We start from the raw sequence: 72,089 nt of genomic DNA on the forward strand, positions 1-72,089 counted from the left end.
TGACTTGTAATGTTATCGTTTATGCTTTATGGTCTGTATCGGAACATGACATCCCGAGTTTTGTCTATATAATGAAAATGCATCTCTTGATGAAATGCTTTGATAAATATTATTTTATCATGTTTGTTTTGGGAACAAATTCCGCAACACTTTTAAATCAAAAGGATTTACTCTGAAATTATTTTAAAAAGCATAAATGAAATCGGTCTTTTCTGGCCGTGATTTTGGGGATGTCACACTATATTTGGTATGTACTTGACCCGAGAGTGGCATGGTTCATTTGGGTTGCACTTCACCGGAACAATTTGTAAGGATGAACTTTTGAGAAAAGGTTATTTATGATTTATTAATATACTATAAGCTCTAATATATTAATATGAAATCATATTATTTAATTAATATTGATCAAGAATTAATTTGAAATTAATTTTCTGATCAAAAGAGACTAGTTAAATATATGCGGATTGATTGTGTAAATCAATCATTCTTATAAAGTGGGCTAATGATCCATGATTCCTTATGTTAGACCAAAACCATGTGGTGACCCATGGAGGTTTAAACCCATGGAGCATGAGGAATGTGGAAATTCATGCACATTAGGGTTTGCATGGTGTAACCCTAATCAAGCCACACTATAAAAGGATTCCTCTAACTAGCAAAATCGGACACTAAGTATACACACAAGAGTGCTAGCCAAAATTTGAGTGCAAGTAACCTCTATCTAGTTCTTCCAATTGTTGGTGGTGATTTGTGGTTCCATTTGAGGCATTCGCATTATTGGTGCTAGGATCTTAAAGCTTCAAGGTTTCAACTACACCAAAAGGTATGTCATCTAACTAGATTTTGTAGTGTAGATAGTCCATAGTATGCTAGTTAGGATGATGCTTTGGAAACTTTGAAAGTTTGCATGTATATTAGAGAAAACATAGATCCAAAGCATATAAGGTTGCATGTATACCATAGGAGTATTAGAATGCTCAAAACCCATCATACACCACCTAACTTATCCATAAACTCATAAAGGAGGCCAAAATCACAATAAAACCCAAATGAGAAGATCTAATCATATACCAATCAAGGTTTGAACTTGATACGTCAAAATAGCTGCAAGAAATGGAGTGATTCTGGATCCAAGGCTTACTTCTCCAAGCTTGAAACTTCAAGATCTTCTACTCCCCCTCACAAGGCACAAAATGGACACCAAACTCTTCTCCAAGGTCCAAACGCTTGATAGTGGATGCTAAAATTCGATTTAGGGTTTATGGGAATAGTGGAGGCTCATAAGGAAGCCAAAAAGAAAGACTTGATGCCTTTAAATATGGTGCAAGACCCTAAAAATTAGGAATACGCGTGCCAAAGACAACCAACACGCCGAGTTCCCTTCCAAGAACTCGATGAGTTGGCCCTTAGAAAAGAGGATTTATTTCCATAACTGACTTTATAGATTCCGGATGTTACAGTACACACGACGTACGTACTAGGAATTCAAACTTAAAGAGTCAAGGGTTAGAAATGAACCTTCTCGGAACGGGTGTTACAACACAGTTGTGTCCTCCTCCAACTTATTGTCACATCACCGTCTTGATGAGTATAGCGTTCGTCCTTATATACAATGGGAACCAAAATGTTAAAACACTATCACAAAAATTCCATTATCTCAGCCGAACGAAAAAAAAAAAAAATACAAAGACCATTTTTGCATTTACTCTGAAAATTTATTATTATTAATTTTTTGTAACGTCAAACTAATCTACTCATAACTATCATCACCTATGTCTCAAACGAGACTTAAACTAATGACCTCTCAAATAAGAGAATCACTCCTTACCGATATGCCAAATACTCTTTGGTCTCTGCACACTCCTTACCGATATGCCAAATACTCTTTGGTCTCTGCAAATTAACTAAGCCAATTTATAAAGCGTACTTACTAATGACATTGAAGGAAAATTAAATTAATTTAATGTAGTTGATATATTTTATATAGAATATTTATTTATGAATACTTAAAATGATTATATGAAATAGTGAAAATAAATTAATAGTATAGACTATTTTTTTTAGGGAAAATAACGCAACGACCCTATTATGTATTTCGAATTTACCCTTATAGTCCCTAAAGTTTTTTTTATGCCTTTTAAGGGAATAACGTTATTTTTTACTTGTTTGTTACCTCATACAACAAATTTCATATGCGATGTACCATTTATGTTTGTTGACCTGCCTAGTCATACTTGATTATTTGACTTTTTTAATATAACCGATTATTCGTCTGACCTTTCCAGTATCAGATTCGTCAATTAAAACCTTAATATCTGCTCTGTCTGTAATCTTATTCAATCGGATCAAAGAAGCAAATCTACATTCAATGGCCAAACGAACTCTACCGATCCTCAAGCAACAACTTCACCGACCAAGTCCATCTGTTCCAAGCCCATCCCGATCTGTCACTTACATGCCCCGACCAGGTGACGACGCTCCTCACACAATCACCTTAATCCCTGGAGATGGAATCAGTCCCCTCGTTACCGGAGCCGTCGAGCAAGTAATGGATGCGATACACGCGCCAATTTACTTCGAAAAGTTCGATGCTCATTGTGACATGAAGGCCATACCAATGGAGGTCATAGAGTCGATTAAGAAGAATAAAGTGTGTTTGAAAGGAGGTTTGAATACTCCCATGGGTGGAGAGGTTAGTTCGTTGAATGTGCAGTTAAGGAAAGAGCTTGATCTGTACACTTCGCTTGAAAATTGTTTTAATTTGCCTGGATTACCTACACACCATGAAAATGTTGATATTATGGTGATTATAGAGAATACTGAAGGGGAATATGTAGGGATCGAACACGAGGTTGTTCCTGGTATGGTGAAAAGTCTTAAGGTATACTTTAATCCAAGTATCGTTTGCTTTTATCTCGATCTAATTTTCATTGAATATATGAAAAAAAAAATTATAAACTTAGAATCTCAGGTCAAATCTCCTTTAGGCTCTTAAAAAAGTTTAGGGAAGGAAATGATAGGCCTGAAGAAGACGATTTGGATTTGATAAGGCTATGTAGCCTGAAGAAGATGATGAATAAGAACTATGTGTGTGAGTGTGACATTGTATGAGGTAAAAAGACGTGTCATTTTGTTTATAATAAACAAATAAATGAATAGATCAATTAAGCAAGCTGGTGAGCTGACATAAGGGGCTAAAAGGGTTACCCAATAAAAACCAATTACACTCGACAAAATTAAATTTATTCTTTTTAAAAGACATGGAATTTTTTTTAAGAAATAAATGGACAAAGTAGAAATACATAATATATATTCTTTTTAATAAAAAAAGTGGGAAGAATAAATTAATTTTTGAAAGAATGAATAGTAGCCTCGTCGACCTTGGTTCAAGCCCGGCGGTGTTTCTTCTCCTTGATTACTTAGTCTACTCGTCAATCTTCGATCCTAAGAAACCGACCTACGTCTTCCTTCCTCCATTTTTTATCTCCTTTTTCTCCCATTTCCATTTCTCAAAAAAGCGACAAAGCTGCACTGAGATATCCTGACGAATTAGGGCTTAATCGTTTTCGCATAATTCGATTTGATCTCTCTGTGTTTCGACAATGGCGGGGAGGTCGAGATCATCGATGACGATGACCGTCACAAACACGCCGGCCAAAGATCTCGCGTATACGAATTGCGCATATGTTTCCCCTTCCGATCTTCGTCAATTTGCTGTTCCTGGATCCAATCTCGCTCTCGCACTTGTTGGTGACGTGTTCGTTCTGTCTATAGCATATCCTTCTCATATTAATCGTATAAGCAAATATTATATGTGAAATGGTGATTATTGAATTTCGTGATGCTTGAAATTTTCTGAAATTGGATGATTGTCTGTTCGTTATAGGCATTTCTCATTAGACATAACTGATTGGATACAACCTACGAATGGTAATACTTCTAAACATGACAAAATTTACTATTCCGCCACTCCTCTGTCTCTGGATCTCTCTCTCCATTTTCGATTTTACAGGTGAAAGAGAACGACGAAAAGTTTCATTTTTTAACTGTGCAACCTTAATGTTTGACCCTCACGTAGTATACTATTCCGCTACTCCTCTAGTAGTCTCTGTTCTAAAATCAATAGCGTAGCCTGTGGTCTTATATCTGTGGATTGACTGTTTTTTTTTTTTTTTTTTTTTTTTTTTTTTTTTTTTGTGATTGTTTGAGCTAGATAGTTAGTTAAACAATTAAGAATGTAGATTTTACTGATCATATCCTACAACTTCAGTTACATAAAGTGATTACTAGGTATTAATTATTTGTTTAATTGTATAATACCGTATGTGAATTGTTGCTACTGCTGTCACCTTGTAATTCTGTTATGAGGAAGATCTTATTTGTGCTAAATGTTTTAGCTGTAACATCTGCTGATAGCTGTTAGAGTGGATTTGTTCACATTAAGTTCATTTTCATTGGATCTTCTATAGATCACTTGAACAACTGGAACTAGTAAGAAATTGGTAATTCTGTAGCTCTTGTTTCCATATAGATACTTTGGGACTTTTGGTTCCTTGTTCTTAGGGACTTTTGTCAATCAAATTAAACTAACTTCCTAGAACCTTGGTCGTATTTAGCTCTGTAAAATCTTACTGGTGTTTGTGCTTTAAAATTGAGAATCCCTGATTCCCTGTTTATATGTTTAAGTGATCTGTTTGAGCATTAAATAATTACTGTTATCATGTTATCCATAAGAAAACAATGTTTCTCTTAACCAAAACAAACTGCCTACGATACCATACAAAGTGGGCAAATTGGTCTTAATGCCATCCAACGACGTCATGCAAGAGTTTCTACTGGAGATTCAGTATCTGTTAGCAGGTATGTGTTAATCCTTAGTCTGCTGTAGCCTGTAGGAACTAAATATGTTTTAGCACTTTACAAATCCCTTTTGCCAACTATTTCAGGTTTGTCCCACCTGAAGATTTCAACATTGCCTTACTTACCCTCGAGTTGGAATTTGTTAAAAAAGGGAACAAAGAAGAACAGGTAGTTTCCTAGACTCTTACTTTTAACTTCTTGCTTTGAGATTGCATGTTTCCATACTAAATTTTGATCTTTTTTGTATTTTGCAGGTTGATGCTATTGTTTTAGCTCAAAAGATACGTGAAAGATTTATAAACCAGGTTATGACAGCTGGACAAAGGGTAACTTTTGAGTTTATTGGCAATGGTTATATCTTCACAGTCACCCAAGTTGCTGTGGAAGGCCAGGACAAAACAGACATTGAAAGAGGCATGCTTTCATCTGATTCATACATTGTCTTTGAAGCCTCAAACTCTAGTGGAATAAAGGTATTATTATTATTATTTTCCAAATGACTCTTCAATAAAATAGTAAAATACCCCTGTGTCTGTTTGTTGTTCAATAAGTTTTTTCTTTATTTTCAGATTGTGAATCAACGTGAGGCTGCTAGCAGCAATATCTTCAGACACAAGGAGTTTAATCTTCAATCATTGGGCATAGGTGGTTTAAGCAATGAATTTGCAGATATTTTTAGAAGAGCTTTTGCCTCTAGGGTTTTCCCTCCACATGTGGCAAGCAAGTAATGTCCTATACTCCTATCATTCTATATTTCTATCAATATCTCATCCATATAACATTTTCTTTGAAATATTCTTATGAATTTTTATGTGTCAGATTGGGTGTAAAGCATGTGAAGGGAATGCTGTTATATGGTCCACCTGGCACTGGGAAGACTCTAATGGCTCGTCAAATTGGAAAGATGTTAAATGGAAGAGACCCAAAGGTACTTTATTTTACATTGAAAACATATTGGAAATAAAAAAGATTATTAATTTTTGGTTGATTTCACAAATTAGATTGTAAATGGGCCTGAAGTGTTGAGTAAGTTTGTTGGTGAAACTGAAAAAAATGTAAGAGACTTATTTGCTGATGCTGAACAAGATCAAAGATCACGAGGTAGGATTAAAAAATCTTGACTTTTATACAAGCTTGTTTCATTTTTTATTTTTACCTTTTTGTTCATATTTTTCCAGGAGATCAAAGCGACTTACATGTCATCATTTTCGATGAAATTGATGCAATTTGCAAGGTATGTCAATCCCTTATTATAATAATCTGATATTGAATTTTATTTTTTAATTTTCATTTTCAAATATTCATCATAATCTATTTTTGTAAATTTTCAGTCTAGAGGTTCTACTAGGGATGGCACAGGAGTGCACGATAGCATTGTTAATCAGCTCCTTACAAAGGTTTGACCAACCATTTAAAGTCAAACTCTACAATCAAGAAAAGGAATTAAATTAAATTAACACTGAATTTCAAAAATCCATGTTTTTTAGATAGATGGTGTGGAAGCACTGAACAATGTGTTGCTCATTGGTATGACAAACAGAAAGGATCTGCTTGATGAAGCTCTTTTGAGGTGAGTCCATTAAAAAATCTTGTTGACTAACTTTTAGTCTTCTACCATGTTTGCTGACGTGTCATCTTCTAATTGGTTAGGCCTGGTCGTTTAGAAGTCCAAGTGGAAATCAGCCTTCCTGATGAAAATGGTCGTCTCCAAATTCTTCAAATTCACACAAACAAGATGAAAGAGAATTCTTTCCTTGCTCCAGATGTCAACTTACAAGAACTTGGTATGTTTTTTAATTTATATAATTACATGTAAATATATCTTTGTATATGTAATGATTTGTAATTTAATGGAGGACAGCTGCAAGAACAAAGAACTACAGTGGAGCAGAACTTGAAGGTGTGGTGAAAAGTGCGGTTTCTTATGCACTGAATCGCCAGCTCAGCCTTGATGATCTTACCAAAAAAGTAGATGAGGAAAGCATAAAAGTCACCATGGATGATTTCTTGAATGCTCTTCATGAAGTTATTCCAGCATTTGGTGCTTCCATGGATGGCCTTGAACGTTGCAGGTATAACAATTATCTAAACTTCTTCCTTTTTTTTTTTTATTTATTATAATATATATTTTCTAATAAATAAAAATGATGCAGACTGAATGGAATAGTTGACTGTGGTCAGAAACATGATCACATCTTCAAAAGAACAATGCTATTAGCAGAACAAGTTAAAGTTAGCAGAGGTAGTCCACTTGTCACAGTTCTTCTAGAAGGTCCTAGTGGCAGTGGTAAGACTGCAATGGCAGCTTCTGTTGGTATTGGTAGTGATTTCCCATATGTGAAAATCGTAAGTGTTTTTATTTTTTTTTATTTTATAAAATCCAATTTATTCACTTAATAAAATTAATATTATCACTCTCTAAAATGGTAGATTTCGGCTGAATCAATGATTGGCATCAGTGAAGCCAGTAAATGTGCACAGATTGTCAAGGTTTTATCTTTTTCTTTTGTCTCAATTATTCTATCTTATATTACTTGACTTGTTTCTCATGAGAACACTTTTTATTATAGGTATTTGAGGATGCTTACAAGTCAACACTGAGCATTATTATCCTTGATGATATTGAAAGGTAATTTGAATATATAATCATATTGTCACGATTCCAATCTCTATAGTTATTGCTTATTTAATCTATTTATTATTTAATTAATGCAGACTACTGGAATATGTTGCTATTGGACCTCGTTTTTCAAACTTGATTTCTCAGACACTGATGGTCCTCCTCAAACGCCTTCCACCCAAGGTTCTCCTTATCTTGTTATTGATATACTGGATCATATTCATAGGGGTAATTTTGGAAAATTTAAAAAATTGGTGTGGTCTTATCTTATCAGTTTTAAACTTTCAGGGTAAAAATATGCTGGTGATTGGAACAACAAGTGAGGTGAACTTCCTGGAGTCGGTTGGCCTTTGTGATGCTTTCTCAGTCACCTACCATGTTCCTACATTGAAAACCGAAGATGCTAAAAAGGTAATACTAGTAATTTACTAATTTGTCCTTATTCTTCTTATATAATTATATGTTTTGTCTTTTTTTTTCTTTTCTTCAGGTATTGCAACAACTTAAAGTGTTCTCGGAGGATGATGTGGATTCTGCAGCTGAGGCTCTTAATGATGTACGATTCTTGATTTTCTTTTTTTAAATATTTTAATTTGATTAGAAATATTTAAATATTTTTGTTTTTGTTGGTGTTGTAGATGCCGATCAAGAGGCTGTATATGGTGGTGGAGATGGCGGCACAGGGAGAATCCGGTGGAAGTGCGGAAGCTATTTATGCCGGAAGGGAAACAATTCAAATCTCACATTTCTATGAGTGCCTACAAGATATTGTCCGTTACTAAGCCTTGTGGGGCCCGGGAAGTACACCCTTTTCTTCCTCTTCATATATATATATATATATAATATAGACCTGGTTTTGATTTTTATGGAAAACTGGAGTTTTGTTTTGTTTTGTTTTGTTTTGTGTTTATTTATTTTTTCCCTACATTTGTTTTGGGTTATAGCAACCACGTGACGATTTGACAGCACAGTTTAGTAATTACTTTGTGTGAGAATATAGCAGATTCATAGCTGCTGCTAATTTGTATGTGTTGACTGTTATTGGTTTTAAAAGCTGGAATTTTGGTAAAACTTGACCACATTTGACACTTCTTTTAATGGACTCGCACTCGCCTCAAAAGAGCTTTTCATCTAGCAGATCCATCCTCCTGTTTGTCAATTAGAAGCACCACAATTGATCTATTGTTGAGAGCATCACCTCAACATTTTCTATGGCAGCTTGTTCATATAGCACTACCTGGGATCTCATTTCTCACATTAAGATATATAAGATATCTCATTATCGGTCTTAGAGGATCTTTCAAAGTCATTGATTAAAGTGTGTCATGGGTCTTGATTACCATGTCTAATCTAATGATATGAAAGAGTCGATGAATTTAATGGAACCCAAGTCATGCATGTGTCGACACCACTACTAAAGGTGCAAAAAAAAGACAATTGGAGATTACATGGAACTTTGTGATCTCCACTATTAGACTGATATGATGGAAACTTTGCAAGTCTTTGACGAGTTTCAATGTGCCTTATACTTATCGTTCATGTCAATTTTAAAGTTCCAAAACATTAATTTTCTTGGTTGAATTAGATAACATGTTTGTTTGGTGTATTTATAGTAAACATCATTTAATTTATATTGAATCCAAAATACAAATTAAGACTGCAAACATCATTTTATTTATTTAAATAAAATATAGGAAAATTCCGATTCTTTGCTACCCGAAGCCTTACTTGAACCTAGCATTTATATATCGAGGCTATGGCCGGCCAACTTGATGTTTGTCCACGTAGGCGGAAGGCTATAGGGGCTCCATGCTCTTTCGGCTTATAAGCATTGTATTAATATAAAGTATGGAATAATTATCAGTATAATATCAAAATTTATTACAACATTAATTTCTTTTACACTGATGTGGGTCTACCACTTTCCACTTCTCTTTTTAAACCACAGATTCATTCTCTCTTTTTATCTCTTCACAACCAGGGGATCTGTATCTACACCCCTTCCATAATATCTCATTTTCTAATTTGCATTCAATCCACAAATATTTTTGTTAATTTATATGTTTTATATTTTTAATAATATAAAATAGGCTAAGATGGTAGTGATAACTGATAACTATCCATAGTAGAAGGGCAGCAGATTCATTTATTCCACAAGAAAAAAAAAACAATTGCAACAAAATGCTTAATTTTAATTTTAGAAATATTTTTTCTGATCAACAATATAGTAAAAATGAAACCTTTTAAATATTTTACAATTGTATGTCTTAACGAGTTGAAGCTAGTTGATCAAGAAAACCATTGATAACCAAAAATATGTTTATCTTAAAGTTGGGCATGATTGATATACATTTTTCAAATTCAATAGACTTATCAGTTAGATCCAAATTCAATAAAATAAATTATATCATGTCATATTTATAAAGATGATCGTTTATGTTTGTGAGTTTTATTGAACATATTGATTGAAGCTTGGGTTAGAGCTTGTTTAATAAAGTAGCCCCAAATTAAGCTTGATATCCAGTCAAACATCAAATGAATCGATCTGAATGGCTCATTGGTAGCTTGCAACTTGCTCACACCCTATGTATAGTGTTCTTGTTATTTTTGAATGGTTTGTTGGTTTTGTATATGGTTCCAAAGTTCTTGTTATGGCCCCCTAGTTCTATTGCTTGTGTTCTACCCTTTTATGTCCATCAATGATATAGACCGTCGATTAGAATATCTATATTCAGTACGTTTAAATAAATATTATAACATTTTCTCATGAATAACTCGAGAGTATATAGCAAGTATGTATAATAGTAGTTTGTATTTTGAAATGAAACTTTATAATCGAATTTTCAGTTTCCTATTTAAGTCAATAAACCTTAAAAAAAACTCATATTATGAAATAAATAAAGATTCCAAGATATGTAGATTTGGTTCCACTAGTTTTAAAGTTCATATGGCTATAATATCTTAAAACTTTTATTTTAAACAAAAATTATTAATTTAAAATTTATTTCATATAGCTTTTAAGAGCTTACATTTCTATACAAATTAAAACCATATTGTCCGGCTTACCAACTAATTTTGCTTATAAAGTCGTCTATTTAACGCGTATTGAAAAAAGATCAAACTTGATGAAGAAGGAAAAAAAGTAGCTTAAACCGTTGAGTTTGGTAGTGCCAATCTGACATCGATTTCCATATTTATGTTACAATCGAACCAATAAGAACCCTCCACGTGGACACGACAGAGTGGTTAACCACTACCAAACCCACGGAAAACAGGCCAACGATTCCTTCTCCTCTGCCCCAAAATCCCCAAATCCCAATCTCTACTTTTGTCACTAACAAGTCTAGAGAGAGAAAGACGATGACAGTGAGCAATTGTCGCCATTAATAAAGCTCCCACACTCAATCTTCGCTTTCCATTTCCCCAATTTCCTTCTTCTTTCTTCTTCTTCTTCTTTTGATTCTTTAAATTCAGTTTACAGGTTTTATGTGATCGATCCCCCATGTCCTAAAACTCGAATCTTCGTACCTTCGAGCTTAAATAATTGAAACCCGTTTTCGAAACATGTTCTTCGCTTTCCCCAATTGCTAATTCACCACATTTCTACAACGATTATTTTCTTCGAAATTCGATTTTGGTGGCCGTTTTGTTTCCTCTGATGTTTAGTTTCGACTCATCTTATCATCAAACACCAATCAACTCTTCATCCAGCTCGATCCCTTCAAATTTCCTTCACCCTACGTATTCCTGCTCTTTCTCCCGTTTGAATTTCATCAAATTCCGCCTAAAAATCTGATCTTTTTTTCTCGATTTGAGAAATGGGAGATCGATTAAGGTCAGCCACGTTCGATGACTTACCATCGCATTTGATTCTCGAAATCTTGACATCCGGAGCCCGACTGGGCGGGTCGGATCTCGTCTGTTTGGAGCTTACTAATACAACTTTTCGAGGTACCCATGGATTGGTCCCTCACAAGTTAAGATCTTTGGTTGACTTTGCAGCTTTTCAGCTTTCTGGGTCGCATCCGATATACGTTTCTTTGAGTTACAGAGCTCAAGAAGAACTGTTAGCTCGATGCAGTGGTAACTGGAAGAAGGTTTTGAGATTCTTGCAATCAGTCCACCAGTCTTCCGACATCGTTGAAACCTCTTCAGGGAATGTATGATTATATCCCTAATCCCTCTTTGTTATATGTTCTTCTTACTATTTTCATGATTACTTGATACTTAATCTATCTTTCTTACAGATGCAAATCAGAAGCGGAAGGTATCACACATTACTGATCAAAGATTCAAAAATTTACTCTTGTGGTTCGAGTTTATGTGGTGTTCTTGGTCATGGCCCCGAAACAACAAATTGTGTAGCTTTCACTCCGATCAAATTCCCATATCCTGTCAATGTCACCCACGTTTCAGCCTCACATAATCATGCTGCATTCGTCGCAAAATCGGGAGAGGTTTCTAAACACTTTCTATACTTCTCTATCTTCATTTTTTTTCAAGACTCTCAATCGTTATACAAACTATAAAATGTTTGTAGGTTTTCACATGTGGTGATAATTCATCGTTTTGTTGTGGGCATAGTGATACAAATCGACCAATATTCAAGCCAAGGCTAGTTGAAGCACTAAAGAATGTTCCATGTAAGCAGGTTGCTGCTGGGGTTAGTTTCACTGTGTTTCTTTCAACAGAAGGTCAAATCTACACATGTGGGACCAGTGGACATGGTCAACTCGGTCATGGTGACACCCTGGACAGACCCACACCGAAACTGGTCGAACCCGTTGGACCCATCGGTTCGGTTGTTCAGATATCCGCGGGTCCAAGCTACACCCTTGCGGTTACTAATGATGGAGGTGTTTACTCGTTTGGGTCTGGTTCCAATTTCTGTCTTGGCCATGGTGAACAGCATAATGAACTCCGCCCTCGTGTGATTCAGTCTTTCAGGCGGAATGGAATCCATGTTGTTCGTGTTTCCGCTGGTGATGAACATGTCGTCGCACTTGATTCCAACGGATTCGTAATTCCATTCCACCCTTCTCGTGTTAAATCTCCGTCTTTCTAGTCTTGAAGTTGATTACATAAATGGGTTTTTTTAGGTTTACACATGGGGAAAAGGCTACTGTGGTGCACTTGGACATGGTGATGAGATCGATAAGACCACCCCCGCGCTCCTAACTAGCCTCAAGAATCACCTCGCTGTACAGGTTCGATTTTCTTCTTTTGCTGCTTTTCTAATCAAAGGAAACACCTTTAAAGATCTGATTAAAAGTGTTATACTGTGTTTTGTTGGAGCGTATATGTATAATTCAGTGTCGAAATTGGATTTTTTGTGGGTATAGGTGTGTGCAAGTAAGAGGAAAACGTTTGTGTTGATGGATAGTGGATGTTTGTATGGATTTGGATGGATGGCATTTGGGAGTTTAGGGTTTCCAGATAGGGATGTATCTGATAAAGTGTTGAAGCCGAGTATGCTTTATAGTTTAAAAGATCATCATATATGTCAGGTGAGCACGGGTTTGTATCACTCGGTTGTGGTTACTAATCGAGGTCGGATATTTGGATTTGGGGACAATGAAAGAGCACAACTTGGGCATGATGAATTGCGGGGTTGTCTTCACCCGACTGAAATCTTGGTTGAAGAATAAGTGAAAATGGTGGATTTTAGATAGCTATTGGGTTTGTTTATGTTTGATATTATTGTAATAAAACCAATTGTTATAATTAAAATTTTATATAAGACTAAATGCTAGGTAGAATTTTTCTCTGCCACCTATATCAGATTAACTAACCATCTAAAATCATTATTAGAAAGAACTTGAAAATCATGGTAGTGCACGGTACTGAAAACGTATCCGTACCAGTACCAAAACCAAAAATTTGATTTACTAGGATTTAAGTATCGAAATGATAGTTACTATACGATAATACGATTACTCGTTTGATTACCGTACATGTATTAATACATGATATCAATTCCATTTTATTATCAATTTTATGTGCAACACCAAATGTAGATTCATTCAGGATTTCTTCAACATAGTGGTTCCTTTGAGTTTGGGTGTAGTGTTGATGTAGAGGGGTCGCGTTATTGCTTACGCTTCGAGGCAGCTAAAGCCTCATGAGGCGAATTATCCTACGCATGACTTGGAGTTGGGGGATATAGTGTTCGCCCTCAAGATTTGGCGACATTACCTCTATGAGGTTCGCTGTATTATTTACATGAATCAACCGAGCCTGAGGTATTTGATGGATCAACCGAATCTGAACATGACGCATCGTCGGTGGTTGGATGTGGTAAAGGATTACGATTGTGAGATCCTTTATCATCCGGGAAATGCCAATTTGGTGGCCGATGCTCTCAGATGCAAGGCGGTCGCAGCTCCGATCAGGGATGTGTGTTTGAGGATGACAGTGATTACTCCACTCTTGGAGCAGATTCAAGAGGCTCAGGTTGAGGCTATGAAGGAAGAGCACCAGAAGAGTGAGCGCATAGTGGGTCAGGTGACTTCTATCGATTATGATACCCGAGGTTTATTAACTCTCCATCGGAGGGCGTGTCTTCCTTATTGGGGTGGTGCGCGTCAGGTTTTGATGGAGGAGTCGCACAAGTCGAGGTTCTCTATCCATCTTGGAGCAACAAAGATGTTTAGAGATCTTCGTCCTGATTATTGGTGGCCTGTATGAAGTGGGATGCAACTTGATATGTAGAGGTGCTTGACTTGCACGAAAGTCAAGATCGAACATCAACGACCTCATGGTAAGATGCAACCGTTAGACATTCCCATTTGGAAATAAGAAGAGATTACCATGGATTTCATCACGAAGTTGCCTCAGATAGCGCGCGCGGAGTGGATTTGATTTGAGTCATCAGGGATCGATTAACCAAGATCGCGTATTTCATTCTGATTCAGGAAAGTATCTCTACAGAGAAGTTGGCCGACATATACATTAGGGAGGTGGTGGCACGACACGGGGTGCCGTTTTCTGTGGTTTCAGTCAGGGATGTCTGGTTTACTTCCAGTTTTTAGAAGAGGTTTCACGAGGAGTTGGATACTCGTCTGCACTTTAGCAAAACTTTCCACCTGTAGACGGACGGATAGAGTGAGTGGACTATCCAGATCATGGAGGATATGCTTCGGGCTTATGTATTGGATTTCGGTGGGAGTTGGGATATGTATCTTCCTTTGGCAGAGTTTTCGTATAGCAACAATTATCACACCAACATCTATCGACCTTCTTTTGAGATGATCTATGGGAGGAAGTGTAGGACCCCGATATGCTGGGGTAAGGTCGGTCAGCGAGTCATGAGGAGTACCGAAGTGGTACTCAAGACTACCGAGTTGATTCATCAGGTTCGGGGTAGACTTCAGACAACATAGAGTCGGCAGAAGAGCTATGCCGACAAACGCCGATCAGACCTAGAGTTCCAGGTTGGGGATATGGTTCTCCTAAAAGTGTCACCTTGGAAAGGTGTCATCTGATTCAAGAAGAGGGTCAAGTTGGACCCCATGTACATCGGTCCTTTCAGAGTTTTGGCCCGGGTGGTTCGGGTTGCTTATCGCTTGGATCTTGCCGAGGAGCTTAGTCAGATCCATAACACGTTTCACGTCTCTCAGCTACAAAATGTTTGGTTGATGATTCCATAGTGGTTCCATTAGAGGATATTCAAGTGGATGATCACTTGAATTATATCGAGAGACTGGTGGCGATCCTTGACCGGAAGATGAAAACCTTAAGGAACAAGGTTTTTGAGTTGGTGAAAGTGCAGTGGCAGCACCGTAAGGGTTCAGAATGGACGTGAGAGCCTAAGGACGTGATGAGGTAGCATTACCTAGAGCTATTTGCAGCAGCAGACTTCGAGGGCGAAGTCTGATTCGAGTGAGGGAGAATTGTAACATTCACAATTTTTAGGTATGTTCATTTTAACCCTTAATTGAAAATTATTTTCACTTTGGTCCCTAGCCGAGTACGTTGGGCGTACATGACAGTACACTAAGCGTATGCTAAGCAGGGGCAAACCCTAATTTTTAGGGTTTGTTCCATATTTAAACAACTTATGTTGCCTTGGGAGCATCTTATGGCCAGCCTCCACTTCTCCAAGCCCTAAGAACGAAACCCTAATCTTCATTGAGTGTTTGTGAGGCTTTGTGTGATTTTTGTGGTGTTTTTGTGCCCTTGAGGGAAGTGAAGCTTGGTGGTAAAGCTTTGGTGGACTTGGATCTTGAAGATCCAGGATGTTCATCAACTTTGCAATCTATTTGAGGTATAAAGCTCCTAACTTGATGGTTCCTTATGCTAGATCTAGTTTAGGGGTTTATTTGTGCATTTTTGGGTCCTTTAAGCCATGCTTGAGAGAATGGGCTACTCCAGAAGATTGAAATGTTAGATATTAGCTTATCTGAGGTCCCTTGTTCATAAAAATTCATCCTTGATGTCTTATTTTGACCCATGCATGATTTAGGGCTCTTAATATAGGTCTTAATGGTCAAAATTGAGTGTTGGGTCCTTTTGAGCCACGCAAAGGCTCCAAGTTAAGAACTTTATGGATTAGGACATTCATTTAGTCTTGGATCTGAAATTTGGATGCTAGAATGCAAGTATTAAGCACTTAAGGAAAAAGTGCTTAATAGGCGCATATGTTGGGCGTACTAAAGAGTACGATGCGCGTACATAATTAAAATGAAATTTTTGGTCTTAATTTTTAGGACATTACAATCATCACCAACATACTTATAATTCTATGGTTCCACGTACATAACCGGTTGTTGCACTACGTTTACATTTTTAGCAACACTATGATAATGAGGTATACTTGGAGTTATAAAAGTACCTATTGGGTTGTTGTTCCATTTTCCACTTGATATTTTTTCCGCATATGCTTTTCCACTATCGACGAATTCGTTAGCACCATCACTTTCTTTAACCACCACATACACATACATAAACACATATTTACATCCAACCGCATTGATAACATTGATCAACTTTTTAATATCACGATCATCAACAATAACACAATAATACAGCTCCTCAAGATGTTGGTAAGAAAGACTAACTTTTGATTCGTCTGGAATACCAATCTTACTTTTCACTAAATAAACAAATTCACTAAATGTAGTGGTCTCATAAACTTCCACACCATAATAAAACATTCATGGCATATAATCCGGTGGCCATACATATGATAGTTGAGAACCAACAAACAGTCATCTCTTGTCAGTAATAAGCAAGACAAAATATTTAGTGGAACTCATAATATGATTTTTGAGAGAAAAAAAAGAACACTTACTTTTATTCTCCAAAAAACACTTTCTTTTTATATATACTAGTAAAAATGTGTACGATATAGTAGTCAAAACCAATATGAAATAGTAGTCAACTTCAACTAAAAAGCAGTCAACACCTATTTTTTTTTTGGCCAAATTGTAGCCAAGGGGGGAAACCGTAGGTTTCAAACCATCAACTACGGTTTTGTTTTTCATGTTCATACAAATATCAAACCGGAGTTTGGTTAGGGAAACCGTAGGTTTCAAGCCCTTAACTACGATTTTGTTTTTCATGTTCATACAGATACAAGCTGTAGTTTTGTTGAGAGTATACCGTAGGTGAGTAAATCACCTACAATTTTGTCAAAAAAAAAAGATTTTCTTTTATAATGCAAGCCGAAACCGTAGACTTTTCCCAAAACCGCAAGCGTCTATGATGGGCTACATTTTTGTTGGCTAATTTTGGCTAGTAATAAATTTTTGGGTATTACGTGGAAAGTTATTAAGAAATATGGTTAGATTTGTTATTTTCTTTTGTTACAATCATATTGACTAATCTCTTAAGACCGTCCTCAATTATACCCGCACTCTCCAAAGAATTAATTTACATTTTTATAATTTAAAACAAGAATAGAAAAAAATAATGAAATACTTTTAAATGTGTTTTGGTTTAATTTTTAAGGGCTAATAACTTAAAAGGGTAACATATTTTTTGATTTTTACAAATTTGGTCACTGAGTTTTTTTTCGTCCACATTTACCCTTTTAACTTGTTAAATTGTACACATTCAGTCCTTATGATCGGTTACTCCAAGTTAGCCGGGAAAAATGACTTAATAGGGTAATATATTTCTCATTTTGTACACATTTAGTCATTAATAGTTTTGTACATATTTAATCCTTAATATTTTTTTTGTTTCAAAATAAGTCATTTTTGTTTTCGTACTCATTCAGTACTTATGAATGATTTCTTTAGGTTTTTCTCACGACATCTTACGTGGGACAATCATTGATGAGGTGTTTGGGGCTGTTGATGCTTATGTCCATCGCAATCTCGACAGCTTGGTTGCATAGGTCCTGTGCTTTGACTTAGATCTTGTATTTTGAACGTCGTAATTTCTTCATACGATATCGAATTTTAACGATCTTTATATCCATGTGTTCATTTTTTGAGTCTATTACAACTTTCGTTAAGATTATTCCCTTTAAAATGTAATATATTTTTACTTACAGTTTTATAAAAAAACATCCATACATGCCTTTGTAAAAAACGTATAAATATAAAGATCGTAAGTAAAAGTATATTTCTTTTTAACGGGAGTAATCTAAATGAAAGTTGTAGTAGACTAAAATACGAATGTATGAATATAAAAATCGTTAAAATACGAGATTGTATGAAGAAATTATGATATTCGAAACATATGATCTAAGCAACCAAGTAGTTGAGATCGCAATGGACATAAGTATCAAAAGCCCCAAACACCTCATTCATAAATGCTGAATGAGTACAAAAACAAAAATGACTTACAGTATTTTGCAACAAAAAAAATATTAATGACAAAATATATACAAAAATATTAAGGACTAAATGTGTATACAAAGTGAGACATATATTATCCTATTAAGTCATTTTTATCGACTAACCTAGAGTAGCTGGTCACAAGGATTGAGTATGTACAATTTAACAAGTTGAAGGGGTAAATATGAACGAAAAAATGATCAAATTTATAAAAATCAAAAATATATTATCCTTTTAAGTCATTATCTTCATTTTAAACAAACAAAATAAAATAATGAAATACTTTAATGTGTTTTGGATGGGATGGGTCGTGGGGTTACTTTAAATGGAAGTTTTTGGCTCTTATGGATGCCCCAACTTTTCCTTTCCCAAATTTCTACTTTCTTTTTAGTCAAGAAATCTAAACAAAAGATTTCAATGCCTTCTTAAAAAAAATTAAAACAAAAACCAAGTTTGTCTAATCTCAACCATACGTATAACGGTGTGTGGAATTGGGTTAGTTTACCATCTAATTAGACTTATTGTGGTTACAAGTGCGTACAAGCATTGGGTTAGTTCACCATCTAGTTAGACTTATTGTGGTTACAAGTGCGTATAAGCAACAGGAAAACATTTATGTTGGTGGATAATGGGTGTTTATATGGATTTTGATGGGAAAATGACTTACGAGGGTAACTACCTTTTATCAGTATTCACATATTAGCAACTTCTTTTTTGTACATAATAAAACAACTAACTTGTTTTAACCGTTTAAATTACACCAATATTACCGGCTAATACTTGTTTTAACCGGTAACTCAAAGGGAAAATGACTTAGGAGGGTAACTACCTCTTATCTGTGTTCACATATTGACAATTTCTTGTTTTTTGTACATAAGAAAACAACTAACTTGTTTTAACTGTGTAACATCCCAAAAATTATGACCAAAAATTTCGTTTTTAATTTAATACTAAAACCATAATTGTCAAGCCATTAATTGAATACTCCGGCATAGGGCCCCGCCTGGCATCGAATCCCGCTCGGTATACATATCTGTCTCTCTTAGGCCCCGCCCGCTAAACACATACAATCATATAACATGCTAACACATAAAGAAACATAATCTACTGTATCCCTGTCCTAAGAAACATACTCTGCTAATAATGAGATACAAAACATCGTCCGTACTCAGCTAGTGATGAGATACGGGACCTCGCCCACACTCACCTCTTTACCAGGCACATACAAGTATCACACAAACAACAAGTATAATCTAACATGCAAACATTCATCGGGCACCCGCCCGACATTAGACCTTGGTCTGGAATAACATACTAGCATACAATGTCTAGGGCTAACCCCCGGGTCTTCCTACTCATAGACTACATGGGCTGTTATTGTGGCCTTAGACTCATTCACACAGTGAGGAGAATCACCTTACACTGCTGAAGCCCTGGCTGGAACTAGCTGAGTACGGACGAAGTTCCGTATCTCATTATTAGCAGAGTATGTTTCTTAGGACAGGGATACAGTAGAATATATTTCTTTATGTGTTAGCATGTTATATGATTGTATGTGTTTAGCGGGCGGGGCCCGGAGATAGGCCGGGCCTAAGAGAGACAGATTTGTATACCGAGCGGGGCCTGATGCCGGACGAGGCCCGATGCCAGGCGGGGCCTGATGCCGGGCGAGGCCCGATGTCGGAGTATTAAATTAAAGGTTTGACAATTATGGTTTTAGTATTAAATTAAAAATGAAATTTTTGGTCATGATTTTTGGGTTGTTACGCAGTTAAAACAAGTTAGTTGATTTCTTATGTACAAAAAATAAGAAGTTGTCAATATGTGAACACGGATAAGATGTAGTTACCCTCCTAAGTCATTTTCCCTTTGAGTTACCGGTTAAAATAGATATTAACCGGTAATATTGGTGTAATTTAAACAGTTAAAACAAATTAATTGCTTTATTATGTACAAAAAAAAAGAAGTTGCCAATATGTGAACACGGATAAGAGGTAGTTACCCTCCTAAGTCATTTTCCCGGATTTTGATGGATGGTATTAGGCCTAGACGGTGGGCAATATAGGGTCGTTCTTTTCAAGGGAGCAAACTCGATAATAATTGATCGCTCGTTTCGTTAAATTCCAAATCAAAAAGTGTATGAGAGCGACCATAAAGCGGAAAACTGAACAAATTTCAAATTATAATGGTTTTTTAAAAAGTACAAAGATTATCTCGTTAAAGTTGGTGTTTATTTATTTATTTTCAAGGTGTGGAACCATGAATATTATTACCACAAACGGAAGAATATTTTTCTTGTTAAAGTTGATGTTTTTATAAAAAGTTCAATGTTTTAATTTCTAGGGCATCCTCGATGCATTAAACTCCATAGAGTTTAATGGATTGACACATCATTTTTTTTATATTACATACAACTCTATAATTTTTTTCTAAAATGCATTAAACTCTAAATTACAAAAGCTAATTTGTAGTATATGTTTAAGAATTAAAAACTTTCATTTTTTCCATTGAAGAGTTTAATGGTCATTGAGCTCCAAATCCATTGAATGCCAACGTGACATCTCACAGTGCTAGAGTTTAATCCACTGTATGACAAATAAACTTGCTACCTCATTCAACTTTTCCATTAAACTTACCGTTATGGATACTCTTAGATCACAAAAAAGTTTTTCTATTTCAAACTATAACAGCTTCATGAAATTCAAAGTTTTATGTAATAGTGTTAAAAGAAAACTCTTAGCGGTTCAGCCAAATGTGACTTTACCCAACAGTAGAAAGCGCCATCAATAAATAGGTTAAAAGTTCTTAGTCCCGTTTAGAACAAAATATGTTATTTACGTATTATGATTTAAGGAGTTGATACAACTATGATTGTAATATTGCTACTTTTATAGTTATTGTATATACCGAATACTAAATATTCTAATTTACGCAACGTGCTTTCGCTAGGTGTACATACAAATATACAATACAGTTCAGTAGCAACAAAGATTGTTTTTATTAATAAAATAATAACAAAAGCCCAAAGGCCCAGGACAAAATTATCTGCCAGTAGGCCCAGTTCCAAAACTAGCTCCTATTCACAAATCACCCCCTTATCTTTTGAGTACTTTAAAAATAGGTCCTTCTCATAAAACTCCTACACGACCTCATCAGCCATCATGCACTCCAAATGTTCCCGGAAAACTTCCAACATGCCGGAAAACCTCACTATTCCGACCACACTACCGTCTTCTTCAACCACCCACACGTACCCAACACGGTGTGCGGTTGCCTGAATCATCACCGCCACCAAGGAGCTTCGTGGGTGGCAGACGATAGCCTCCGCCCTCCTCATTATCCTGGCGGAGTACCTGCCTGACCTATTGTACCTCCCGGACCTTGTGGTTGTCGGAGACGACGTCGATTCCTCGTCGGAGGAGGAACTGTTGCTACAGTATGGAATTCCGGAGGAGTAAATAGCAAACTCCTCGAGCATTCCGTTCAGATTCTTCTCTTTCAGCCTTGCTTCCACCACCTTGATTATATCCTCAGGCGGGCCACCGCAGTCGATGTATGCCATAAGGTCGCCGGCGGATAGTGTGGTTATAGCAGCTGCAACCATTTCGTCACAGTAAGCGAGGGTGGAAGGTGATATTTCGCCGATTAACACACCTTCGTCGTTGATGACAGCAACCGAAGTTTGGTTGGCAAGAGAGGTTGAAATGGCGTCCACCGCCTCCGAAGCCGGCGAATGGTAATTGACTGTGAGGATCTCCGTCGTGATTATACCAAGTGACTCGATGGAATTCGCGGCGGTTGGAGAAAATAAACCGATTGAGCTAAGAAGGAACCAGATCACGTCTTCTTGCGTCAGCCAACAGTACTCACGGCCACCGGTGTGCGTTGTCGGAGCAATTGACGGATATTGCCGGAGTTGTTTTCTTTTAAAGTGATTAGACGTACTCTTTATCGGCACTATTAGATTCTGTACACCTTGAATAATTAGATCAATGGCTTCCATCAAACTGTAAAACAACAAGCAAATATCAAATTAAAAAGCAACATAAAAATTGAAACTTTATGAAGGATTCATCAATACCTCGCCGAGGGTTCGACGTGTCTGACGACGCCGCCGGGAACATGTGAGAGCAAAACAGAAACGGAGGACATGAGTGCCGAAGAAGGAGACAAGAGGTTGTCTTCTTTACAGAGGTAGCAGATGATATCAACCATGCAGATTTTTCCGACGCAGCGGCAGTCATTGATAATGATTTCATCGGCTACGGAGTGGTGGTGGTCGCATGTCCAGATACTGATATGGGTATCCTCGGAGGTTTGAAGGGCGGTTAGGGCGTCGCCGATGGTGGCGGAGATGGAGAGGGAGGTGAGCGGCGGCTTGCCGAGGCAAAGATCGGAAACCTCATGTGCCAACAACTGAGCTGCCATACACAGACTGGGCGGAGTGAGAGGTGGCGGTGTTTGTATGTGTGCGTGTACGACGGTGGCGGTATTGATATGGCGGAGGTGGTGTATATATAGCCGGCAGAAATTCTAAAGGTCACGTGACTCGTGTTTCTACCCACATTTTTGTTATCATGTAATTTGTAGCTTTTATATAAATCTAATTTTATTAATTATAAACGTTTTAAAGATCCATACTGGGTTGTATCTAAAATGTTTTATTTTCTAGTATATAATATAATTAATATATCAAGAATGGGCCTATGTAATTCAGTGAATACTGCCATACTGGTTGGTTGAACCCAAAATAAAAGAATTTACAATTGTATATGTATAAGTAAATGATAATCACCATAAAAATTATCATGTAAATGGTAAAAGTCAAATATTTGTACACTTTACCAATAATATGAAAGAAATTAAATCAAGAAGTGTTGATTTTAATGTTTTAAATGAAGAAAACTGAATTCAGTACAGCTTGATTGTGGGTAATTTCAAAAAATTAAAAACTAACGACCCTACATCTGGGATTAGTGGATGAAAACATTAAATATATATATATATATATATATATATATATATATATATATATATATATATATATATATATATATATATATATATATATATATATATATATATATATATATATATATATATAGTTATAGCTCATAGATTTAATTTTTTATAGATGTTATTGGTTTTCTAATTTTCTTCCTTCAGATTTTATTCTATTAACCAAACACATTTTATTTTAAGAACATAATGATATTTTGCGCTATAAGTAGTTTGTTTAAATATGCATTGAAGTTGTAGATTCTCGTAATTTTCAATTAACAAGTCCAATTTTCTTATGTAAAAGCCCCAAAAGCTTGAGCAAAATGTTGCAAATGGCTTTTTTGGTCAAAACAAAGTAGTTTGCAATAAGTCACAGAGTATCGATAAAACAAACTCCGATATAGACTAATTGATCAAATGTTTTCGTCCATTTTATTTGAGCTCCCTTGGAGACAAGATGCCAATTAAAGTGGATGAAAACTTATGAGTGGTTGTGGGATCTAGATTTGGTTTCATCGACTAATCATTTTATTAATATTAATTTGCTCGCTTGATATTGGTGGTTGTCCTACTAAATAGAACAAATAGAAGTCATTAAGCCAATTAAAATTACCATATTAGAGCACAGTGGTTTTTAATCGCATTTTGACCAAGCTTAACTTAGAAGCTAAGGGTGTTGATCTTGGTAGAACTATTTGTCCATGTGATGGAAGCCTATTGGTTGATATGCATAATTACACCCAAATCTTAACACGCCCAAACTATTATTAGTGTTCTGCGATTGACCTCTGAAATTTATTTTGAAATGAGTTTACGTGAGCTGCTCAAATGATACAACTTACCAATTTTTTTTATAGAACTATTTGTCCGCTTTGTAACCAAGTTTCTTGATCACCCTTTTGTTGATTGGGAAGTGGCAACTTCTCTATGGTGTTTAGTAGCTAGGTGGTGGAATATTCAAATCACATCTTTCCTTTTGAAAAAAGATCGGATTTATTGGGTAGATCATATTCTGATACCATTGTCTAAAAGGAAATGTTTTCATGCGGGCGGTGGTTTTTCACTATGTTTTGGTCTATTTGGTTGTTTCTCAACGCTTCTATTAAAGCACAAATCCAACTTATTTTTATTCAGTTGTTTTGAATACTTATAACTAGATTTCGAATGGACGTCCTCCTAAAAGAATTGATCGAATAGGATGGCTTAAAGTTCCATGTTAAAAGTTTTAAGAAAAGTATAGACAACAAGTTTGGTTATTTTGTCAATTATCCAAACTATAAGAGATTGGTTTTTACTAAATTGCAAAAATGATCCTTATGTTTAGTCAAAATATATCACTTTGATCCAAAAAGTTTTAGATTAGAACCACCGGTCCAAAATGAAAATTTTATTACGGTCTTAGTCTATTTTTTTTTAAAATACTTAAAATGATAATTATGCATTTATTTTTATCCTTTATCCTTTTTCTTTTTCATTTATGTATTTATAAGAAAATCAAAATAAAAATCTTACCCCACCCTTACTATCCTACTACACCCATTGTCTCTTTAACAAAATTTTCTTCTCCATCTCTCTATCTCCTTTTATCACCACCTCAACTACCTATCCGAAAAAACAGAACGTTGGCACAACCACCACTTGCCGGATAATCAGAACACCACCACCTACCGTAAATTTAGAATGTGACCACCTTCACCGGCGCTTTCATTTCACGTTAAGACGAACTTTTGAGAGAAAGGGAAAGGTGGAGAGAGATAGAGAGATAAAGGCATCGTCGTCGGATCTAGAACGCCACCACCTAGCTTCTCCAACATCGCCTACCACAAACCATAAGTCGTCCCCGCTACTAGGATTTTCAGATTCGCTGCCAATTTTGTTTGAAGATTTTGACATGGATATAGAACATCAGTGTTGTTCCAGATCTAAAAGGTCGTTGTCATCGTTGCATATCTGGAATGTCGTCGGTGAGATCTCCAACATCTCTGTTGTCATTGCCCTTCATTTTCTACGGTAGTGGAATCTCTAGATCTATAACACCCCGAATCCTGGATGAGAAATTAAGAGTTATAATGCACTTTGAAGGACCTACTCAACGAGTTGGTTGGTACCGACTCGTCGTGTAGGGGCTGAGCTTGCCACGCGGGTTATGAAGCCTACTCGTCGAGTCGAAGGGTTGTACTCGACGAGTTGAGTCTGTATTAAGAAAACCCTAATTTTAGGGATTGCACCTTATTTAAAGGCTCTTAAGCCCTCATTTCCGCCTCCCTGACCATTTAGACATGTTGAGAGGAACCTTAGACGAGCTGTAGTCATTGTGAAAGAGAGAAAGGCTAAAGATCTTGTGTTCAAGTGCATTTTTAGAAGAGGGTTGAAGAGCAAGAAGGTTTGGAACGAGAAGAAGCTTTGGATCTAGTGTTCTTTCGGTGCTAGCTTTCAATTGGAGGTAAAAAGCTATCTCGTTGATCATTCCTTTTGTTAGTTCTATTTCTAGAGAGTTTTAGGGCTTTATCCCATCCATCTTTTGGTTTGGAGTTGTTGAGCTGGTCATGGAAGTTGAGACTACAGATCTGAGCTATATGAGTCCCTATGAGCCTAAAATCCGAGCTTTATCTAGCTTTGGGAAAGTTTTCAAGCACAAAGACCTTTTTGGAGCTTGTTTTGGCATCTTGAGCCCTATATGCCATGCATGAACGTAAAGGTTGCATCTTTACGTGATGATTCAACCTTAGGAGGCTAGATCCATAGTATGAGACCTTATTCCTGTACAAATCGTCTGAATGAGGAAATAGACTGAATAGACTCGGCGAGTTGGTGAGCCGACTCAACGAGTCAGTTAGGGTTTACCCGATGGTTTGGACGCGCGACAGACTCAGCGAGTTGATGAGACAACTCGACGAGTTGAGAGGGTTTTACCCGTCTTTGGATTCAGAGTGGAATCGATGAGTTGATGAGACAACTCGACGAGTAGGTAGGGTTTTTCCTTATCTTTTGGACGTTGCATGGACCCGACGAGTTGGCTAGCAACTCAGCGAGTAGAGCCGGGTTTTCGCGATTTACTGAGTTCTGAGGGACTCGACGAGTTGATGAGCTGTACTCGGCGAGTTAAGTTAACATGGACTATTGACTTAGGTGTGGACTTCCGTTGACTTTTAGAGTTGGATCGGTTTTGACTGTTAACTCCAGTTGACTTTAGGGTTTTGGTCAACTGTGGATGTTGGAGGCCACGGAGGGGTGGAGATTTGACCAGCAGCTCGAGGTGCAGGATACTTTTCTTTACTCTGTGAGGTGATTCTTCTCACTATACTTACCTTGAGTGGTAATTTTGTGTGACCGGAGGGTCTTATGTGTTTATATTGAGTGTTGTGATATCATGCATTATGTCTTTGTGATTTATGCAGTATGTTGTTATGTGCTTCTATTGAGTTAGGACCGAAGGGTCCAACCCGAGTTATGAGACCGAGGGTCCTCACCGAGATACCAGGATTGGCGGGTCCAACCCGAGCTGTGAGACCGGAGGGTCTTCACTGAGACACATGACCAGAGGGTCCTTATCGAGACACAACCATGAGAGGCTAACTATTTGTGTATGGTATTTTGGGGAACTCACTAAGCTTCGTGTTTACCGTGTTGTGTGATATGTGTTTCAGGCACTTTTCAGGATCTCGGAAAGGCGTCGACTAGATGGAGTTATGTTTTGAGGATCCTGGATTTTTATTTAACGATTATGGATATGTGTTTTGATAATTTGATACTTTGGGGTTTTTGTGAAACGTGTTAATGAGAATTATGAGATTTTAAAAATGAAAAATTTGTTGAAAATTTACGGTGTTACAAGATCTATAGGAAAACAACAACGAGATACAAAATCGACTTTATCTCGCTCCTTATCTAGCAGTGTTGAAATGTGGTGGTGGCGTTCATATTTTCTGGCGGTGGGCATTCTACTTGAAGATATATATATATATATATATATATATATATATATATATATATATATATATATATATATATATATATATATATATATATATAGAGAGAGAGAGAGAGAGAAGGGGAGTTGGGGAGGGAATGAGGGTGGGATAGGGTTATATTTTTTTTTTTTTGTAATTTTTAATTAGAAAAATATAAAATTAATAAAAAGATGAAAAACAAAAATACCGAGGACAAATTTGTCATTTTAGATATTTTCAAAACACTTTGGATAAAACCGCAACAAAAAACTTATTTTGGACCAATGATATTAGTATAAATTTTTTTGGACCAAAGTAGCAACTTTTGTCTAAACAGGATGATAATTTTTTGCAATTTAGTATTGTTTTTTATTTAATAGGCTTTTATGGATTAAGCATTTAATTTGGATCATTATATCCTATTGTTACTTTTTATTTAACCTAATAAATTGAATGGTTAAGCTTAAAAAACACCACTTAATGTATTAAAACATCAAATCTTTATCTATTTGTATTTTTTTCCTTTCAAATACTCCCCGGTGAAATTTTATACATATTGTTAAAATTAATAAGTATTATGAAAATTGTTTGTAGGAATATAAAAATGAGAACCCACACCACCTGGATGGTCCATGACGAACCCGATCAGTGACTCGTCACATTATAGGCAAATCATAGAGCAGTAACAATATTTAGTGTGTTAAGGTTTGAACCATCGACTTTCTTTATAAATTACACACCTCAAATCCATTAGATTTCGATTGTGGGAGCAAAATGGTCATTTCATCTCACTTAAATGGTTTATTCACATTAAAAAAGAAACATATCTTATGTGTACAACATTTTATCTATGCAGACATCATTACTCATAAAGACACTTTATCCATGTGAAGACTAAATATCGGGCTAGTTAAATATCTTAGGTCCCAATACGTGTCTTATTTGGTTGTGTCGTTTGTACATTTTTGTTACCTGCTTACCCTCTTATATGTTTTTTATTTTAAGATCTTTGTTGTTGATATATGTTTTATGCTCATATATATGTCTATACTCGAATTATCTCATATTTGTTTCACTGCTCATATTGACTTACTATATATATTGTTTTGATGCATTTGAAGGTCCCCAAATTCATTTTCTTGCATTATGACTTATTGTGTTTTTCGTATCAATCATATTGACTTATTTTCTCCTGTTTGCCTAATTTATAGGTTCTCGCTTCCACATGTCGAAAGTTATCTATATGAATCAGTCGCTCTACCCTTACCTTTGACGGAGGCATATATGATTGTTGACATCTACCTTCCCCTAATGTATTCCAATGAGATTTCCGAATATGTTGTTAAATTCACGTATAAATAATAAAACTATTTTATAAATGATAAACAGGAACCATAATTAATTTAATGGTATATCAATCAATAAATTTAACTTAAACTAATTTATGATTGGTCTTTTGTGAGATGACATCCAGTAATTTGGTCTGGTTCTAATGAATGATATGGTGTATTTAACATGAATTTGATATTATGATAGCTTGTTTTTGCACCAATCACTAGATTCAGATAAAACTCATACGTGTTAAAAAAACCACATGCAATACATTCATAAATACATCAAAGCAATATGATCCTCACATATGAATATTGAGTTGAATATTGAGTTGAGACAATAAATTAGATACTATGACTTGATGTGCTCGGTGAGTCCACTCAATTTCCAATAAAGGAATGCTTGTTTTTCAATATGAGTGCAACATAAACATGAAACTTAATTATTAGGTAAAAGTTAAATTATTATTTTAATAAAAAAACTTTTTAAATTATATAGTAGCACCCACAGATTTGAGCGGGTCAATTTAAAGATAATCAACATTAAAAATGATTTTTTTTGATAGAAGGTCATTCAGGATAAATAACATTAACCAAAGTTATAGTATATGTGAAGATTTTGTATATATAAAGAACGTCGAAATCCGACTTTGTATGAAGAAGTCGAAGTTTTGCGATTAAATCGGCACGACTCTGTGTATCGTAAACAGTGATTTTTTTATAAATCACTTTTTATCCTACGTGATTTAAATGAAAGTCATAGTAGTCGTTAAACCGAGAGTGTGCATATAAAGAACGTCCAAATCTGATTTCGTGAGAGGAAGTTATGATTTTTCGAAGTTTCAGCGCAACAGTGCAGACATAGAAATCAAAATTCTAATCGGTTAATTGTTAGCCGAAATAATGTAAACGAGAATTGAAGATCTCATGAATATGAACCCGTCAATAAAAATACAATCGAGAACGGAGTTCATATGAATGGGTTATGAATTTCGCAGGGACTTTAACAGTCTAAACCGATCTAAATATGAATTTTTGTTAGAGCAATAATCAGATGTTGAGACCTTAATGAAAGTTGTAGAGCTCGTCGAGAGGATTCCGTAGATATAAAGAACGTTGAAAAAGGAGCTCGTATGTGAAAGTTATGGCTGCCCGAAGATTTGCGAAAAACCGCCAGACGTGATGACGTGGCACCACAAGAGCGCGCCACATGGCTAGTTGGCCGCCCACTCCTCCAAGAGACAAGCGACATGGCTCCACAAGATTTCGACACGTAACAGCCTTCTAGAAGAGAGGAGGTGGACAACTCAGGACGCGACACGTGGAAAGCAACCAGAGGAGACAACAAGCTGCATGTGCACGACATACACAGTATGGGGCGCGATGCGCCCTCTCGTAAAGTCTATAAATAGCCTATGAAATCGACATTCTTTCGTCAAAACTTCTCCAAATCTCTCTCAAAAACCTTCCTACCTTCGATTCCGACTTTTCCCAAACTTCTTGAACATTTTAGTGGAAACTCGGGAGTTCTAGGAGCCAGATGAAAAGAAGCTTTTCGGGTCGGGATTCTGCTCGTGCAATTTCCTGATTTTTGCTAAAACCTCTATAAGTTAAACTACACTCTTTTTCTTTCAGTGTAACTTATATTTATGATTCATAGTCGTTATTATGAACCTATAAATAAGATTTATCAGTGACTCCAAGTCAAAATACTGATTAATCTACTTACGGGGATGATGTCTAGGCTGGATTTAGTGAGGTGTTTAAAGTGGGATTTCCAAATAGTATACTCTGTATACCAAATGCACCCTACCTCCTATATGATCCTACATGTTTGTTCTTTACTTGATAGATCTTGATCTAGACATTGGGATTAGTGAGGAATCTAGAATGTCATTAGTCGCCAGGAAATTTAAACTAAGATTTAGTAATGATTATACTAGGTCACGTCAGAGGAAAAGATAAAGTGCCAAGCGAACTTATGTCCTAATTCCGATGCATCCAATTTTATCATGTGAGTGCATAGTTACTTTCATCTTACACATATATATGGAGTATTTAGATAACTGAATGTTATATGTGCTTATGTGCAAAGATGTTATGTGTTAGATGAAATATTATAAAAATAGATCTTATATGATATATACCGTATATGTATGTTATAAATATAATACATCGGGTAACGAAGGGTAGTGAAAGATGCCATAGTATGACAAGATGCCATATTATGATGAAATATGTAGGAAAAGATAGGATGTCACGACTTTAGGAATGGTACTAGTGTACCGACGATGTAGTCATTTAGCAGAGTATAGGTGGCAACCATCAGACTAGTTGATGATAGTCTCGTGGAACACATGCAACAATGGACTTCGTGCCTATTAGATAAAAACATGCAGCAATGGACTTCAATCCTATTAGATAAACACATGAAGCAATGGACTCCATGCCTATTAGATAAACACATCTAGCGATGGACTTCGTGCCTATTAGATAAACACCGACAACGATGGACTTCGTGCTTATTAGATAAACACTGGCAGCAATGGAATTTGTGTCTATCCCTTAGGAATGAAAATAGAAAGAAACCTACTTCCATGTATTGCCGAGAAATCACTGTAATAGTATTGTTAACAATAATGATTAAAAATAACCCTTAGGATGGATCCTTAGGGAAGAATAAAGGAGAAAACGGGGATGGGTAATCAGGTGAATTGTGTAACACCCGGTTTCTCATATGCTAATTATGAAGTTTATTGTCATTTTGGGTTGGCCACAACATGGTGAATGGATCGCCATAGCGTGGAAGTCCCCCCACGACGTGGCAAGTATTGGCCACAACGTGGTGGACCACCGACGTGAAAAACTTATTTTTCTAGATTTGCTCCCTATTTAAAGGAATGAGAAAGCTAGGTTTTGCTCATCCTCAGCCTCCATCAGCCCCCTCTATCCCTAAAGAAAACCCTAATCACTTTCCTCCATTATTGAGATAGTTTTGGTGTTCCTTGAAGCTAAAAAAAGGAAGCATGAGGAAGAAGGAAATAAAGATCAAGCAAGCAAGTCTCTATTCTTCACCTTAGCACCCTTTTGGACCTTTGTAAGTGTCCAATACTCGATTTTTATCATGCTAGGTTTCTAGATATTGAGTTTTGTCCCACAAACTTCTTGTTCTTGTTTGTTGGGATGGTGAGATCTCTTAAAGTTTGCAACTTTATGAATCTATGGGGCATTTGGTGTAATTTGTGCCTTGGATCTTGAGTTTGGTTGGGTTTTCAATCCATGCATGTGCTTTAGGTCATAAACCCTCATTTTGGTGCTAGAATCACTTCTGGAAAGGATGGATTTTGGACCTTATGGAATAAGTGCTTATTAGTTAAGTTCTTGCATTGTTAAGCCTTTTGGGGCTTAGAGATTTGGGTTTTGGACCTTTTGGGTGGTCCTAATGGATAAAGTTATAAACTTTATCCTTCTAGATCACATTTTGGACTAGATTTGAGCTTTGTAGCTCTTGGAATCGAAGAAAATAGCTTAATGCATTAAGTTGTTGGAACCTCGACAACCATGACACGATCCTAGGTCACCACGACATGGTGGATGGGATTTTCACGACTGTTTGGTAGTATGCGGGCCATGACGTGGCCAAGGAAGACCATGACGTGGCGGTCGGGTGAAGTCAACATTGACTGTTGACTTTAACCATTGACCTTGGCAGTTGACTTTTGACCTGTGGATTTTGTTCAGCTATTAATATCCTATAGGTAGATTAAGTTTTTTCCTTATGTGATTATCTACATGGCGTTAAGCACCTGTTGTGGGATTTTGAGGGTGTGTCGAATTTTGAGCTGCTTTACGAGGTGAGTTTGCTCACTATACTATAGGACACTAGGGATTGTATGTGCTTGTAGTCTTTGTGACTCCTGTTGTATGTGTTGTATGCATGTGTGTCTGTTTGCTATATATATATATATATATATATATATATATATATATATATATATATATATGGGATGAAATAGACTCGGTGGTGAAATAGACCTGGTACAGCCTTGTGCTGAAATATGAGTTGAAATAGACTCGGGGTGAAATAGACTCGGAACAGCCTTGAGATGGCATATATGTTTGGTATGTGGTATTTTGGGGAGCTCACTAAGCTTTGTGCTTACAGTTTCACATTATGTTTCAGGTACTTCAGGTTTGAAAGGGAAGGGCCCGAGATGATCACATTGCATGTGATGGGTTTTGATACAAAATATAAGTTTGTTTTTCACAAAAACCGGCAACGGAAGTCTTTAAAAATAACAAGTTTATTTTTAATTCATAACAAAACTAAACTATCATGGATCCATTTATAGAGGTTATAATAAAATAAAAACAACCAAAGAGTGTTTACAATGATAACCTTTGAGGCCTTTGAACCCACTTGGTTTTGGGGTGTTGATGAAGATGGAAAGATCAAAGAATATGATCTTCTCTAAAAGTATCCACCATCAAGATTAAGGCACTTGGAATGCTAGTTCCTTCTTGTATTCTTGAGTGTCTTAAGCCTTTAAGTATTTAACTGAAATAAGCACTTAAGGAGACACTCAAGGAAGCTTCAAACACCAAAACTAACTTCAAAAGAGAGAGTGGTATTAAGAGCTAACAACCCACAATTTTAGAGAGCAAAATAGATGAAGAAGAAGTGCTAATTTCTCATGCATAGGGACTCTTTATATACTCTATGCAAGGTAAGACCTAACCATTAAAATACTCTAAAGTAATGGTAGCCTTTAGAAGCATGGGAGACAAAGCATGGAGGTTGAAAAAGCAACCTCTATCTTATTTTAATATATTGGTCCATACCTCTTAAAAGAGGATGGATTCTTTAATTTTTATAAACTCTAAGTTTATAAATTATAAAGTTTGTCTTTAGGTAAAAGACAAAAGAATCCAACTAGTCCAAAATGTTGTGCATGACTTATTAATTCATACCATATGAAATAATAACTAGTTATACTCTCTTATAATTATTATTTTCATCAAAAAAATAATTATTACCTAATTAAAATACAAGAAACGGTATTATTTAATAATAATCACATTAATAATAAAAATACAAAATATGCCAACTGGATAAAGATGTGACCCTATATGATCATATATTATTAGCAATATTACTCCATAATGATTCTTGGGCATATAGATTCAACAACATGCACCATGATTTTCTGCTTTATTGACTCTGATGTACTTTTGGGATGTTTATTGATGCTCTTTGAATACTTTATGGTTTTGTCAAACCTGTTTGGATGACGAGTTATTTAATATAAAAAAAATTGGTTCTAAATTTTGGGACATTACAAATTGTTTGATAATCAAACACATTAACTATATATTAATGCGGTTTGAAAACCCTATGTACTCACCTAGTTTCCCAACATGACCCACTCAATTTCTTTGTATCATAGGTAGCGGCACAAAGGTACATGAATGACGAGAGGTTCAAAGAAGATATAGAATTTTAGTCTAAGATACTATAAGGCCTGTTTAAACATATGTTTTATATCAATTATGACATCTCATGTTTTTATAAATTAATGAAAAAACATTTCTTCGAAAATACTTTTATGGGAAAAATTCAGCATTTATAAATAAATTATGTTTTAAAGAAGCATAAATGAAAATTTTAAAATGGACTTGAAAATGGGGATGTCACAGTTGGTATCAGAGAATTAGTTTAAGCAAACTAGGAATTTAGAGAATTTCTAGACTTAAACTTAGAATGATAAGCGATGATCGTGAGATGAGCATCTATTATAATTTAGGTAATACACCTGAATTGACACAAGCACTAGCTTACTTTAGGATAAGATGCATAATTTGCTTATATGTTCTAATTGATTTATATAATAACATGTTTTAGGTTGCCTATCTAAATTTCTATTATTAGGTTTAAGGTCTGTTGGCAAAATAGAATTAGGAAATTTTATGTGTTCAGGTTTCTAAACGTTTAATTGCGGTATTAAAACTCACATATAACTTTTCGGAGTAATAAGGAGGATTACACATCTAAACCTTCTATATCTTAAACTCTCATCTCGGTACTCTAAACGTTGTTTTAGTGTCCAGGACGTTATGGTGAGAACTCGTAGCAGATTAGGTAACGATAATGGAAACCATAAGCTTGAACCTCGTGTAGTCGAGCATGCACTAGAGGCAATACCTGCACCCGAACAAATCACGATTGCAAGAGTCCAAGCAATGATTCGGGCTATGATAGACAAACAAAGGGAAGAAATGAGGCAACTAATCTAAGAGAATGGAAGAGAACCCATGACACCTGTTGAAAAACCTAAGCTCAATGGAGAATCATCAGAGGAACGAAACTATATTCGGATTGTTAGTCGGGTTGAACCTCGAAGGGTTAGAAGGAACAACCTTGATGAGGAAATTGAAAGGAATGGATGCAAGTACAAGGACTTTATGGTTGCTGTAACGCCCGATATGTGAGGTAAATGTTAATTAATTAGTTTTTTTCACTTTGGATACTTGGACCCGAGTACGTTGGGTGTACATATCGTACGCTATGCGTACTCCAAAGCAAGCATGAGACGGGGTGTCCCCTGGTACGCTGGGCGTACTTCAGTTAAGGGAAAACCCTAATTTTTAGGCTTTGCACCCTATTTAAACACATTAAGTTCCTCAAAACCTCATCTTATCAACCTCCATTGCCTCTATGAGCTATACCTCGAAACCCTAATCCATTTCCCTAAGAGATTGTCCTTTGAGTGTGTGTTTTGGTGTGTGTGCTGCATATTGAAGAAGAATAAGACTTGTAGAGAAGCAGTAGATCCAAAGATTGTTCACCCTTTCCAACTTATTGGAGGTATAAAGCTCCTACCTTGATGACTCTATGTGTTAGATATAGTCTAGGGCTTGCTTTTATCATATTATGGTCCATTGAGTCATCCTTGTGAGTATGAGCTACTCCAGGAGCTTAGAATGTTAGATATCATCATTTATGATGGCTTTAGTGCATAAGAATGTCATCTTGATGGATTATGATGAACCATGAAAAGGTTGGTGTCCATTCTTTGAGGATAAAGTGTTTAAGTTGGTTTTGGAACCTTTTAAGGCATGAAAAAGCATAAAGTTTGCAACTTTATGGCTTAGTACGTTTTCATGAGCTTAGATCTGAAGTTAGACGTTAGTTCTTAGCAGATTAAGACCTTAAAAGGAGACTTTGGCCAACTGGGGCGTACACAAGTGTATGATATGCATACGCACCTGGGATCCCGATCATGTCAAGCACTTGAGTATGTCTGACGCACTGATTGTACGCTTAGCGTACTCACCAGGGGAGATTTGGGCTGTTAGTTTCGGGCCACCTTGGGCTTTAGGGTTTTGGGCCCTTGTTGGGCCATAATTTTTCTGAGCTGGGCCTTTATGGATTGGGCCCATATTGGCTTGGAGTGTCTTTTGAACTTTGGGCTAGTTTGGATTTGGGCCTTAGTATAATAGGCCCAATAAGGGAAAGGTAAAGCAACCTTTTTACCCTTGAATTCGGGACTTAGGATTTGGACTCTTGGGTTGGGTTAATGACCTAATTGCTAATCAGGGTTCTATTATTTGTGATTTAGCGAGAGGATTTTATGATTCAGCAACCCGAGTGTGGTTTGTTTATCTTCAGACTGAGGTGATTTTCCTTGATTGTACTAGTGGGTCGAAGGCACTAATGTTGGCCCACTTAATTTACATTTAGAGGTTGATGGTTGTCATTGTGAGAATTTCCTGGTATGTTTGTATGTGCATGTTGTCTCTGTGAGTCTTGTTTTTATGATTGTATGTTAGATGTAGGGGTGAAATAGACCCGATACAGGTTAAAAAAGACCAAAAGGGGTGAAATATACCCGATACCGGTTGAAAGAGACCGAAGGGGGGTGAAATAGACCAATTACCGGTTGAAAGAGACCAAGGGGGGGGGGGGTGAAATATACCTAGTACTAGTTGAAAGAGACCGAAAGGGGGTGAAATAGACCCAGTTATGTTTTGACTATTATGCATGTACAATATGGGGTATTTTGGGGAAGCTCGCTAAACTTTTTCTTAGAATTTTCAGTTTATGTTTCAGGTACTTCCAACTCAAAAGAGAAGGGACCGACTTGATCGCACCGCATCGACCCATGTTTTCCGCATTATGTGATTTTCAGATTTTGTACTCTGATGTTATTTCACTATGATACACTCTTGGTTGTTTTGACATGATTGTTGGATATGTTGGAATGAACTAAAAATAAAAAAAAATTATCTGAAATTTTGGGATGTTACAGTTGCCAAACCACCAAGTTTTTCTGGAAGCCCAACACCGGTAAAAGTCATGGATTGGATCTCCAAGATACAGATGGTTTGAAAGTTGCAACTGTAGCAACAAACAGAAGACTGTCCTCGCAGTCTGAACTGATGGAAGCTATTAGTTGATACTATTCTGAAAGGAGAAGCCATTAAGATGTCTTGGGAGAACTTTCTTAAAGAACTAAAGATGTAGTATTGTGCTGAACAAGATCTTTTGGAGATCAAAAATGAATTCCAGAATCTAAAAAAGGGAAGGATGAGTGTTAGTGAGTATGCTGCAGCTTTCACAGAAAAGATGAAACTAGTTCCTTACTTGGTTCTTACCGAGCTGTCCAAAGTGAAAAGTTTGATACGGGACTACCATCAGACTATGGGCCAAAAATAAAGCTAACAACTACTCTGAAAGTAGCCATCTGGGTAGCTAGAAATGTGGAGACACAAATAAAGGAAAAGGTTCTGAAAAAAGTTGAGAAGGGAGAGAAAAAGAAGCTGGAGGGATCTTCAAGATCTGATAAGAATGGAGATTCACAAAGAGCAACCCGGACGACAAGAAGTCTGGGGGTAGCAGTGAATCCAAGTGGTGTGAGAAATGAAATAAAAAGCACTTTGTAAGATGTGACGGAGAAGTGACATGTAATAAGTGTTGAAGGCTCGGTCACTATTCCAAGGATTGTACATTCAATGACAGGGTATGCTACTGATGTGGATACAATGGGCATATTTCGAAATATTGCCTGAAGAAAAATGAACCAACAAGATTGAATGTGTCACTAAAGGCAAAGACAAGAGCATACCATATAATCCTTGATGAAGTAGCAATAGGTCGAGAATAGAGAACTACTCATCCGAAGTTCAAAATATGAAGTAATTATCTTAGTATTAGGTTGTGTACCTGATGTAATAGGCATAACATATGAATACTTGTTGTAATCATTCTTAGAAGAAATATAATTATGTTATATGTTGTTTTTCGGTGTGGTTTTCTTCTATAACTCAGTGAACTGTGAGACAATACTTGGGACGAGTATGAGTAGGTGTGAAAGGTAATAGAGGCTTATACTACCGGAAGCACACGATTCACACTTGGATCAGGGAAAGTCACAAGGTCACTAAGACTCTAGTAGTTGAGTTATTTTGTTCATTTCCATCATTAACTTTGTTTCGGTAATGAATGTGAAGATAAATATTATTCTGACCTTAGTGGCCATATCGAATCGAGTTCGACTAATCTACAAAGTACGTTCGGCATAGCGTCTGACTTTAGATTGAAGGAAAGGATAATAAAAGTGAAAAATAGAAGTATCGAAGTCGTCGTTAAGATTAAGTAGCATGTAGCTAGAAGTGCTACATGCTAGAATACAATTATATCACATTAGAACATGAAGGAATGTATGTTTCGTGCTACAGTCTGACTCAAAGAGACCTGATGCTAGTTTTTGCATAATACAACTAAAATTTATTAGTGTTGGATTAGTGTCTAAGCCCGTAACTATGTTTGGTAAGTAGTTGACCCGGTTGTGCATGGTCCTTTTGGGTTGCCTTCACCAAGGCAACATGATAGGATGATTTATAAATAAAGAGGTTATTATGATTTATTAATATATTATATGATTAATATATTAAAGGAGAAATCATATAGTTTAATTAATATTAGACAAGAATTAATTAAGACTTAATTATGTGGCTAAAAGAGATTAATTAAATAAAGGGGACTGGAACGGTCAATTGTGTGATAGTTGGTTTTGGGCTATGGATCCTTATGGATCATAGGGTGGACGAAATTAAGGTGTATGGACTCCTTGAATTCGTCCAAGCCTTATTCTAGAAGGGTATTTGGACTGCTTAAGGCCTAAGTTATCCAATTAGGGTTTCAGGCTATAACCATAGCAGCTCAAGTATTTAAACACCCCTAGGGCTACAGAAATAAGCTACTAGAAACCCTAATTAGTTCCTAGAGTCGATTTTGTGCCTACAACCTCTCTCCAAATCATCCTCTTGCTTCTTGGTGTTTGTAAGTCATTAGAGGAGTGACATTTGTGACTCTAAGCTCCAAGGATAACAAGATTCAAGTTTTCAAGAAGAGGTAATCATCTAGATCTATTTTATTATGTCAATTTCGAATTGTTTACTCTTGATCTAGGGTTTGCAAGTCTTGGATGAAAAGCATGTTCATTAGAGAAACCTAGATCCAAGCATTAGGGTTTGCATGTGCACATAGGAATGTTCTTATGACTCAAACCCATTAGTGGTATCAGAGCCTTGATTGGCTTCTCTTGAATTTGATGCTTTGTGTTTGATTCTTGCTTGAAAAATTCGTTTTTTTGCTCTCTGCCTGATGAACTCGGCGAGTCCCATTGTGGAATCGACGAGTAGGATGAACTCGACGAGTCCAAAAGGGGACTCGGCGAGTCGGAGCGTCAGACATAAGGAATTTCAGGATTTCTTGTTGTTTTGCTTAAGGAGACTTACCTAAATCGTTTTAGTTTAATAAAATCCGAATTTTATTACCTTTTTGTCAATATCCTCATCAAAACAAAAGATAATTACCAATTGCTTGAATAATAAATTCCTTATTTGATAATACTTGATTATTTAAATTAATTTTTGAATTATCTTGCAAGTAATATTGACTAGGTCAAATTTAGATAATTATTAAATTAAATGTTTAATTGAAAATTATTTGCTATTTGATCTTTGTGTTTTGAAAAAGTTCAAAACTTGTCCTCAAGTTTTGAAATTTAAATTTTATGATTAAAATGTTTAATTTGAACTATTTAAATTTCAAACCCTAGAATTTTACAAGTTTAAAATTCAACCTTGTACTTTATAATATTATAAGAATAATATGTATATATGTATAACTTAAAATGCTAGTCTTACCGTTAGTAGGCCTCATTCACGAAGCCAATCTCTAAGGGGGGTATAAGGTTATGGCCTATAAAATGGTCATTTAATGGGTGTCTACTCTCACCCACCGCTTCCTTGATTGGTGGAGGGTCGTTAGCCGAACGGGTAGGATAGGGCAAACCTTTCCTCATTAAAAGTATAATGAATCTATATAAAGTAACTAAATGTTTTTTCAAAATTCCCAATCTTAGTTACTTTAGGTAAAGTAAATTGATGCAATCCCATGAAATTACACTTTGTACCCTTGCTAAGAAGTTAGTGGAGCGTGTGTGGTTAACCGACACACTAATTGGTTTCTAAGCAAAGGTGGCAAAGGGTGACTCATTGTTTGTCATAGTTCGATGGAGCGTGTGTGGTTAATCGGCACATCGAATGGGTGACTGTAAAAATGAGGGCACCATGTACATTTGCATGGTCATTCACACCCGCTTTGTGATCCTCGGCATCCCATCACAAACTTGAGGGGCATATCGAGATTTAAACATGCCATTGAAAGGTTCAATGAATCTCAAAAGAATCTAGGAGTTTTCAATACATTTAAAACTTAATCTTCTTTTCGTTGTTCATGATGGAGAATTAGTGAATCGTCATTCACTTACCTTCAAGTTATTTGCATGTTAGATTACGACATCCCTTTTCTAATATGTAAATAATGTTGTTGGATCCTAGCCCTAATTTCTCATTTTGGGTGTTTAATTAGGGATTCATTTCTAATCAAACTTTGTTCTTTTCTTTTTCAGATGTCGAACATGAACAACAACGCTTCTGGCTCGAGTTCCTCCGGCTCTTTCTCACTCATGAACTTGTGTGTGAGAGTGATATTCGACGGAAACAATTTCAACGATTGATCCGCAACATTAGAATGGTCACTCGTTATGAGGACAAAGATTATGTCCTAGATAAGGAGCTGAAGGAGATTGACATGAACACTGCTACTCCCGAAGAGATCGTTGCCTTTGAGGCCCACGAGCGTGATGCCACGAAAGTCCATTGCATCATGCTGGCGAAAATGACTTCCAAACTCCAAAAGTCATATGAGGACATGTATCCCTATGAGATGCATCAAGACTTGCTGGACCGGTACCATCAAAGTGCAAGGCAAGAGAGGTATGAGATCATCACTTCGATGATCACTACCCGAATGGGTAGTGGAGAGTCCCTTACCGCTCACCTGGAAAAGATGCAGAGATATGTTGACTGTCTTCTCAAGTTGAATGTTAACTTTGATGAAGAGCTGGTGATTGACATTATCCTTCACTCCCTACCTCCCTGCTATAACCAGTTCCGCATGACCTACCATATGAATAAGGAAGATGTCACCTTGAGCAAGCTTCAAGGTTTTCTTAGGACTGCTAAGAGCAATCTCAAGGATAAGTCTGTTGCATCAACTCCCACTCCAACCGCTACCCCTGTTTTGGCAATTGGGCAAGGGAGGGGTAAGAAGAGGAAGGCTCTCTCAAAGATAAACCACAAGGGTAAACCCCAAGATGGTACCTATTCTAGTGGAACCAAAGTTGGTTCTGCTAAACCCAACTCTACCCCGAAGGAGGCAGAGTGCCATCACTGCCACAAAATAGGGCATTGGAAGAGAAGCTGCCCAGAATATCTGTAGGCCATCAAGGATGGAAAGATCAAGCCATCTTACGTAGGTTTTTACACAATTAAATCTTATGATTCATCACATTCCATTTCTTGATACAAGATGTGGTTTACACATTTGTTTTGATTTGCAGGGCCTAAGAAGAGATAGGGATGTGGAGCATGGGAAGATAAATTTGATCATGGGGAACAGAAGATCGTCGCCTGTCACGAAGATCCGAATTTACTCTTTAATGCTTAATAGTGGATTAGGATTAGATTTAGACAATTGTTGCTATTCGCCAGATATGGCAAGAAACATCATTTCATTTCATGGTTTATATAGACAAGGTTTTAGATATTCATTTGATAATGAAAAGGGTTCTATTAATGCTTATCTTAATGGTGTATTTTATTTTGAAGCATTGCCTTGTAATAGAATATATGAAACTGTGATGGTTGTAGATAACTTAGGAAATGATATGATGTGTGTTGATTCATCAAATGGTTTGGATAAAGCATGCTTGTCGCATTGTCGTCTTGGACATGTCAACAAGAAACACATAGCCCAACTCCAAAAGGATGGAGTGTTGGAGTCATTCGACCTTAGGGACGATGACGTGTGCAAGTCGTGTGTACTTGGAAAGATGACCAAGTCACCCTTCACTGGATCTTGTGAGAGGGGTGAGTGTCTATTGGATCTCATACACACCGATGTGTGTGGGCCCTTTAGATCAACCACAAGGGATGTGGGCCGCTTCTACGTGACTTTTACCGATGATTATAGCAGATATGGATATATCTACTTAATCAAGCACAAGTCAGAAACCTTTGAAAAGTTCAAAGAGTTTAAACAAGAAGTGGAGAATCAGTTGGGCAGGAAAATCAAGATGCTTCGATCCGATTGAGAAGGAGAGTACCTAAGTCTTGAATTCCACGACCTACTTAAGGAATGCAGAATTGTTTCGCAATTGATGCCACCTTGGACACCGTAGTTGAACGGTGTGGCTAAGAGGTGTAATCGAACCTTGTTGGACATGGTTCGTTCCATGATGAGTCGTGCTTCACTACCTATCACATTTTGGGGGTATGCCTTAGAGACTGCCGCCTATATCCTTAACTTAGTTCCTACGAAGAAGGCTGCCAAAACACCTCATGAGATCTGGATAGGGAAGGCTCCCTCGTTGGCACATATCAAGGTTTGGGGTTGCGAGGCTTTCGTAAGACGAGAGACTCACAACAAGCTCGAACCTTGTAGCGAGTGGTGTATTTTCATCGGCTACCCACAGAAATCCTTTGGATATCTCTTCTATAGACCGAGTGACAATGTTGTCTTCGTTGCGAGGAGAGGGGTTTTCCGAGAGCGAGAACTCATAATCCAAGGGGACAGTGGGAGGCAAATCGATTGAAGAGATTCAAGAGTCGAGCGATGAAAGAACCTCTAACGCTGACACTCAACCCGAGGAGGAAACTCTGGTTGAAACGATTAACGAAGCATTAACTCTTAGACATTCCGAAAGCGTTAGAGTTCAACCCCGTTTATATGGTTTTCATATTACTAAAGAAGGGGACATGTATATTAGTGATAGTACACTAATAAATTTGGACGAACCTAACAGATATAAGGAAGCCATGACAGGCCCGGAGTCTACAAAATGGAAAGAGGCGATGGACAGCGAGATTCAATCCATGTACGACAACCAAGTTTGGAATTTGGTTGACCATGTGTCCGGACGTAAGATGGTCGGGTGCAAGTGGATCTTCAAGAAGAAGACCGACATGGATGGGAATGTGCACACATATAAGACGCGATTGGTCGCAAAGGGTTTCACTCAAAATCCCGGAGTTGACTATGATGAACCTTCTCACCGGTTGCCAAGATAAAATCTATTAGGGTGATGTTGGCCATTGCTGGATTTCATGATTATGAAATATGGTAGATGGATGTTAAAACTGCTTTCCTTAATGGGAAGTTGGCTGAGGATGTTTACATGGCTCAGCCAGAGGGTTTTATCAATGCAAAGCATCCCAATAGAGTGTGCAAGCTTGAGAAGTCCATTTATGGACTTAAGCAAGCGTCTCGCAGATAGAATCTTTGTTTCAACGAGAAAGTCAAAGAGTTTGGTTTTCTACGAAGCGAGGATGAATCATGTGTATATGTCAAAGCCAGTGGGAGTATAGTTAGCTTCCTCGTATTGTATGTCGATGACATACTACTCATAGGAAACGACATCCCGACACCGCAAGAGGTTAAATCCTGGCTCGGGAAGTGCTTCGCTATGAAGGACCTCAGAGAGGCTTCCTATATTTTGGGAATAAGGATAGTGAGAGAAAGAAGTAAGTGACTAATAGGACTTAGTCAGAATACTTACTTGGACAAGGTAATAAAATGTTTTAGTATGGAGAATTCAAAGAAGGGGGAGTTACCGATCCAAAATAATGCCAAGTTGAGTAAGACTCAATGCCCGAGTACCGAAGTCGAGATAGAAGAAATGAGCTGAGTACCATACGCTTCCGCAGTTGGCTCGATTATGTATGCTATGACTTGTACTCGCCCTAATGTGGCCTTCGCTTTGAGCATGGTCAACAGATATCAATGGAACCCTGGTAAAGCGCATTGGACCGCAGTCAAGAACATTCTTAAGTACCTTCGAAGGACCAAGGAATGGTTTCTAGTCCTCAGAGGGAGTGATGACTTAAAGGTGCGAGGGTACAGTGAAACCAGTTTTCAGACCGACAGGGACAACTACCGTTCACAGTCGGGCTGGGTCTTTACCCTTAATGGAGGAGCAGTGACTTGGATAAGTTCCACGCAAGAGACATTGGCTGATTCAACGTGTGAATCAGAGTACATTTCAACGAGGGAAGCATAAAAGGAGGCAATATGGTTGAAGAACTTCATTGGGTACCTTGGAGTTGTGCCAGCCATAAAGGAGCCCATGGAAATTTTCTGTGATAATGAAGGAGAGGTTGCCTTGAACAAGGAACCAGGGGATCACGACAGATCTCGACATATCGATAGAAAATATCATTTTATTCGACATCGGGTGGAAGAAGGACTCCTTGTAGTAAAGAGGGTATCGTCAGAGGATAACCCATCATATCTACTTACGAAGGGACTGAGCAGGGTTAATCACTTGCAGCACGCTAGGAGCATCGGGATGAATGACGATATTAGTTTAGATTAGATAGTTTAGAAACATGTAATAGATAAACTGTAATTAAAATTTGATGATGAAATAAAAGAATATTATTTATTAGTAATGTTATTGTCTTATGTTAATTGTTTACCTATTGTTTCATTTTTTTTGAAGGTTTTGACTTCCGGAATAATAAGAATTATTCGAACCATCCACAGTCGTTCATATGTTGGAAGTATGTATGAATGAAGACTGTCATGAATTGGTGCGTAGATTGTCTAAAAGGTATTAGACATAGCAAAAGTTTGCTACAACGTTCATGAGTGCTTATGAGTTTGATTTGAGCTTTGGAATAAACCCTCGCTTGCTGGAATCACTTCATAGAATTTATCTCGAGTGATCACAAGATGATAATATCATATGGTCTTAAAACCTATATATATGGTTTATTGTTTGGTAATTGGTTATGCATTGATAATGCGAAAACGCATCAGTAACTTGATGTTATAAAACACATTGTTGTGTATGATTTGGCTAGTGAATAATAAATGCATTTAAGTCGAAGTTTATTTGTTCCTTTTATCCTAAGAGGATAAAAGTGATATCAGGGCCCCTCGATGATTTGTTTTGACTTATGTGTCGGGCCCGGTCAGGACTGAATTGATGTGTTCAATTAAGTTCTATGTAAAATGAATCAGAGGTCGAGAAACAAACTGTCGGACAATAAGTATGACTATGTTCCATGTAATTGTCCGCACGATATCTAGAAAAGAGGACTATATGATCCCTTATCTAAAGGACAGGTTACTGATAAGATCAAAGTTCGACAGTGTCTTTGAGAGCTACGATTGCTAATCGGATTGTGCTTATATTTATAGTTACTAGACTTATCCAAGTGGGAGACTGTTGGATTAGTTTCTAAGCCCGTAACTATGTTTGGTAAGTACTTGACCCGATTGTGCATGGTCCTTTTGGGTTGCCTTCACCAAGGCAACATGATAGGATGATTTATAAATAAAGAGGTTATTATGATTTATTAATATAGTATATGATTAATATATTAAAGGAGAAATCATATAGTTTAATTAAGCTTAACCAAATTTATAGTACATGTGACAAGGATTACGTACATGTAAAGAACGCAAAAATCCAACTTCGTATGAAGAAGTTATGCCTCTTCAAAGTTTTGCGATTAAACCGGCACGCCTATGTGTATCGTAAAAAGGGAACTTTTAATAAATTATTTTTTAGGCTATGTGATTTAAACGAAAGTCATAGTAGCCATTAAACTGAGAGCGTGCATATAGGGAACGTTTAAATTAATTTTGTGAGAGGATGTTATGATTTTTCGAAGTTTCAGCGCAGTAGTGCGAACACAGAAATTGAAATTCCAATCGGTTGATTGTTAGCCAGAACAATCTAAACGATAATTGAAGATCTAATGAATATGAACCCGTCGAAAAAAAAGACATTTGTGAACGGAGTTCGTATGAATAAGTTATGAATTTTGCACGGACTTTAACACTCAAAACCGATCTAAATATGATTTTTTGTTAGAGCAATAATTAGATGTTGAGACCTTAATGAAAGTTGTAGATCTCGTCGAGAGGATTTCATGGATATAAAGAGCGTCGAAAACGGAGCTCGTATGCAAAAGTTATGGTCGTTTGAAGATCTGTGAAAAACCGCATGCGGTGATGACGTGGCACCACGAGAGGGCACCTCGTGGCAAGTTGGACGCCCAATCCTCCAAGAGACAAGTGACGTGTCTCCACAAGATTTTGACATATGGCAGCCTTCTAGAAGAGATGAGGTTGACGACTCTGGACGCGACACGTGGCAAGCAACCAGAGGAGCCAGCAGGCTGCATGTGTGCGGCGCGCACAGTATGGGGTGCGGCACGCCCTCTTGTAAACTCTATAAATAGGTTGCAAAATAAGCATTCTTTCCTTACAAATTCTCCAAATCTCTCTCAAAAACCTTCCCACCTTCGAGTCCGACTTTCTCCCAAACTTTTAGAACAATTTAATGGGAATTCTGGAGCTCTAGGAGCCCGAGGAGAAAAAGATTTTCGGGTCGGGATTCTGCTCATGCAATTTCCAAGTTTTCGCTAAAACCTATGTTAGTTAAGCTACGTCTTTTTCTTTCAGTGTAAATTATATTTATGATTCATATTCGTTATCAGGAACCTATAAATAAGATTTATCAGTGATTCCAAGTCAAAATGTTGATTGATTTCTTTACAGGGATGATGTCTAGGCTGGATTTAGTGAGGTGTTTAAAGTGAGATTTTCAAACAGTATACTTTGTATACCAAACGGACCCTACCTCCGATATGATCCTACTTGGTTGTTCCTGAACTGATAGATCTTGATGTAGACATTGAGATTAGTGAGGAGTCTAGGCTATCATTAGTCGCCTAGAAATTTAAACTAACACTTAGTGAGGAATCTAGGTTGTCGTTAACCGCCTAGAAATTTACACTAACACTTAGTAATGAGTATACTAGGTCACGTCAGAGGAAAAGATACAATACCAAGGCGAAATTCTGCCCAAATTCCAAGGCATCCACTTTTATCATGTGAGTGCATAGTTACTTTAATCTTACACATATATACGAAGTATTTAGATAATTAAAGGTTATATGTGCTTATGTTGTAACACCATGTTTAAGATGTTTCTTAATTCAGGGTTTGTAGTTTGTAATTCGATCAAGAAAAGAGATTTGGGATTTAAGGGAGTAACGTTTAGACCTTATTGAGGAATAATAGTATTGCTTATAAGATCTAACCCCTCGATTCGCGTGTTGGATCAAAAGGGGAGAAAGAGAAGTTTTATGTCGGGCTTCTTGCAAGGATTATGGTTTTAGTTCGACATGTGTTAAGCAAAACATGACTAGATAGGATTGTGGAGCTTGTCAATACCTTTCCGTGCATATAAAGAATGCCGAAACAAATTTGAAACGAAGAAGTTATGATTGTTTGAAGTTGAGCTGGAAGATGGAAGTTTTTGATATGGGCATATTTAGTTATAAAATTCATGCATTATCTTAATACTTTATGTTGATTTTATCTCATTTATCTGAACAAAAGATGCTTAATTAGTTTTAAAATTTCATTTTCAGCAATAAAGACATGCTCGGAAGGAAAAGGAAGTGGAATTGGCGATTGGAAGCTTGGATCTTGGATTTTGAAGAAAGAAGGATGTTGCTGGACAGCTTGACCTCTCGTCAGTGTTTTGGCCATATCTCATGACTCATAACTCCGATTGAAGAGATTCAAAATGTTCTAAAAACTAGACACAATTTCGGACGACTTTCATGTTTTGAGAAAATGTTGATTATATGAATGCGATGAGTTGGGTCCAAAAACTCGACGAGTTTCCTAGAAGATTCCTGATATATACAAGAATGCCTTACCGTACACACGATTTAAGTGAAAAACTCGGAGAGTTTTCCCTAAAACTCTACGAGTTGGAGCTTACTTTTGGAATCTATATATAGATTATTTATTCCCGAAAGCCTAACTTATGTTGGAGGCTTTGGACGACTTTTTGGAGGCCATAGAGGTTCTTAGAAGTTGTGGTTTTCGAAATTCAACTAGAAGCTTGGAATTGAAGAGATCAAAGGCATTAAACTATTACTTTTCTCTTAATCTTTGGTTTGAATTATTTTTATTACATTATATTTCGATTTTAGTGATTTATTTTTTGTAGTTATAAGCTAAAACTTCATACTTCTGTTTAGACTAGATGATCTTATGAATATGGTTTGATTGAGTGGCTTGGATTATATAGATTTGGTTATTTATCTTATTAAGCTTGTTAAAAGAACCTTATGTGTTAATGATAATTATTTTCTGTTAATGACTAAGTATATTGAGTTGTATGAACATCTACTTGATTACTTGAAACCTATGGTTTTGTGAAAACAAGATTGTATGCCTAGTGTTGTGAACATAGCCTAGGGTTAACTAGAGAATGAATAAGTTAATGTGTGAGCATGTGTGATGAAAAACCACATATGAGTTAATTGAACCAACCAATTTGCTTAACTACTATTACGAGTCTTACTAGATTCAAATTGAACACTAGGAAACCTGTTAGTTTAATCACTTGATCACTGTTTGAATTAACTTATTTGCTAAAGGATTAGTAATAGTGAACATGAACCTAATCACATTAGAAATCGGTAACTAATGATATATTAATCCATTGCATTTGCCACGAAATCAACCATAGGAATAAGTGAATCGAATCTAAATGGAAGTCTCTTTAATCTTATTGAATCTAGCTGTCTTTTATTTCTTCTTTAGTTGTTAATTGCTTTTTGCTAAAGTATTTAAGATATTTCTTAAGTTTCTAGTCTTGCAAAACTAGAGAAAAACTCCTTTTAATAATTGTTTTATTTAGATAATATTAGTGATATTTTAATTGTTTACCGTTCCTAGAGTTTGATACCCTACTTGCCTGAACTAAACTGCTAATCGATAGGTATATTGTCTTTTGTGTGTTTGTTTTTGTGTTTAAGTTAGTAGGATTAAAACTAGTACATTCCACACATATAAGTTTTGAATTACGTAGGGTGTAATGTTGCTACGCATGGCGTAGTGGCTGATGGAGGAAGACGTCTTTAATGATATACACATGGTGTAAATATGGCTATGCAGGGCATAACCGCTGCTGACTAAAACCCTAATTGAGGGGTTGTGAGCCCTATTTAAAGGCTCTAATCAATTAGGATCCTTCCTATGCTCAGCCTTCACCCTCTATTGCATAAATCTCAAAACTGTAATCCTCTTGAGCATGTTTTGAGCCTTTTATGTGTTTTCTAGTGCATCTTAAAGAAGGATAAGTCCATCTGTGAAGCTTGGTGAAGATCAAGCTTGTAGATCCATAGTCTACATTGTATTATTCAGCTCCAAAAGGTATAAAGCTTGAACCTTGTTGATTCATGTGTTAGGTCATGCTAGCTTCTTGGTTTTCATGCTCTTTTGTCCCATAATCTTGGTTCTTGTGAGTATGAGCTACTCCGAACATTATGGTTGTCATTTCTTGATGTTTCTGAGGTTTATGAGTCATAAAAATGGTATCTTGGCTACTTTCATTTCCCCATGCATGAGTTTTTGGAAATTAGAAGATGTTATGGGTCTAGGTTTGACTTTGAGATCTATCTAGCCATGAAAAGGCATAAAAGTTGAAGACTTTATCACTCATGACGTTTATTAGGTCCAAATCTGAGAATTGGATGGTTGGTCTCGTTGCATTTAGAGCTTAATAAGAAGTTGGCACGACATGGTATTATGTATGGCATAATCCTGGATACGCAGGGTGTAGCATGTGATTCCCCCGTTTTTCCTTACAAGGCTTTACGTAGGGCGTAGAGCATAATTACGCAGGGTGTAGCAGCTAGAAATGTGATTTTTGGACATTTTGGATTAAGTGTCAAGTGGAGTGGGTTCTTGGTTTGGAAGGGTAAATTGGTCTTTTACCCGGTAGAGAGAGGAAGATTACGAGCTAAGACTTTTTAATGGAAATCATTACGTTGATTTCTAATTGGGATCTTTTGTGTATATGTTTAGTGTGGGAAGTTTCGGTATCGGCTGCTCGAGTGTGGGATTTGTCTGTCTTCGGATTGAGGTGAGTCTTCTCACTCTACTCGTGGTTCGAAGGCACCAATATCAGTCCACTAGTTGTGTTATGTAGAATGCTAATTCTCTTTGTGACTTTTGCATGTATGTTTGGGTTGAAATACACTCCAGAGTTGGGCCCACTATTGTATGTTTATGTTGAAATATACTCCAGGGTTAGGCCCATTGATATGTATTGGGTTGAAATATACCTTAGGGTTGGGCCCATTAATATGTATTGGGTTGAAATAGACCCCATGTTTGGGCCTATTGATGTGTATTGGGTTGAAACATACCCTAGGGCTCGGCCCATTGATTTGTATGGTATGTGGTATTTTCGGGAACTCACTAAACTTTGTGCTTATGGTTTGGTTTAAATGTTTTCAGGTTTCTTATATTAAAGGAGGGGAATGACTCAATTTCATCTAATCCATTGGAGATTTCCGTACATAATAACTTTTGACGTTACTCTGACAAATGTTTTTGAATCAAATAGTTTTATCCATATCTTTGAAGTTGAAATTTGAATAAATAATGTTAATTTAAAATGAAAAAATTGGTTTGAAATTTGGGATGTTACATATGTGAAAAGATGTTATGTGTTGAATGAAATATTATAAATATAAATCTTATATGATATATACCGTATATGTATTTTATAAATATAGTACATTGGGTAACGAAGGGTAGTGAAAGATGTCATAGTACGATAAGATGTCATAGTATGATTGTAACGACCAAAAATTTCAACCAATTTAAAACATTTTATTTCATTCAAAACCATTACATCCATACATCTTGTTTTCGAAATAGTTAAAACATCAGAGTATTCCCCCAGAACCATATCACATAAATCATAAAACATGAGGAGCGGTACGATCACGCCTTCGCCTTGCCACAATCTCCTGAAGCACCTGAAATAATACACACATACGCCTTTCCAGGCCATAACTCTGTGGAACCTTCTGGTCCAAGTGTCTCAGGGGACTTCCGTCCCGAATCCCGGTAGACCTTTCGGTCCTACCCGTATTGACCTTTCGGTCCGTATCACCTGACCTTCCGGTCCACGTCATCTTGACCTTCCGGTCCATATCATACATACCATACATAACACATACATAAACATATGCCTACAGCAAAGAACAACATACTACGGGTCCAATCAACCTTCCGGTTGGAATACCCCCGGCCCTCAACCATCGGGTTGGAATGCCTACATAATACGAGCCCAATCATCCTACCGGGATGGAATACTCTCGGCCCACAACCATCGGGTTGGAATGCCCAAACACCTATACGTACAACAATAGCTACTATGGGTCCAATCATCCCTCAGGATGGAATACCCCAGGCCCCTCAACCATCGGGGTGGAATGCCAACATACTATGAGTCCAATCATCCTACCGGGATGGAATACTCCTGGCCCACAACCATCGGGTTGGAATGCCCCACTTCCTATACATACAATAACTACTTCTACTACTACTAGTACTATGGGTCCAATCATCCCTCGGGATGGAATACCCCAGGCCCCTCAACCATCGGGTTGGAATGCCAAACTACTGTGAGTCCAATCATCCCACCTGGATGGAATACTCTTGGCCCACAACCATCGGGCTGGAATGCCAACTACTCTAGCAGACATGCACACATAACATGCATACATAAAACACTCTACAAAATCAACGACTTGGGCCCTATCATCCTACCGGGATGGAATACCCTCTGCTAATGGTCAACATACCTAACCCGCACGTACCTCATAGTGCAAGACCAACTACCAGGCTATTAATAATCACTACCCAGCTACCAGGGTGATGACCCAACAGAACTAGCCATCATACAACTATCCATTTCTCTAGGATACTGAGCTAACAAGCATATTCTCATACCGCTATCCTATCTACCAGGATACTAGCAAGCATATCATCACATAACATAACAAGATCTATCAACAATTCAAAGGGCCGACCTTGGTGCCTTAGACCCTTGAGTACAGTGAGGAAAACTCACCTTGCAACTGCCGGAATCCTGCAAATCTCTGACTGCTGACTCGCTGGAAAAATCCCAACTATCATATGAAAATCATCACAACTTGCTAGACCAAGGGTCCACAATATTCATTAAGTCCATCATCCTCTCATTGGGCCAAGACCCAAAGTCAAATCCTCTTGCAAAACCCAATATTGGCCCAAGTGGTCCCACCTCACCAAATGGGCCTAGATCCAAGGTCCATAATAATTATTGAGTCCAAAATACTCCATCCATAATATTCAGTCACGACCCAAGCCCTATTAGCCCAATAACAGTCCAAACACTTAAGGCCCAAAATCGAAAACCCAACAGAGGGAGTACGCGGGGCGTACCCCTCTTGGTACATTGGGCGTACACCAATGTTCGCAAGTTGGAATCGGGACACAGACCCACTACGTTGGGCGTGCTACCTTTTACGCGGGGCATAACCTCGCTGAACTACAATCCTTCATAAGTTCTTAATGGCTTAAGCTCTTAAGCCCAAACTTCAAATCCATAGACCAAATATGCCTAGGATTCATAAAGTCTTAAACTTTATTACTTGGGACGCCCATAAAGTCCTTAACCCAAGGTCTTAACCCATTAAGACCCTCCTACTTCTTACATGGGGCAACCAAAACCATTGGGACCTCATTTTTCTCACTCAAGACCTCTCCTAAGGTCTGGAAGGACAACTAATCTTGACCAACTCGCATCATGCATTAAGATGAGGTCTTTGGGACAAGAATGGTGTCAAAACTCCACAACACATAGATCTACACAATATGATTGTCAAGCAAGAGACTTTATACCTCAAAAGGGCTCCAAAAGATGATGCCTTTCCAGATCTACGAGCTCCAGCCACCCCACTCCTTCCTTGACAACTTCCTCTTTCTTCTTCTAGGCTCTCCTTTGCCAAACCAAGCTTTCCAAGGTCAAATACCCACAACAATGGAGAAGTAACGGCTTCTTAGGGTTTTCTGAGGGTAAGAGGGCAGATATGGAGGTTGGGGTTGGAACCATAAGGTTCCTTATAGAGTGGTTGGCCGTAAAATTAGGGTTTCTGGATACTGGACGTACGCTGGGCGTACGCCCCCAACACCCGCGTTCATTTAATCACTCTACGTTGGGCGTAACCCAGCCTTACGCTGGGCGTACCCACGTGTGTCCCTTGCATGCATGGCCTTTCCTTGCCAACTCTTTCTATTAAGTGTCATAAGTGACAATACCTTCAAAGTGCCATATCTCCTTTATTTTAAGTCTGTTTTCGACGAACTTTATATCCACGAAAAGGCGGTGAGAAGCCCTACGCTTCTAGCAACACACCCTGACCCGAAAACTTCTCGAATAAAACCCATTGCCCATAAAAGACCGAAACACACTTACTCTTTTGATCTCGGGGAACCATAATTAACTACTCTTAGGACGGGGCGTTACAATGATGAAAGACGTAGGCAAAGATAGGATGCCACAACTTTAGGAATGGTACTAGTGTACCGACGATGTAGTCACTTAGTATAGTATATGTGACAACCACCAAACTAGTTGATGACAATCCCGTGGAACACAGGCAACGATGGACTTTGTGCCTATTTAAAAACACTACCAGCGATGGACTACATGCCTACTAGACAAACACTGACATGATGGACTCCGTGCATATCCCTAAGGAATGAAATTAAAAAAGAAACCTACTGACATGTATTACAGAGAAATCCCTATAACAATACTATCAACAACAATGATTAAAAATAACCATTAGGATGGATCCTTAGGGAAGAATAAAGGAGAAAATGAGGATGGGTAATTGTGTTGATTTTTTGATAATTAAACACATTAACTGCGTTATTGTGGGTTGAAAACCGTATGTACTCACCAGGTTTCCCAACCTGGCCCACTCAGTTTCTTTGTATCACATGTAGCGGTACAAAGGTAAATGAATGATGAGAGGTTCCAAGGAGATGCAGACTCTTAGTCTAAGATATTGTAAGGCATGTTTATGCTTATGTTTTATACCAATTATGACATCCCGCGTTTTAATAAATTAATGAAACAATATTTCTTCAAAAATACTTTTTATGGGACAAATTCCACATTTATAAATAAACTCTATTTTAAAGAAGCATAAATAATTTTTTTAACATGGCCTTGAAAATGGGGACGTCACATATATTAATTACCGATTAATTAATAGTTATAGTAAAAACATTTGGAAAGTATAGTAACAAGTATCTCATTAAAAAAAACCTTTTTCAACAATATCTACTTTTTTTGGCTAATTTCAATCTACAATGTTAAGGGGTGGGGGTGCGGGGTGTTATTCTCAGACAGTGAACATTTTGGGTTGATCTCTGACAGTTGGTCAGGATGAATTCGAGATGGAGGGGACATGATACATGACAGTCTAGTTGTTGACAATAGGTGCATTATCGGCAATACAATTATATGGATCAGAATGGCTATACATCTGGTCATTCTCATCAAGTAAGTGCGGAATATGGAATATTGGTTATTTATGGGTATTTTTCAAATTCAAAATGTAGATGGTGTGTCATAAATTTTTTGAATGAATCCATGCATCATTGGTTAATAGAAAAATGAATGTTGAATAAAAAAAATTTGGTTCCCAGAAAGATTGGTGTGGTTTGACATTGAGGGGTTACCATTGTGCTTGGAGTAAGAATGTATTTGGTAAGATTGTAGCAAAATGGGGATCCTCTTCACATGGAAAATAAACCAGGTGAAGATGTGTGTGAAAATCGAATTTGTGTTCTTACAAATTTTAAATAAATCATTTCGGAAGGTTGTCGATGTTTTTATTGCTAAAGCGTTGTTGTGTATGGGGAAACAATTCGATTTCATGCGCTTTACTAAGGTTCGTGATGCGCATGCAATTGTGAATGCTTTATGTGACACATGGTTTCGATATTATAAACTCTAAGATAAACTCCTGGGGTCTACTAGGAATGGAACTCAAACTAACAAACAAAGAATAATGGAGTCAAAGGTGTAGAAGAATAAAATGTAGGTTTGTTCTTATGCCAATACTGTTAAGGGCGGGTCAGCTGTGGGAAAAGAAAAGGGAAATGCGGGAATCGAACTTCAATCGGTTGATTATGTTGTTGAGGTGAAATACTATACTTGGTCGTGTTTTGCAAAGGCTAGGGATTACTTGACTCTCCTGAATCTTCGAATGTTATGCTTGGATGAGGGGTTTGGGGATTTTGAGATACAATATGTTGGTGGTTTATGGGTATTATTCGAATTCAAAATGGAGATGGTGTGTCATAATTTTCTTTCAAATGAAGCCATGGATAATTGGTTAATGTAAAAATGACCGTGGACTATAGTTTTTTTGGTCTTGAAAAGATTGGTGTATGTTGACATTAAGGGGGTATCAATGTATGTTTGGAGTAAGAATGCATTTAGTAAGACTGTATCGAAATGAGGATATGTTATTCACATGTAAAATGAACTAGGTGAATATGTGTGTAAAAATCGAATTTGCGTTCTTACAAATTTCGAAGAAATCATTTTGGAAGTGGTAAATGTTTAGGTTGATGATAAAATATTTCGAGTAAGGATGAAACAGGATCCAAGGTAGACCCCTTCTTTTTCCTTCGGGTGGTAATACAACCAAGGAAGAGTCGCATGAGAGTTATCTGAATTGGTAAATACATTTAGAGGAAGGTGTAAGTGTGTATTCGTTTGAAGGTAATAATGAAAGATCATCATATTCGTTTGGTATTTATGAAACAATAGAGAGAATGAAGGAATCTGAGAAGAAAGATAATAATTTTAAAGCTCAACGGGTACTTCGGGAATACAACAAAATGAAAGGAAGTCGACAACATAAGAAAATGGGTATCAGGGTTGTTGAGTCGGTTAGCAACAATCTGGCAGTTGTTGTTTCATTGGCCACTGTTGTGGCGATAGCCTTCTACTCAGCATGTACCTCCTTGTTGTTGACAGAGGAGGAACCGACCCATTTTGTAGCACCTGGTTCTTGGTATGTATGCTGTTATTAAATCTTCAATTATTTTTGCATTTTTGGCCTTGGACTCGGCGAGTCGAAGGACTGACTCGCCGAGTAGAAGCGGGATGAGGCATGGGGATTAAGTTGCGGACTCGGCGAGTAGCCTTTGTTTGGGCAAAAACCCTAATCCAGGGGTTTGCACCCTATTTAAACAACCTTATGCAGTCTCTTTTCCACCTTTATGCTCCCAAACACTCCTCATAGCAAACCCTAGCCGTTTTTGTGAGGATCTACGGCCTTTTGAGTGATTCTTGTGAGTTTTGATCTCAAGGAAGAAGGAAGAGCATAGAAGGATCAAGAGGGGACTGAAGGATTCGAGTTTGGTTTATCATTTGTAGTCTTTGGAAGGTATAAAGTCTGAACCTTGCTCATTCTTTTGTTAGATCCCTCTTTGGGGTGATTTAGGGCTTTTATAAGCCATTTTTGGTGGCCAACCATGTTTGCAAACATGGTTGGGGGTTTGGGCTTCTGTATCATGTCATTTTATGAGCCACAAGTCAGATCTAGGTTGCTTTTTGCACCAAGGAAGGCCCCATGCAACAAAAGAACCATTTTAGAGCCTTTTAAGCTCTAATGTCCCATGCATGCATGTAAAGTTTGTAACTTTACGTGCTAGATCGAGTTTGAGGGCCTGGATCTATCATTTGGTTAAGTGTTGTACATCAGAAATCGAAGTTCTTAGTAAGGAATGTGATAGACTTGGCGAGTCCATTCCTGGACTCGGCGAGTCCAAGGGTTTTGGTCCCATATCAGTTAGGATCATAAGGACCAGTTGAGTGTGGAAGGGTTTTAGGAGTCCCGGGGAGTGACCCAACGTTCTGGACTAAGCAAAGTGTTATGGGAATTCATGGTACTCGGCGAGTGCATGAACGAACTCGGCGAGTCCAAGACAATCTTCATGGAACTCGGCGAGTTGTTCATCAACTCGGCGAGTCGAGGTCAGAACATGTTCATAGGAGGAAGAGTAACTCGACGAGTTGTTCATACAACTCGGCGAGTCAAGTCAGGACATGAGTATCAGTTGATGATGAACTCGACGAGTTGTTCATACAACTCGGCGAGTCGGATGTGGATTCAGTCGGTGTTCACTTAGAAGGAAAACTCGTCGAGTCATCGCCTAACTCAACGAGTAGGGACGGGTATGAGGTTTGATGGAAGGATAGGGACTCGGCGAGTTGACGAGTCAACTCGGCGAGTCAGGTCAACCGGAAGTTGACTTTGACTTTGACTTTGATTTGGTCAAGGGTTAAAATGGTCATTTACCCTAAGGGTAGATGTCAGTCTCTGACTAAGTGTTTTGTGGGAATTTTAGCCGGTGGATTTCTGAAGCAGCAGTGGCAGCAGTCAGAGGATTCCCGCACAGTTCAGCAGATACGAGGTGAGTTACCTTCCAGTAAGGGTGGGTCTAAGGCCACAATGCCGGCCCACCATTGAGGAGTACTTAGAGGATAATTGCCTTTGTGATAATTTATCTTGATCTGGTTTGCATTTGGTTATGAGTTATATCTGTATGATATGTTTCATGATAGGGATAGTTTCCCTGATAGTGGTCCTTAGGACCAAGGGGTAGGTCAGTACCCGAATATGTCTGAATGTGTGCTTATATCTTGCTATTGTATGCTAGTAGTAGGGGTGGAATAGTCCCCAGTTACTGGTTGAAAGATAACGATGACGATTACCAGTTGAAAGATATCAATGACGATTACCAGTTGAAAGATACCGGTGATGTTTACCGGTTGAAAGATACCGATGATGATTACCAGTTGAAAGATACCGATGGTATTGTATGGTATGTGGTATGATGGGGGAACTCACTTGTAACATCCCGTATAATAAATAAATAAATAAATAGATAAGGGTTAATATGTGTAGAAACCCTAAAATAATTAATAATTAGTAAGGTGTTGGTCTCGAGGAGTTAACCGTCATAATTTTAGAATTTGGGGGTTAAAAAGCGTAAGTTTCAAATTGGTTTTGTGATTATTTATAAAGGCAGGGGCTGCAATTATAAATAATTTATAGAAAAGGGGTTGCTTGGTAATTTTGGGGTTATTATGAAATGAACTTATGGAGTTAGGGGGAAAAAGTGTAAATGATGGATTAATATTGAAGGAAGTCTAGTGAGGAGGGACTAAAATTGTAAAGAGCTGGAATGTTCAAAAGTGAGGCACGGGTTATACCCGACACTCCTTACTTGTCCTCTAACCCTAAACCGAGAAGATACTGTAGCCGCCGCCCTCATGAGAGCCTCACATTAGCACCTTCTTCTTGCTCTCTTTTCCGATCAAATGAAGCCTCCAAATGGATACCTTGCCATTATAACGCCGCTACAACACCGTCGCCGGACGGAGACGTCAATGGCGGCTGGAAGAACCATCGAGATCAAGGTTGAAGATGGCTCGTTATGTGTGGGACGAGAGCGACTGACAGCCATCAGTAAGTTTGTTGCAGCCTATCTTCTTCTTCTTCTTCTTCTCTCTCTCTCGCTGTAAGTTGTGGGTACGCGCCGGAAACGTCGATGGCCGACGTCAGTGGGCTGTGGGGCCGCTGTAGGCGTTTTCCGATGACTCCTGCCGCCTAGTCGGCGGCTGTATGGTTTCATATTCGTGTGGAATTGCTAATTTCAGTGTTCATGGGGAATTTCACGTGTGTATTTGGCAAGAGAAACCCACCATGGCTGCCAACCATGGTGGCTGCCGCCTCCTGCCATCGCATCACGACCACCAGCCGCCATATGGTGGTGGTTGTGTGTATTTTTTTGTGATGATTAAGAGTATGTCTTGTGAAATGGGACTTGTGTTAGCATTTTTAGTGGAAGGAGTGGGGCAAAAACCACCACCACCACCGTGAGGTGGTGGCCGCCGCCGTGAGCCGCCATTGACCACCACTACCTGAGGTGGTAGTGGGTGGTGCTTGGCATACTGAACCCCAATCGGACCAAATGCTTGATCTGGGCTAGTTGGATGGGAATATGGGCTAGAAACCCTGATTAGGGTTTAGAAAACCCTAATTTTAGGGTTTGTGGGTTTGGACCTATTGGGACCCGCATTTGGACCAGTGGACTGGAGTTATGACTCATGCCGACTCCATTGTTAAATGGCTTAGTGGAATAATGGACTTAATGGGTTAAGTGAGAACACTTAACCCTAATCATCATTTCATGTGAAAACCCTAATGTTTCTTGGGCCTTGAGTTGGGCCTTCCTTTTGGGCTTTGGTGATTGGGCTATTGGTGGGCTTTAGGTTAAGTCCCACATGAGGGTTTGGGCCCAATATGGAAAATTGGGCCATAGTTGGACATTTAGTGGACCTTTGTGGGCCCATTTGGTTTTGGGCCTTGGTGGGCCCAATGGGCTTGAGTTAGTTATGGACTGGGTTAGTGGACCATATTTAGACCTAATATGTGAAGGTTGGTCTTAAATACTAATGGGGTTAATTATGGGTTTGGCTCAGAGTTAGAGGTCGGAGTACAACGACAACATTTATAGGATCTGTTCGCCAACCGAGGTGAGTCTTCTCACTATACTTATATGTGTTGTAATTTGTGTGTGACCGGAGGGTCTTATTCTTGTTGATGAACAGAGGGTCTTATTTCCACTATTGACCGGAGGGTCTTAGTATATTATTGACCAGAGGGTCTCAGTACATATAGACCGGAGGGTCTTAGTACACTATCGACCGGAGGGTCTTATTTGTTTATTTTGTGTTATGTGTTATCATGCATACTATCTTTGTGACTTATGCTGATATCCTACATTATGTCTATGTGAATTATGTTGTGTATTTATTATGAGCTTATAGAGTTAGGACCGGAGGGTCCACAGAGTTAGGACCAGAGGGTCCATTAGAGTTGTGGGACCGGAGGGTCCATAGAGTTAGGACCAGAGGGTCCATTAGAGTTGTGGGACTGGAGGGTTCCACTGAGACACATTGACCGGAGGGTCTTACAGAGTTATAGCCTCGAGTAGCAATGTGTATATGTGGTATTTTGGGGAACTCACTAAGCTTTGTTCTTACCGTGTTATGTGTTATGTGTTTCAGGTACTTCTTAGGATCACGGGAAGGCGACGGCTTGATTGTACACACGAGATAAAGAGTTATATTCTGGAGGATCCTGGATTATTAATCAAATAATTAGGGATTTGTGTTTTGTTAATTTGATAATTGGGGATTTTTGCGAAATGTATTATGAGAATTTTTGTGATTTAAAATTGACAATTTTATTAAAAAATTTTGGTGTTACACACTAAGCCTTGTGCTTACGGTTTCAGTTTTTGGTTTCAGGTACCTCTTCATCCAAGGGGAAAGAGCCGGCGGCGTAGCATGGTATCACACACACTCACATATGATTTCCGCATGGTGTTTTTCTGGGATTGTACTCTGATATGACATTTGTTCATGGTTGTGGGTTTCAAACATGATACTTGGTTTTGAGATGACGTGTTTATACAATATTTCCTAATGAATGTTTTATGAATTAATCAATCAAAAATGAAATTTTTAGGCTTGACTTTTGGGATGTTACACATTTTTTCTGGCAGAAGCGTCCTCAGAGATGGTTGGAGTCGTAACTACAACAACCTCAACAACTTCCTTATCAGGGCTATTTCCAATGACTAGGTCCCTCTAGCATCCCAAGCATCAATGGGGTTTGGTCATCAACATAAGGATTTTGGGTTTGAATCTTTGTTGACTCATATGTCGGGATTTTCACCAACCCTTGCTTTGGTTTTTCATAGAGATGAGAGCCAATCCCAAGCTTTATGTCATGTGGGTTCGGTGTCCAAAGAATGTACCAAAACAGTGGAAATGGGAAATGTGATGGGTTATACTATGGATAGAGCCAAAAAAAATACCTTCGTGATTTAATTTATGGAACGGGTAACAAGATTGTTAATATATGAATTGTCTTTCTATTAACATTCAAAGAGCAGGGAGCCTTGATAAATGGTATTGAATTAGTTCCTTGGAATGGTGTTATTCGTTTCTTAGGGAGTTGTATGGATTTTGGGGATAATGTTTGGGTTGGCGGTCAATCCCTTTCTTTTACTTTTCACATGATTTTTGTGATGGATTTTCAGGGGGTCTCAATTAAAGAACAAGTGGTCAGTGGTTAGGATTTGGTTACTATTAGGCGTCATCCTAGGGGAGAGAAGGAGTAGTGGTGTGATTTTCTGGCCTTGATATATAGTGTTTATCTTGATGATATAAAGGATAAGTTGGGGAGATTGTTGGATGTTTTGATGTTTTGGCAGTCTTGTCTACTCATGCCTTTCTGGATAGTGGTATGTTAGTTACTGGCGGGATGAAGACTCAGTGGAACAATTTGGTTCCTGTTAAGCTGAACATTCTCATGTGGCATATCAATTTAGACAGTATTCTGACTAAGAAAAGGCTTTCAGCCGTGAGTATTAAGTTGCATTTGGTTGGCAGGAAAGGAATGAAATTCGAGGGAAAAAGATTCCAATTCCCTCAAATCCATGTGTTTGGTTCGACTTAGAGGGGAGGAAAGGGATTCCTAAATGAAATAAACTTTCCACCATGTGGAGGAAAGTGAATTCCTTCCAAAGTTGGATGGAAAAGTTTCCTTCTCATCAAGGAAAGTGTTAGATTACATAAATACGCCCTTTACTTATCAGAAAGCTAACACCCACCACTAACACTATTGACCACCTGTAACAACTTGATTTCCAGGTATTCCATTTATACCTTTTATATGAGAAATGTTGGCTAAATGGGTCCTTTGTAACATTTGAGAAAAATGCTTGATCCAGAGTAACGCTATGTGTCCATCATGAACGAAGGGCATTCTAGATGCTATGCACCCATCATGAACGCTATGCATTCTCGGTCTTGACTAAAGCCCTAATTTTTAGGGTTTGGACCCTATTTAAGCATCCTTAAGTCCCAATTCTTCTTCCCCTCATTAGCCTCCAACTCCATTTCATCCTCAAACAAAGCCTAATCCAATTTAGAGCACTCTTGAGCATTTTGTGTGTGTTTTGGTAACCTTGATGGAGGGAGGAATGAGAGAAAATCATCTTGGGGGAGTAGAACCCTTTGGATCCAGAATTACATCATCTTTTGGCATCATTTGGAGGTATAAAGCTCTAAACTTGATGAAGAGTTAATTAGATCTTGTTTAGCCATGAAATGGTGCTCTTTTGGTCCCATAAGCTTGGTATTATGAGTATGGCTTACTCTAATCCATATAAGTTGCCCTTTCATACGTTTTGGATCATACAAAAGCATAAAATGTAATCTTGATTGTTAGTTTCCCTCCATGCATGAGTTACAAGGTTTTAATGGGTTAAGTAGTGAGGGTTTTGTGTTTGGACACTTATTGTCCATGCAAGACCATAAAGTTGGAAACTTTATGGTTAAGGACGTTAGTTTAGGGCTAGATCTGGGATTTGAGAAAAAGAGCTTAAGGATTAAGCTCTTAATGGAAGAAAAATGGAATAGTTGGAGAACGCTATGCGTTCCCCAGGAACGTCATGCATCCGAGAACGCTATGAGTCTGTTCTGGACACTATGCATTCTCAAGCTGAGTTGACTCGATTAACTTTTTGACTTTTTTACTTTGACCAAGTTTGACCTAAGAGTATTTTGGGTATTTTGAGTTGTATTTGAGATTGGTCACTATTTGATGAATAGTAGGAGCCGACAGTTGGATCCAAGACCTATTTAGCTATTTGTTAAGACTGAAAGGTGAATTTTCATCACTGTTCTTGTGGGTCAAAAGCACCAATGTCGAGCCATTAGTTTATGTATCCTGGTATATAGATTATGTTGCTATGCGGTATGGATTTGTAGATCTATCTGTTATTCTGTTGATTGGTTATATGATTGTCTGCACTAGATATATATGTTAATTGTGGACCGGTTATGGACCCGTCAGACAGGGGTAATCTAACTAGGAGGTTGTGGACCGGTTATGTATTGGGCAAGCCAACCGAAAGGTTGTGGGCCGGAGCATTCAACCGTAAGGTCGTGGGCCATGGGTAATCCAACCAGGAGGTTGTAGACCCGATATATGTTTGATTATATGTTTGTGTGGTGGTGATAACGTCTATTTTATGCATATATTTATGATGTTTTCTTATTATTTTATATTATGTTTTTATGTTATTTAGAACTAAAAGATACTTAATATGCTTTGAAATATTCAATTACAGTAAAAATGGGAGCTGGAATGCAAAAGGAAGATAATGGAGATGAAAAGATGCAAAAAGGATACTGCTAGCAGATTGACCCCTCTTCAGTGTTTCGGGTATATCTGATGACTCATAAGTCCAATTGGCGGGATTCAAAATATTCTAAAAACTAGACGGAATTTCCTACGACTTACGTGAGAAGGAAATTCCCTCCAAGTTACTTATTCCCCAAGCATCACTTACCTTATTTTTATTTGCTTAATCCCTAATCCACCATTAGTTTCCTTATTCCAATCCAAATCTAATATTCCTTATTAATTCTATCCCCCTTCATAAATACCCCATATCATTGCACCATTTTCATCGTCTATGATATTCTGACTTCTAACCTATTTTAGTCAACAAGTAACTTCTGGTAAGCCGCTTTGAGGGTCTAGAAGGCGGCCAGAAGGCCATTAAGCTGACAGGAGTGAAGATCTGAAGGATTAGAGAGCAAATTCGTGTTGGTAATCATTTGGTTTGTTATCGTGACCATGTTTAGCATTCCACTGTGATACTATTATGTTTTTACTTTCTGATTTTGGTGTTGAAACCATTTGCTTTGAGTTTATTATTAGATGAAACCTTGATTATTGGATTAATTGCTATATTTTATTGTTTTATTCATGTTTAATTTATCTTGTTAAGCTTGTTAAAAGATTTTCATGTGTTAATGACACTTATTTTATGTTAATTATTAAGCTTGCCTCTTATGAGTTTGATGACAATCAAGATTATATGCCTAGGAATAGTGAACATGAAACTAGGGTTAACTAGAAAATAAGTGATAGGTCCTGAATTCGAGAACAGGAAAAACTCCAAGAAAACCCTAAGGTTTAATTCTTATTCATTGATGCTTTAAAACTAGAAACAATCATACTTATAATGTTCTGCAAATCCAGATCCTAAATAATAGGAAAGATAATATCTTATCTCCCAAGTAACAAATAAATACCAAAAATACCAAACTATAATAAAAATAATTTTATTTTCTCCTCCGATACACCTGGCCCCACCTGCTTGAACTTCCAGGCGTATCATCACTCCCCGCCCAATTTTGAACCTTGTCCTCAAGGTTGAAGTCAGGGAACTGTCCATTCAAAACAACAAACTCCTCCCATGTTGCTTCATACTCTGGCAGACCTTGCCAACGAATTAGAACTTCTTTATCCTTGACCCCCTCGCGAACACCTTCCACCGCCTCCGGCTGCAACAAAACCTCCATTTCTTCTGTCAAAGTAGTCGGTAAGTTGGAAGTAGCCACCCGGTTACCGATAACACGTTTAAGCTGAGACACATGAAAAACATTGTGGATTTGAGCTGTATCGGGTAGCAACAACCGGTATGCCACGAGTCCAATTTTTTCCAAGACTTCAAAAGGACCAAAGTATCGAGGTGCCAACTTCTCATTTACCCGTCGAGCCACAGTTCGCTGCCGGTAGGGCCGTAATTTTAAGTACACACGATCTCCTACAGCAAAGTTCTCGTTCCGTTGATGCCCATCCGCATGCTTTTTCATTTGTTGTTAGGCTTTGAGCAAGTGTCTTTTTAGCTCTTGCAACATCCGATCCCTTTCTTCCAAGTATTGCTCCACTGTACCCACCACTGTCTTCACCTTACCATAATAAACCAAGTGAGGCGGGTCCCGCCCATATAAGACCCGGAAAGGCGTCGTTTTCGCGGAGGTATGGAAGGAAGTGTTATACCAATATTCCGCCCACGGTAGCCAAGAAACCCACCGAGACGGTGTCTCAGCCGTAAAACACCGGAGGTAAGTCTCCAAACACCGGTTCACCACTTCGGTTTGCCCATCGGTTTGCGGGTGGTAAGCCGTACTCCTCCGCAACTTGGTACCCATCATCCGGAAAAGCTCCTTCCAAAACTTGATAACAAACACCTTATCCCGGTCTGATACAATGGACTCCGGCACCCCGTGAAGACGAACAATCTCCCGTAGAAACACATTCGCTACTGTGCTGGCCGTGTATGGGTGTTTAAGAGGCAGAAAATGGGCATACTTACTCAAGCGATCCACCACCACAAAAATAACGGTATTACCCTCCGGTCTTGGCAAACCATCAATAAGTCCATCGTGAGCTTCGACCAAACCGTCGATGGTAATTCAAGTGGCTGAAGCAACCCACTAGGTGACATGGTCGAATACTTATGCCTTTGGCACGTGTCACACTCCGCCACCCACCTAGCCACATCGCCCTTCATTCCATCCCAATAGACCTCTCTTGCAATCCGCTGGTAAGTCTTTTGTACCCCGGAATGACCCCCGACATCACCTTCATGGAATTCCTTGCAAAGAACTGACACCCAACACGACCCCTTCGGGACGACCAACCGGCCCTCAAACACCACCCGATCACGGCTAATTGAATACCCCACCGGAGCCAACCCATCCCGAACACGTTTTTTAATTGTCACCATCTCCGGATCAACGTCCAAATCTGACCACAGCTCTCCCCAATCAACACCACCTGTCATGATCGCGGTCAATCCCGCCTCTGGTTCGATACGTGACAGCGCATCTGCTACCCGATTCTCGCTGCCCGGCTTATAAATAATATCAAAATTAAACCCCATAATTTTCGATAACCACTTTTGGTGGTCTTCCGTAACCCTGCGTTGTTCGAGTAAAAATTTCAGGCTACGTTGATCGGTTCGAACAGTTACGACCCGATAAATACGGCTTCCATTTTTGAATAGCCAACACAATGGCCATGAGCTCACGCTCATAAACCGATTTCAGTCGGGCTCGAGCCCCCAACACTTGACTGAAATAAGCCACCGGTCTCCCGTCTTGCATGAGAACCGCCCCCAAACCATACCCTGATGCGTCCGTTTCCAATACAAACTCCTTCGAAAAATTCGAAAGAGCTAAAACCGGTAGCCGAGTCATCGCTAGTTGCAATTTCTTAAACGCCTCGGTAGCCTCATCGTTCCACTTAAAATTATCCTTCTTTAATTGTTTCGTTAACGGCCACGCAATCTTCCCATAATCCTTAACAAACTTCCGGTAATATCCCGTTAAACCCAAAAACCCACGCAACGCCTTCAAGGTTTTGGGCAGTGGCCATTGCAACATGGCAGAAACCTTGCTCGAATCAGCCGTAACCCCATCCTTTGATACAATATGACCGAGGTAATCTATCTGTTTTTGATTGAAATAAGATTTTTTTAGGTTTGTATAAAGATGATTTTTTTGCAAAACTCGAAGTACCGTCGAAAGATGATCCTGGTGTTCGTGCTCGGTTTTGTTGTACACTAGTATAATATAAAAAAAAACAGCACGAATTTTTGTAAAAAGGGTCTAAATACCTTATTCATAAGTGACTGAAAAGTAGTCGGGGCGTTTGTCAATCCAAACGGCATTACGAAGAACTCGTAGTGGCCCTCATGTGTCCGAAACACGGTTTTCGGAATATCCTCCGTCTTCATGCGAATCTGATGGTACCCCGACTTAAGGTCCAATTTGGAGAAAACCGCCGCCCTGTGAAGCTCGTCCAACAACTCATCTATGACCGGAATCGGAAATTTGTCGAGTATTGTTGCTTTGTTGAGGGCCCGGTAGTCAACACAAAACCGCCAGCTACCATCTTTTTTCTTGACCAACAACACCGGGCTCGAAAACGGGCTAGTACTTGGCTGAATCACTCCCGCCTCTAACATTTCCTTCACTAATCTCTCAATTTCGTCTTTTTGCACATGTGGGTAGCGATATGGTTTGATGTTGATGGGGCCCGTTCCCTCGCGTAAATTAATGGCGTGTGCGTGGCTTCTTGATGGTGGTAACCCCTCCGGAGTGTTAAAAACCTCTCTGAAACTGTCCAATATGATCTGAGTAGTTCCCGTGTTCTGACCTGAATCGCCTTCGTCTTTGATAGTACCTACGTGGATGACGAATCCCTCACCCTCCTTTTGCAACAATTTCCCCAACGCCTTACATGACACAAGGGATTTAGAGAGGCTCGGGTCCCCGCGTATGGTGATCAATCGACCGTCAACCCAAAAACTCATCCACAACTCCCTCCAATTCGATGTGACATTACCCAGCGTTTGCAACCAAGTGATGCCCAAAATCAGATCTGAACTTCCCAAATCCAAAGGAATAAAATCTTCCACCACACTACACCCCTACAATTCTAGGGTCACTGCCTTGCAAGTACCCCAGGTCTTATCTTTCTTCCCGTTGCCCAACACGACCCTCACCGATCCCGTATCAATAACCATTAACCCCAAAATCTCAATTACCCGGTTGGAGACGAATGAGTGGGTGGCTCCACAATCGATTAATACTACCACCGGGACCCCCTGAATGTTTTCCCGTACCTTCATCGTGTGCGGAGGGGTAAGACCTGAAACAGAATTTAAGGACACTTCAATCGCCTCCAAATGCGGGTGCTCTCCATCGTCTTCCTCCTCTACAGTATCTTCTTCATCAACCAACAACACTTGAAACGCCTTGCTAGGGCAGCGGTGACCCGGAGAATATTTTCCATCACAACGAAAACAAATACCCTTAGCCTTTTTCTCCGCTAACTCGGTCGGTGTCAGTCTTTTGAGAGTATCGCCCCCGTTGTTCGAGCTCGTCTTCTTTTCTGGTACAATACCAGTCGGGGTGTGGGTGGTAATTGTCTTGGCGGCACCACCGTTGTTCCACTTACTTGTACCATACCCACCCGCCTTAACCTCTCCCTGCCCCTTGTTCTCGTTAATTTTCAAGGCCATGCGGATGGCTTGTGACAACGATTCCGGTTCAGCAATCCGTACAGCGGAACGAACACTTGGCTTAAGGCCTTTTATAAAAGTACTTTCCTGGACAGATTCTGAGACACCATTTACTTGGCCGGCGAAGCTTTCGAAACGATCCACATAATCTCTAACAGTGCCATCTTGTTGGAGAGCTAAGAATTGCTCCAACAGTCTACCCTCCCGAGATGATTGAAAACGATCTAACAACTTGGTTTTGAACCTACTCCATGAGTTGAATGGTTTCCTGGAGTCTTGCCAACGATACCACGAGAGAGGTGGTCCCTCCAAACAAACCGCTACCACCTTAAGCCGTTCCTTCCGTTTGACCTCTTGGACCTCGAAATACCGTTCAATACGGTAAACCCAGCCTTGCACGTCTTCCCCACTGAAAATAGGGATCTTCAATTTTCGATACTCTTGCCCGGTACTCCTCCTTTTCTCTTTTTTTTTCTGAATTTCTTTGAGCCTTGTGAACCGTCTGAATCTTCGCTGTCGCTGGTGGTGTCGCTCTGTGACTCCGCTGAAGAACTGCCATCACCTTTTTTTTGTTTTTTGACCGATCTTTTCATTGCCAGGGCCAAATCGGAAATAGCCCTAGTCAGATCATCCATCTTCGTTGTTACCTCCTCTTTATGCGCCTCAGCCGCATCCAGGATCCGGTTGACAGTGGTTTCCAAAGAGCCCAACCTTTCGGCATTGGTCCCTTTCCTTTCTAGTTTGTCGGCCATCAGAATCGGTGCTCTGATACCAAGATGATAGGTCCTGAATTCGAGAACAGGAAAAACTCCAAGAAAACCCTAAGGTTTAATTCTTATTCATTGATGCTTTAAAACTAGAAACAATCATACTTATAATGTTTTGCAAATCCAGATCCTAAATAATAGAAAAGATAATAGGAAAGGTAATATCTTATCTCCCAAGTAACAAATAAATACCAAAAATACCAAACTCCGATACACCTGGCCCCACCTGCTTGAACTTCCAGGCGTATCAATAAGTAAATTAATGTGTGAGTATACGTGACAACCAATCACATGTAAGTTGATTGAATTGACAAATTTAATTAACTATTATTACAAGTCTTGCTTGATACGAACTGAACATTAGGAAACATGTTAGTTTAATCAGTTGATCACTGCTTGAGTTGACTTGTTTGCTAAAGGATTAGTAATAGTGAACATGAACCTAATCATTTTAGAAATCGGTGAACATGAATAAATAAATCTATGTGTGCAATTATCTATGATTTTAAGATGTAATCTGTCTAAACCAAAGTACCTAAAGAGATTTGACTTACTGTCAGTTTATCGAGATTTGCTATTTAGTTGTTCGTTTGAGATTTAATAAACTATTTCTTTACTGCTTTTGTGTGTTTTGTGTAACCTATAATAAAAAATTTTAAATTAATTCACTACCGTTCCCCATGAGTTCGACACCCTTGCTTATCAAAGCTATACTATACTCGATCGGGTTCACTGCCTGTAAGGTGTTGTTTAGATGTGATAAATTAGGAATTATAAATAAAAAACTAGTGCATTAAATATTCACAGAAGGTGGTACTTTGGGGAAACTCACTAAACTTTGGCTTACAATTTCAGTTTATTGTTTTAGGCACTTCAGATGATCGTGGCAAGGAGAAGGCGTGATTATGCACATTCTTCGGTTTTATGTTGTTTGGATTTTGGGATACTCTGATTTCTGAAATACACTTTTAAAACAATGGTTTTGTAAACATTTATGGTTTTGGGTTGTTTTTGAAAAGTTAAAAATTTATTAAAATTTCCGGGATGTTACACCACCAACCACCACTGGCACCGCCACCTACCACCACTACCACCGCCATCAACCACCACTGCTATCGCTGCCACCACCATCATCACTACCATCACCTGCCACCAACAGCCACCGCTGGCACTTACACCACTACCGCCTCCACCACTACCATCACATACCACTATTACCATTGTCTCCACCACTACCACCATCACCTTCACCAGCAAGACCATTATCGTCGCCGCCACCTCTACCATCACCCACCACCACTACCATCGCCAACACCACCTCCACCACCACTGCCGTCACCACCACTATTGATGCTGCCACCACCATTACCATCACCCACCACCATTACCATCGTCGCTATCATCACCACCATTGTTGCCACCACCACCACCATTATCGTCACCGTCATCACCATTACCATCACCCAACACCACTAACGCCGCCACCACCACCGCCGCTGCCACTACCGAGATTTTACTATTTTTATAAGTTATATAATGTATCTTTACTAATAAGCTAGAAAATAAAGTAAAAGTAAGCAAAACTGACAAAAAGGAAATTTTATCATTTTACATTGATTTCAATTCCATTTCCTACGAACCAAACATAATTTGAAATTAATTCTAATTCCATTTCTTGTCAACCAAACATGATAGAGAATTGGATTCAAATTCCTGACAGATTCTTTTTCCAATTCCAATTCAAATTCCTTCAGAAACATTCTACGAACCAAACAACACCTTATAGTGGAGTCGATTCTTTGTTCTTATCATTCGACATTTGTTGAGATCGATTTTCATGTTTTCTCAGGATGCCCTTATTCGATAGAGCTATATGCTAGGATTGTTATTTGGTGGGGGTGAGGTTCCTAATCATTTTACTCTTCTTTCTCTTATTACTTGGATAGACTCGATTCGGTTGACTTTTGATGCGGTGATCATGATTTTTTATGGAGCTTGTGGAATTTTTGAAATTAAGTGTTTTTTTTGGGACATCCATTCCTAAAAAATCTAAGTTGTTTGATAATATTGTTAACATAACATTTTTTTTTTCCAATTTCTAACAAGAATAAAAAAATAAACTAAAATTTGTTTGACTTTAAAATCCAACTTTAACTTACATTTTTTAATAATAGTTTATTTTCTAGCTTCGTTTTTACTTTATATTTTTTCCACCGCCGTTAAAAAAAATAATTATAATAAAATCCTTGGGAAAAGACAAAATTTACTACATTTTTATATGATAACCTATTATTATGATTTCGTGTTTGATATTTTTATATGATAACTTATTATATGATGTCGTGTTTGATATCTAATAATTTTATAATCATATAAAATAGTTTTCGTAATTTGTTTCGAAGTTTGTTTGATTGTGACCAAAACAGAAAAAGTTTGTTCAGATTATTAATTTGAATCCTATATATGGAAACTCGAATATTTCCGTGCAATAATTAAATACACCATTTTTTTAACAAATATAAAAGAAGTAAAACTTAAAATAAAAGCAAACCCAGGTCTTAAGTTATAACCATTAACTACAAAAAACGATTACAAGATAAATTTAAAAAAAAAACAATTATTCGATATATGTGGAAAACATAGGTCACATCGAAGTATCGAACAGGAAACAAACAAAAACAGAAAATAAGGCCCATGTGAATGTGATGAATCGTATGTTATGTTTTCGAAGGTATTTAGATATAAGTACAAGAGAGCCGCTTCAGGGGTCCAATAAGGGTGGGCTGGAGCTTGGGTCGGCTCGGCTGACATCATGCGAACAGGACAGGACAATGGCTCCACGCGAAAGCCGCTGCTGCCTATCTTATACTGTTTTCTTTAAATGTATTTTCTGCATTATTTTTTTTGTATTTTTGTTTTATAAAAAGTCTTTGTAGAATCCAACATATTATTTTTTATGCTTTTAAAAAAACGTTTATGTTTTTTATCCATAAATCACATTATATTTTTTTTAAATGCATGGTAAATTAACATTTCGTAAACGAATAATCCATAAAACCCGGTTGCATTTCCATGGTCTATGTGGAGTTAAAATATAAATGTGTGACATTATTGATAGTTTTATGTGTTATAGAAATTAAAATTTTTTAAAATTAACGGCTTAAAAGGTAGCAGTTTTTTGAAATAGTAATTGATGTTTTTAAAAATT

At 38.0% G+C, this 72,089-nt stretch overlaps 4 protein-coding genes across 4 annotated transcripts; 3 read left to right on the forward strand and 1 right to left on the reverse strand.

The window, feature by feature from the left end:
• Positions 1-2,368: 2,368 nt before the first annotated feature.
• Positions 2,369-2,987, forward strand: LOC111907110 (isocitrate dehydrogenase [NAD] regulatory subunit 1, mitochondrial). The gene is made up of 2 exons (XM_023902903.1): positions 2,369-2,881; positions 2,964-2,987. The coding sequence occupies exons 1-2, from the start codon at positions 2,369-2,371 to the stop codon at positions 2,985-2,987; spliced, it is 537 nt and encodes a 178-aa protein (XP_023758671.1).
• A 382-nt stretch (positions 2,988-3,369) lies between these two features.
• Positions 3,370-8,551, forward strand: LOC111907117 (vesicle-fusing ATPase). The gene is made up of 19 exons (XM_052765417.1): positions 3,370-3,774; positions 4,764-4,860; positions 4,947-5,028; positions 5,115-5,333; positions 5,430-5,584; positions 5,680-5,788; positions 5,862-5,961; positions 6,039-6,094; positions 6,192-6,257; positions 6,348-6,430; positions 6,511-6,644; positions 6,722-6,932; positions 7,014-7,206; positions 7,291-7,350; positions 7,431-7,489; positions 7,576-7,663; positions 7,769-7,891; positions 7,971-8,036; positions 8,119-8,551. Exons 1-19 carry the CDS (start codon positions 3,603-3,605, stop codon positions 8,260-8,262), a joined length of 2,217 nt encoding a protein of 738 aa, XP_052621377.1. The 5' UTR covers positions 3,370-3,602; the 3' UTR covers positions 8,263-8,551.
• Positions 8,552-10,611: 2,060 nt separating this feature from the next.
• LOC111907118 (ultraviolet-B receptor UVR8) lies at positions 10,612-13,247 on the forward strand. Its single transcript, XM_023902913.3, has 5 exons — positions 10,612-11,640; positions 11,728-11,937; positions 12,021-12,500; positions 12,580-12,687; positions 12,823-13,247. Exons 1-5 carry the CDS (start codon positions 11,299-11,301, stop codon positions 13,126-13,128), a joined length of 1,446 nt encoding a protein of 481 aa, XP_023758681.1. The 5' UTR covers positions 10,612-11,298; the 3' UTR covers positions 13,129-13,247.
• Positions 13,248-21,248: 8,001 nt separating this feature from the next.
• On the reverse strand, positions 21,249-22,751 carry LOC111907119 (CBS domain-containing protein CBSX5). Its single transcript, XM_052765180.1, has 2 exons — positions 22,349-22,751; positions 21,249-22,274 (listed from the first exon to the last, which is right to left on the reverse strand). The coding sequence occupies exons 1-2, from the start codon at positions 22,693-22,695 to the stop codon at positions 21,407-21,409; spliced, it is 1,215 nt and encodes a 404-aa protein (XP_052621140.1). The 5' UTR covers positions 22,696-22,751; the 3' UTR covers positions 21,249-21,406.
• Between the last annotated feature and the right edge of the window lie 49,338 nt (positions 22,752-72,089).

The sequence above is a fragment of the Lactuca sativa genome, chromosome 7 (assembly GCF_002870075.4).
Source record: "Lactuca sativa cultivar Salinas chromosome 7, Lsat_Salinas_v11, whole genome shotgun sequence".
In the NCBI taxonomy this organism is placed as follows: domain Eukaryota; kingdom Viridiplantae; phylum Streptophyta; class Magnoliopsida; order Asterales; family Asteraceae; genus Lactuca; species Lactuca sativa.

Excerpts from the sequence above, each read along its gene's own strand:
- LOC111907110 (XM_023902903.1), top strand. The coding sequence starts at position 2,369 with ATGGCCAAACGAACTCTACCGATCCTCAAGCAACAACTTCACCGACCA. Across the intron at positions 2,882-2,963 it reads GTATGGTGAAAAGTCTTAAG|AATCTCAGGTCAAATCTCCT; the intron begins GTATACTTTAAT and ends TTATAAACTTAG.
- LOC111907117 (XM_052765417.1), top strand. The coding sequence starts at position 3,603 with ATGGCGGGGAGGTCGAGATCATCGATGACGATGACCGTCACAAACACG. Across the intron at positions 5,962-6,038 it reads ACAAGATCAAAGATCACGAG|GAGATCAAAGCGACTTACAT; the intron begins GTAGGATTAAAA and ends ATATTTTTCCAG. Across the intron at positions 6,645-6,721 it reads TGTCAACTTACAAGAACTTG|CTGCAAGAACAAAGAACTAC; the intron begins GTATGTTTTTTA and ends AATGGAGGACAG.
- LOC111907118 (XM_023902913.3), top strand. The coding sequence starts at position 11,299 with ATGGGAGATCGATTAAGGTCAGCCACGTTCGATGACTTACCATCGCAT. Across the intron at positions 11,938-12,020 it reads TCGTCGCAAAATCGGGAGAG|GTTTTCACATGTGGTGATAA; the intron begins GTTTCTAAACAC and ends AAATGTTTGTAG. Across the intron at positions 12,501-12,579 it reads CACTTGATTCCAACGGATTC|GTTTACACATGGGGAAAAGG; the intron begins GTAATTCCATTC and ends GGGTTTTTTTAG.
- LOC111907119 (XM_052765180.1), bottom strand. The coding sequence starts at position 22,695 with ATGGCAGCTCAGTTGTTGGCACATGAGGTTTCCGATCTTTGCCTCGGC. Across the intron at positions 22,275-22,348 it reads CACGTCGAACCCTCGGCGAG|TTTGATGGAAGCCATTGATC; the intron begins GTATTGATGAAT and ends GTTGTTTTACAG.